Source organism: Spermophilus citellus (genome assembly GCF_964194105.1).
Source record: "Spermophilus citellus genome assembly, chromosome: 6".
Lineage (NCBI taxonomy): Eukaryota > Metazoa > Chordata > Mammalia > Rodentia > Sciuridae > Spermophilus > Spermophilus citellus.
The window spans coordinates 89687280-89759368 of record NC_138187.1 but is presented as its reverse complement, the minus strand read 5'-3'; the positions used below and the strand labels follow the sequence as shown (position 1 = coordinate 89759368).

General features: G+C 40.9%; 1 protein-coding gene across 1 annotated transcript; it reads right to left on the bottom strand.

The window, feature by feature from the left end:
* Positions 1 to 20146: 20146 nt before the first annotated feature.
* On the bottom strand, positions 20147 to 63307 carry IL2RA (interleukin 2 receptor subunit alpha; the record flags this gene model as incomplete). The annotated part of the gene is made up of 8 exons (XM_081300000.1): positions 20147 to 22718; positions 25632 to 25698; positions 26485 to 26556; positions 26867 to 26938; positions 28097 to 28312; positions 30483 to 30593; positions 31810 to 31992; positions 63124 to 63307. 8 exons carry the CDS (start codon positions 63305 to 63307, stop codon positions 22694 to 22696), a joined length of 930 nt encoding a protein of 309 aa, XP_081156126.1. The 3' UTR covers positions 20147 to 22693.
* Positions 63308 to 72089: the final 8782 nt, after the last annotated feature.

Here is a 72089-nt window from a genome sequence, read left to right as displayed (position 1 = left end):
GGTCACAGTGTAAACCTGCCTTGTTTCCTGGTCTCAGCAAATCCACCTGAAGCCTTCCCAGGCAGGGGGCTTCAGACACTTTCGCATATTCCCCAGCCTCAGATAATCCAGGTGGATTTGCTTGTTTCCCTGGGTATTCTTCTAGAAAGGCCGATTTGGGTCAGCCTCCCTGTATCATTCCTGACAATTAATCCGTGTACTGCAACCCCAGAACATGACAGCCTCAGATTCTAGAACTCAAAAGCTTGCCTGCCTTTGAAAACAATTACTTCTTCATTTTTTCTCAGGATGCATCTTTGGTAGCCCAAATTCCCAAGTGACCAATCCATTTCTTTTTTTTTTAAAGGACTTTATTGGGGTGTGTGTGTGTGTGTGTGTGTGTGTGTGTGTGTGTTTTTAAGAGAGAGTGAGAGACAGAGAGAGAGAGAGAGAATTTTTTTTTAATATTTATTTTTTAGTTTTTGGCGGACACAACATCTTTGTTGGTATGTGGTGCTGAGGATCGAACCAGGGCCGCACGCATGCGAGCGCACTACCGCTTGAGCCACATCCCCAGCCCCAGCAATCCATTTCTTAATAATTCACTCAGTTGTGTGAATTTGCAGCCTTTTACCCATAATTTAATCACTGTAGTGGGTGGAAAAATTATTCTGGATTTTAAATCTATAAATATAAATAAAATGAGTTCTACAAAGACTTAAGGGTTTCCTTGTTTTTGAACTCAGAGTTGTTTTGGAATATTACTTTTTAATTGATTTGGAAAGTAAGTTCTTTCCAGTTATGTGTTTTATTGGCCAGAAGTCTCTGTTCCTTGTGGTTGTGCACACTGAGGGGACAACAGTGAACAGACATCATATGGATAAAGAGCAGCTGGGTTGTGCAATTCTCTAACCTCTCCTGAGTCCTCAAGAGCAACTGAATTATACCCACTTCTCACTGGTCGGAAGCCTTTGTCTCTTACTTCCTGCCGTTTCTGTAAGTATCTGCAGAATTTCTGTGAGTATCTTCTTTTAAGCAAGGAATATTGTGGGTGAGAATTACGGGGTAGAAAGTTTACCATATTTATACATACTGAACATGTATAGTCAGCCGTTGAATCTGTATCATAGAATTGCTGTCATAGATTCAACCAACCTCAAATCCAAAACATTGAAACAAAAAATTGTGTCTACCCTTAACATGTGCAGGCTTTTTTCTTGACCTCATTCTCTAAATAACCTACTCTAATGACTATTTACATAGAATTTTCATTGTTTTAGGTATTATAAGTAATCTAGAGATGATTTAAAGTATGTGGGAGAATTGTATTGGTTTTATGCAAATATTGTGCCATATTGTATAACAGACCTTGTTTAGATGAAGCGTTCACAGATTGGGGGTCTTAAAGTCCTAGAATCAATCCCCTGTAGACACCAAGGGAAAACCGTGTGCATATATTTGTACACCTGACTAAGTGGGTTCCCTTGGGAAAGTCCTTAACCTCTCTGTTCCTTGATTTTCTCACTTGTAAAATGGGGATAACAGGACCTACACCATGAGAAGTTTCGAGGATTAAATGAGCTAATAAATGTATTTTGAACTGTGCCTTACATGTAATAAACTCTCAATGAATACTACAAAATACATAATAGTTGATAGACAATATATTGTCCCTTGTAAATTCTCAATAAATATTAGCTGTGCAATACACAATATTTAATAGATAGTATGCTGTCCTTTGGAAGCTACATAAGATGATTGTAGAGGATGTTGTCAACCATGCAAGTTAGGGATTGAGAAAGTGTTTGGAGAAATATTATCAAGCCACTAAGTCAGAACCATCTGTTGAGGCAGGAGGCCAGAGCATAGAGAAGATAAAAACACCCCTCCTGGCAGTTCCAACAGCTGGGACCAATGTTCCAGATCTCTCGATGTCAATTCCCACAGCAAGGCTACACCCAACTCAGATGGTAACATCAAAAAGCAAACTGCCCAAGATGAAGTGTGTCCTGTACCTCCACCTCACCCTTCCACCATGACCATCACCCACGTCCCTCATCTATGAAGAGCACACCAAGACCCACTGCCAAGATCACCAGCCCTTGCTCCTTCACCCCAGCCTCTTCTCTTATCCCCTGGTAAGGAGAACTCAGGAGAGGAGGGAAATCTAAAAACCGGTGGCTTTCATTTTGCTTTTTGTTCATCCCTAAATAATCTGCAGATAAAAGTGACAAAACCTTAAGGTTTTAAACTCATCTGTACTTAAGGTTTTAGACTCATCTGGAAATCTCAAATCCAAATGCCTCTAAGGCCAGACTACAGGGTTGGAGAGCAAGAGAAGGGGACTGTGTGCTTCTTAGGCTGTCAGGGAGCAACGGGAGTCCAGTACCACCAGATTTTTAATTTTTGTAGAGACTTGGGAAATATCAGACCTTGTGTAAAATCTCCTAGTTTATAAAAAGCGATTGCAATTTTAGAACAAAATCAAGGCACCATGTGAGCCTAACAAAGGCCACAAATTGTAGGCTTTAATCCCAACAACTACTAGAAGTGCTTCTGTTGTCCTGCCACAGGAGAAATTAGAAAAACCAAATTTACTGGAATAAGTGTGGTTCATGATGCCGCAGTCTTCGCTGGGCACAGAATCACGAGCCACCACACAGCTTTGTAGATTCAAACAGCAATTCTTTATTCCCGAACTCACACCGGCCTCCACACACGTTCTGGGGCAATCCCAGTTCTGCTGCCACCCAATTCACCTACTCCACGAGGCTTTTTTTCCCAAAATGCTCTCTGAATCTCATGAGAACTCAATGGGAGCTAAGGCAGCAGGAACGCCCTATTTCCAGCAGCAATAATCCTCAACATCGAACTTCCCTAAAATCCAAGGTCTTAAACTGGGAACGCCCTTAACCCAAGGACCGGGATACTTCCTCAAACCTGATCAGCTCTAAACCCGGATCCGCCTTGGTCTTTGAGCAAGGTCACCTTACATGCAATGTCAACAGCGAAATCATTAACATGGGGTACGCTAGCAAGGAAATTTTGATGCGTCATTTCTACTTGGTAATGGCCCTCAGCATCATGAATGTGAAAATCTTAGCTCTACGACCAACACAGTAGGTGGCCATGATCGGTTGAAACATTTTATGAGAAGGTTTTGCACATGTACACTTTTCTGCAGAGGGACTCCTAGCATCCATCAGCTTTCCAAAGGTGTCCTTGACCTAAAATGTTAGAATAAAATGTCTACAAGAGGTAAAACTTTATAGTCATTATATATTTTTAAAAATTGTAATCATTTATGGATTTCTAAGTTAAACCAACTGTCAACTTAAAACCATTTATTTTCTGAGTTTAGAATTTTTTCTTCCAAATTATATTTCTCCAACCGTATCATAAATAAAATGCTAGAATGAATCTTAATAATTCCCAAGATTAGAAATGACCCAAACACTTGTCAATAGGGAAATGTTTGGATAAAGTATGTAACATGTACAAAAGAAGTATAATGCAGTATTAAAAAATAGTAACATTCCTTTTTGGAAATGTCTCCAAATATATTGTTTGAAAAGCAATAATGAATGACATACAAAATTTTATGTAGTAGGTTGCCTTTTATGTTAAAAGGGAGAAAGTAAGAATATATTGATACTTGCTTATATTTACATACACATTCAACAACACTGAAAAAACATATAGGAAGCTGGGTGTGGTGGTGCATGTCTGTAATCCCAGTGGCTGGGGAGACTAAGGCAGGAAGATGGCAAGTTCAAAGTCAGCCTCAGCAATTCAGTGAGGCATTAAGCAACTCAGTGAGACCCTGCCTCAAAATAAAATATAAAAAGGGCTGAGCATGTGGCTCAGTGGTTAAGTGCCCCTGGGTTCAATCCCTGGTACCAAAAAACAAATGAATAAAAAAACAAACACACAGGCAAACAATTAAAGGGCTTCTCTGTGGGGGTAAGAACTGAATAGAAGGGAATGGGGTGAGTTCATCAGCTTTCTGTTGCTATGAAACAATACCTGAGAGAAACTAACCTCAAGAAGTAAAGATTTATTTTAGCTCCTGGTTTCAGAAATTTCAGCTCATGGTCATTTGACTCCTTTGTTTCTGAGCTTGTGGTGGGGCAGAACACCATGGCAGAGGGGACATAGCAGAACGATGCTATTCACCTCATGGTAGCTGGGAACTGGAGAGAGGGAGGGTCCAGGGACAAATCATACCCATCAGAGGCTCACCCCCAGTGCCCCACCTCTTCCAACGAGGCCCCACCTCCTAAAGTTTCGATCACCTCCCAATAGCAGGCCCCAAGCCTTCAGCACATGAGCCCCTGGAGCACATTCCATGTCCCAGCTTTAACAGTGAAAGAGGGATATTTTTCTGTAATTTTTCTTTTTTATATATTTTAATGGAAGAAAAAAATAGTATATTATTTATTTTTATTTTAATGTATTATTAAGCTGTATCTATGCATTTTCATTAAATTTTAGTGATTTAAAATGAATTTCATTATATTTTATATATATGGAACACACAAGTGTGTTTGTGTGTGTGAGGGGTGGGTATTGGAGATTGAAACCAATTAACCACTTAACCATTGAGCCACATGCTCAGCCCTTTTTGTATTTTGTTTTGAGACAGGGTTTCACCAAATTGCTCAGGGTCTTTCTAATTTAATGAACTGGCCTCAAACTTGGAGCCCTTCTGCCTTAGCTTCCTGAGTTGCTGGGATTACAGGTGTGTGCCACCATGTCCAGCCACTTATATTGTATTTTAAAAGAGAAGCTGGTTATTGTACATAGACATAATTGACCATTGACTTTATAATACAGTAGAAAGAATATTTATAAGGTTATAAGGCATATAAGATTATTCTTATTTCCTACCTTTAAAAAACATATTCATACAGGGCTGGGATTGTGGCTCAGCGGTAGAGTGCTCGCCTAGCACATGCGAGGCCCTGGGTTCGATCCTCAGCACCACATAAAAATAAAATAAAGATATTGTGTCCAACTACAACTAAAAAGTAAACATTAAAAAATAAATAAATAAAATAAAAACATATTCATACTGATCATTTCTTCATTTAACTTGGTAAATCTGATTTAAGGGGGACATTCTGGCTAGTCATGTGATCTACCTAGCTTAACTGATAATCTAAAATTTTTGAATCAATTTTTAATTGATCTTGATTCAGGTCTTTGAAGCCATATCTGGTTCTATATGTGAACTATAACACTTAATTACTGGATCAGAATGTAGTGGCTATTTAAAGCACCATCTTATTGGCTGGGTATATTGGCTCACCCAATCTTTATACTCAATAACGTAAGCAAACTTGTGTATCGAGAGCTGTGGCATTTAATTTCTGTGGAACTCTCCTTATCTTAAAATATGCTGAAGCAGGTGCTAAATCACATTTATAAGTAAGACCAGCTCTTTAATTTGCAAAGCCCAGTACAGAAAGAAAATATGAAATTCCCTGTTCAAATTATGAAGAATATCAACATCAGAGCATTAAACCAAGTTCAAGCCACTTCTTAAGTAATCAGGCCCCATGGGACAGCCTGGGCCACATGTCCATAAATCCAGTGGTGGATAGGGCCTAAAGTGAATCAGTTCTCACACTAATCAACTGAGAGAAGATGTATGTCCATTTCTGGGTGGCAGTGTTGCCACTATCTCTACTACTATTCTTTTAAACATGAAGTAATCCAAATTATAAGAGAACATCTCCCCAAAAGATAAAATAAGCTAAAACAGTCAAAAAAGTCAGACACAGATGGTCCAGATGCTGAAATTATCAGAGGCTTTGTAATTAATAAGTAAAAGGATCTAAGGCTGTAACTCAATGGTAGAGCACTTGTCTAGCATGCACAAGGTTCTGGTTTTGATCTTCAGCACCACAAGGCTGGGGGAGAAGGTTAAAGAATCTAGTGAAGAAGATGAACAACATGTCGGATGGAAAAATTTAGAGAACTCTAAAGAAGAAGAGTTAAATGAAATACTCGAAATGAAAATGAGCATTTTTATGGACGGAATTGTGTGCCCCTGGATTTGTTTGTTGAAGCCCTAGTTTCCAACGTTACTGTATTTGGGAATAGGATCTGTGTTAATAGGGAAATGTTTGGATAAAGTAGGTAACGTAATCATATTCTTAGATATGAGGGATTCTGTAAATAGGCTTATTAGCAGAATGGATGTAGCACAGGAAAGAACTGGTGAGCTTGAAGATGGATCAATGGAAACATTTCTACCCGGAAACATGGAGTGAAAAATAAAAGACAAAACTATAAAAAAAATGAACAAATAAAACCCAACAACCCCCCTACAACATTCTAAAAGTGGTGGGACATTATAAACTTATCATGTAAGAGCAAGAGGAAGACACATGAAAAGATTTCCCTCAAATAAATGAAGACAACAAACCACAGATCCAAGAAGCTCACGGAGCCCTGAGGAAAACAATACAAATAACCGCAAGCCTGGGCACACCATCGATGGTCAAATGGCTGAAAATCAGCAATAAAGGAGGAAATTTTGAAAAATATTAAATATTTCCTTAGGGAGACACCATGTGAGCCAGAGGCAATAGAGAGGCATCTTTAAAATACTGAAAGAGAAAGAAAATCAGCTTAGAGTCCTCATTGAAATAATATATAATATATAATCAGTGAAAATATCTTTCACAAACAGATGATAGAATCTATCAACCACACACTGTCAGTAGAGAAAATGTTAGATTCTTCCAGTGGAAGGAGTATAAGAGAGAAATTTTGATCTACACATAGAAATGGAAATAAATTGGCAAATATGGAAAACATTTTTTTCTCCTTTTTAATCTCTTTGAAAGATAGTTGGCTCTCTAAAGTAAAAGAGTTAAATGTCATAAAGATGGAGTTCAGTTCACTGTGAATAGAACAGTCCAGACTGAGGACCTCCTTATCCTCTTTATTAACCAAATAAGCAGTTCAGCCATGAGTTAAGGACTTTGAATTGAGTCAAGTTAATGAAGAACTTTGGGTCCATATGACTGTTTTACAACAATTGTATTTAGAAAATAATTAATTTGCTTTTCTCTTTTGCCCTTCTGAAACCACAGTCTTTACCTTTGTTGGTCCAGAGCAGCTACTTGTTTTGTGGGGAGCAAGGCACATTATAGGAAAAATGTGAAGAAAAGACTAAAGCTGCTGAAGATCATTCTAGAACATGCATTAACCCCACATTTTTAACATTTCTAAGCCAGAAGCATCTTGTAGCCTACGGTGTGTCATAGTTTTAGAGGAAGAGCTCTTTTTTTTCTTTCTTTCTTAGGTTTACGTAAAGTAATGGTGAATTGCTGTGACCTGCATGGCCACTAATTTAGAAACCGGTGAGGGGCTATGGGAGATTAAGAAGGTAAAAAAAAAAAATATGTACAGAGAGAAAGCTGGGACCAGTGGGACACCATCCTCTGATGGAGGAACAGTGATCCAGAGCTGGCTCAGTACATTTATTATATAGGTTTTATCATTAAAAGGGTTTCTGTGAGAAAATTTCTTCAAAGCAGGTAGGCTTGGAGGTCTAAGCACCTGCAAGCAATTATAATTACTACCTGTGCTCATAATTCTCTATCCCCAGCAGCTGGTGTCTGAACTCAAGGTCATGACTGATAGTCCCGTGCTTTGCATAGAACCTCCTTAAGCAGGGAATCACCTTAGCAATGGGGGAATCTTGACCTACACCTTTGCACAGGAAGTTCCCAGCACAAGTGCAGCCTCCTGCCTGTGGGGCAGAGACCATGATCCAAGTCACTGCTCTCCACAGTGAATCTTATAATCACTAATGTATTTCATGAAATATAGTAATTGCTTCTGATATTTGAAGTAATATTGAAGTTGTTCTTGGTTTTGTTTTGTTTTGTGGTGCTGGGGATAGGACCCAGGGCCTTATACAAGCTAAGCAAATGCTTTACCACTGTGCCACACCCTGAGTCCTAAAATCTTTAACTGAGAGATACTCTACTGAGCTAAATTCTGACAAATGCATACACCTATATTTCTATCAAGTCAGAGAAAATTTTCCAGGAAAGATCCTTGATATTCCTTTTTTAACCAATTTCCATACTATGCCCTGTCCCAGCCAAGCATTGTTCTGATTTCTTTTGTCATGAATTCATTTTGTCAGTTCTAAAATCATATATGTAGACTCATACAGTATGTGATCTTTTATCCCTGGTTTCTTTGACTCAGCATTGCTTCTGAGGTTCATCTACACCAGTAGTTTGTTCCTCTTGGTTGCTGAGTTCTATTCCATTATACAAATACATAATTCGTTCATTTTCTCCTGTTGATGGACATTTGGGTTATTTCCAATTTTGGTAATTATGAAAAAATCAACATATATGCGTGTGTATTTAAATTTCTCTTAAAATTTTTATAAGAGAATTTCTGGGTCATATGGTAAAGTTATATTCAAAATAGTGTTTCTTGGGCTGGGGATGTGGCTCAAGTGGTAGCGCGCTCGCCTGGCATGCGTGTGGCCCGGGTTCGATCCTCAGCACCACATACCAACAAAGATGTTGTGTCTGCCGAGAACTAAAAAATAAATATTAAAAACATTCTCTCTCTCCTCTCTCACTCTCTCTTTAAAAAAAAATAGTGTTTCTTTTTCCAGTGCTTTGGTAGAACCTAGGGCCTCATTTATGCTAGGCAGAGGCTCCACCACTGAGCTACATCCCCAGCTCAAAATAGGATTTTGAAGCAAAATGCTCCATAGACTTTTGGCCATACTTTCAAAGCATTGTTATTAGTGCTCCTCTAGCATATCAGATGTCAGGTTTGGTGACTAACCCTTAGAATTTTACACATGAGGTAGAGACAGCAGTAAGAAGGGGGAAGGTCTGTCTGTTTCTTCCCCCAGAAGACCGGGGAGAAGATTGATAAGAGGCAGGTAAGTGATCAGGCCAGTTATAGCCACATGGTCCCAGGGCTGCAGTGTGTGCTAGAGGGAGAGAAAGGGCTGAGCTGAGCCACACTCTTTGTTCTTCTATATAGTAGGAACCAGAAAATAACTGCAAGTCTGACTGTGTTGCTTTCTAGAGGGGTTGACTGTAGTGGGGTGAGGTGTCCCTCTGGAAGCAGCAAGATAACTCAGCAGGGTTGCCAATAGCCCAGAACTATAGGGACTGAGATCAGGATGGGTTACTGAGGCAGTGCTCAGCCCCAGATAGTCAGGCCACAGTTTACAACAGAGGCAGGCTCTAGTTGAGACTCCCAGCCAGCAATCAGTATCTGGGTCTGAGGAAAGCCAAGGTGTCAGCTTTCCCACCACCCCAAGGTCTCACCAGCCATTCTCCTCCCCACTTGCCACTTGCCCCCACATCAACTAGAAACCATCATAGGGCAAGAAATAGAGGGAGGGGGGAGGGTATTTGAGTAACTGAACATTTTTATTAAAAAGAGACTGAAGGATGCCTACAGGGGTTGTTTAAATTGGGTAGGGCATTTTGTTTTCCTGCCAACTATTGGGTGAAGGTTGATTTGTTGTTGATTAAATAAAGAAGGTACAATTTCTGTGTGCATCTGAAAGGTTGTGTGTCTGTCACCATCAGGCAGGCTGGGCGTCAATAACAAGCAGCCCCCAAATACTTGTGGCTTACAATGGCACAAGTTTGTTTTGTATTTGAGTGACATTGTATCAAAATTTAGTTAAGTCTGTGCTCCATACGTCTTCCCACTATGACAGGCTGATGGAGAAACTTAGGTACAAATTTGCTGGCCATCAAGGCACGGGAAAAGAACAAGAGAGGTTCATGTGCTGTCTCTGAAGCTTCAGCCGGTGGTGGTGCACACACTTGTCACATTTATTTGCCAAAGCAAATCAATGACCATTGCTGAACTCAAGAGAGTGGTGAATAGTATTTTCCTCCCCAAAAGGGCATTGAATTATTTGTGAAAAATTGTACCCATTTAGAGATAGAGTGTCTCTTTCTAGCTAATTTATTCCCTAATATTGTTGTCTTACAGGATTCATGGGAGCTATAGCAAATGGTTTGTCAGTTAAAAAATAAGTCATCCTGAGATATTTGGGGAGGGGAACTATTGAAGAGGAAAAGAAAAGACTGTGAATGCCAAAGAGGTTGTTTATGGAGCACAGATACCAGATGATTCTCCCAAGGAGAGTGAGCAGGCGGTGGCCTGGCAGGAAGCATATTTTAAAGTCAAAACTCTCCATCTCTGATTCGGAAGCCCTGGTTGATCAGGTGCTCTCAACGGAAGCTTTCCACCCCATGCCTTTTCCTCTGTTCACTTCATTAGTTTCCAGGTCGATTATTAACTCAGAATTTGAGTTAAAGTCCTACCTCAAGGTTTTATTGCCCTCTTCTTTGGGTACCTACTGTGAGGGTCCCTTCAGCCAGGGGCAGCCAGGGACTGTAGGGAGGGATAATGGAAGTATCCTGACTGGTCAGACCCTGCAGGTGGGGTTTCACTTCCCTCTGGCTCCAGTGTGCCTAGATGACCCATCAAGTAGGAGCCTGCAGATCTGAGGGTACTCATTTAATTCCTGGCACGGGTGTACATCCCAAGTTCTGTTCCAACGTCCTGTGGGTCTGCATAAGGGAGCCCAGGATTCTTTCTTGGTGACCCCTGGAGGGAAGGCATGCCTGTCCATGGTCTCAGTTAGCCGTCTCTCGCCAGTGGGCACCTGAGGATGCGTGGATCCCATTCTTTCACATCTACCCGAGGGAAACTCTGGGGACCGTCTGAAGCTCTGTCTTGCCTTTCCAACTTCTGGTCTGCAGGACTTGTATTCATTCAGGAACTCCCTTGAATTCTGTGGCTCCTCAGTTTGATGGGGTACTGTGTATCCAAACCTACCTTTCCTCTACCAATCACAGAACAGCCAGAAGATGGAGACTCCTTTTCTCTTCCTTGACAACAAGCACATTGAGGATGTGGGTGGGAAGGAAACCTGTTTTCCTGGTTGTCTCCTATTTCCTGCCTCTTGGATCTCACATCTGGTGCGGTGTTCTTGGAATCCAGCAGATCAATATCTACTGATTTTATTCTGTGTATCTGAGTGTAGGCTGTTGCGGGGCGACAGTGTGTACTGTGTGGTGCCTTAAATTCTTACTCTGCCAAAATGGAACAGTTTACAAAGCATCTGATCACACCAGCTACAGAGCTTTTTGCAGGTTTTCCCAAGGGAGTGGTGTTAAATATTTGCAAAATAAATATGTGAAGAACCTAGAATTTAAAGGTCCTAACAATGTTTTGACACATGATGTACATGGACTGGAAGTCGCTCTCACCTAGGTTTATCTGGGCATGTCTGATAACCTAAGGGGGACTAACTGCATTTTTTAAAGAAGTGAGACTGGAAGAGAAGAAAAAGGAGGGTATCTGTCTCCGAGATCATTCCATTGGTCTGACTCTCTGGCCCTATGTCATATACATAGAAAAACTAGAGGCAAAAGCTGAGGCTGTAGGCTTTGGAGGATAAGCTGGTCTTTGGATCAAGGTAACATGACTAGAGACAGAAGAGAGGGGAAAAAATATCAATTAGGTTCTTCATAAGATTGATGAGCCAGGAAGGAAACTACCATGTGAGGGATGCACAGTTCCATGGAACTACTGGGATCTTCTCTGATTTCCTACTTTGAATCTTAAGTGACACTAGGCGAATATAGCGCTTGATAATTTTGTTACCTTGTGGTCAAAGATTTCTTCTTATCTCCACTGTCACATTGGTAGGATAGATCCAAGGTACGATCCTCACTACCATAGGAGAGGACTTGTGTTTGGCATCTTGCTTCCTGAAGGGGAAGTGGAAATTATAGTGAGCGTGAAAGACTCAGCAGACTTCTCATTCCCGACTTAGCCAGAAAACACCATCTCGTAGGAATAGTTCCAAGTGAACCAACATTTCTGGAAAGTCTTCAGAGATGTTGCAAATTGACTGCCATCATTCCTTGAAGATGAGTAAGGGAACCGACGTGATTCTGCAATCTGCATTTGGGGTAAAATTGGGGGTTCATAACCCACTTCAATCTAATGTATGAAATCTGATATGTCAAGAGCTTTGTAATGTTGTGAACAACTAATAAAAAAAAAAAAAAGATGAGTAAGGGAGCCAGCAAATTTAAAGAGGCCTGATGCCATTCTATCTTACAGACTTACCTCCTGGAGGGGGAACTATTCAGGAGTCGACCTGGAGCAGAAAACCTGCCATTACATGAATCTGCTATGATGTTGAATGTTGATTATTGATCCTATTTTTAATTGAAAATATTTTTATGCTAGTATGACTGGAAAAGCAGATATTTTTAGGGGGAAGTATAGGTTTATATCTAATATCAGTAGGGATGTGATTGCTAATTTTTCCCTAACAAGGGCAAAAATCACAGTGGGAATGGGTGTAAATTTCTGGCACGAGTACAGTCCAGGGATACGCAGTCACAGCATAGCACCTCCGTGAAAACAGGTGTCCAGGTCCCTTTGATTTTGTGTCCCTGTTAAACTTGGCAGGTGGCTTCTTGCCACCGGTGGTTCTAGAAAGACCAAGGGCCTGTCAGTGAGAAGAGATGATGAGGGGGAAGGGCACATCCATCCTCTTCAAGGACACACCTTGGAGGCCCTTTTTTGCTCACCTCTCCTTGTCCAGAACTTAGTCACAGGGTCACACTTATCTGCAAAGGAGCTAGCAGATGTTACTGTCAGCTGAGGGAAGGAGGAGTTCTCTAAACCATAGGACTATTATTGCCAGTGGAAGAAGGAAAGAATGGGTTCAGGGGACGGTGGCAATCTCTGTCACAATGATTTCTGTGCCACAGTTGTAATTTCTTAGTCTGATTGTCCAACACCTCAGCTGTGCCCGGGTCTTGTAATGACACTTGCATTGTCTTTGAACTGCGTTTCATCTTCTGGCATGTCTTGTAATTATTTGTTGGAAGCTGTTCAACGAGGTTCTGGGTGAGAGGAACTGAGTGAAGCAGGTTATTGGGGTGAGGCTTTATGTGTGTCTGTCTGACAGTGTTTGCTGTTTCTATAGCCACAGGTGTCGGAGGCTAAAGCTTCCTCTCGTGTCCTCGTTTTTGTCTCCCCTGTTATTTCCCCTGAGACAATCTCTTAAATAGGAACTGAGACATGAGTTCCTAGTGGCAAGAGGTGTGGCAAGGGGAAGTCTTCTCTGGTCTCTATTAGGTGGCAGCCTCTTAGTGAGCCTGCACCCCTGGTCTGTCTCCCGGAGTTTCTCAGCACCTCCTCCCTTAGGTGACATGAGGGGGAGCGGAAGGAGTTGTGCATTTCTTTTTCATGCACGGGAGACAGAGCAGTCTGGTGCTGGGTGTTTCCCTTCCCTAGGTTGGTGAGGCCCTGATAAAATCCATGGTGGGCAGAAAAATATTTTTCCTCAAGGGCAGGTCTTGTTAAGAGAATGGAGGGCCTCATCGCATACAAAGGCACATTAAAATGGTAGTGCATCATGACCAAGCAGGGCTCATCCCAGCAACGCAGGGTTGGTTCAACATACAGAAATCAATAACCATAATTCATCAGTAGGCTTAAAGACGAGAATCACATGATCATCTCAATAGATGCAGAAAAAACATTTGACAAAACACAGCATCCATTCGTGTTCAAAACATTAGAAAAACTAGGGATAGTAGGAACATACCTCAACATTGTAAAAGCTATATATGATAAACCCAAGGTCATCGTCATTCCAAATGGAGAAAAATTGGAAGAATTCCCCCTAAAAACTGGAACAGGGATGCCCTCTTTCACCACTTCTATTCAATATAGTCCTTGACACTCTAGTCAGAGCAATTACACAGAAGAAATTAAAAGGGCTACAAGTAGGGAAAGAAGAACTCAATCCCTATTTGCTGATGACAGGATTCTATATTCAGAAGATCCAACAACCTTCACCAGAAAACTTCTAGAACTCATAAATGAATTCAACAAAGTAGCAGGATATAAGATTAATACCTATAAATCAATTGCATTCCTATGCATCAGTGATGAATCAACTGAAAGAGAAATTAGGACAACTATCCCATTCACAATAGCTTTAAAGAAAATACAATATTTTTAAATCAATCTAAAGAGGTGAAAGATTTCTACAATGAAAACTACAGAACACTAAAGAAAGAAATTGAAGAAGACCTTAGAAGATGAAAAGACCTCTCAGGTTCTTGGATAGGCAAAATTAATGATTTAATGGAATTCCTATTAAGGTTTTTTTTTTCATAGAAATTAAGCAATTGAAATTCATTTGGAAAAATAAGAGACCCAGAATAGCCAAAGAAATCCTTAACAAGAAAAGTAAAGCATGAAGCATCACAATACTAGATCTTAGATTATACTACAGAACTATAATAACAAAAATGACATGGTATTGGCACCAAAATAGACATGAAGACCAATGGTACAGAATAGAAGACAAAGAGACAAACCCACATAAATATAGTTATCTCATAGTAGACAAAGGTGCCATAAACATATATTGGAGAAAAGACTGCCTCTTCAACAAATAGTGCTGGGGAAAATGGAAATCGATATGAAATACAATGAAATTGGATCCCTATCTCTCACCCTGCACAAAACTCAACTCAAGGTGGATCAGGGACGAAGGCATTAGACCAGTGACCTTGTGCCTAATAGAAAAAAAAAAGTTGGTCCAAATCTCCATCATGTTGGCTTAGGAACCATATTGTTCAACAAGACTCCTAAATGTGCAAGAAGTAAAATCCCCAGCACCACGTAAAAATAAATAAACAAAGATATTGTATCCATGTATAACTAAAAAAAAATTAAAAAAGAAAAAGAATCAGGCCGGATGTGGTGGTGCACAGTGGCGCACTCCTGGAATCCCAGCGGCTCAGGAGGATTGTGAGTTCAAAGCCAGCCTCAGCAAAAGTGAGGCAGTAAGGGCTGGGGTTGTGGCTCAGTGGTAAAGCACTTTCCAAGCATGTGTGAGGCACTGGGTTCAATTCTCAGCACTGCATATAAATAAATGAATAAAATAAAGGTTCATCAACATCTAAAAAAAATATTTTTTAAAAAAAGTGAGGCACTAAGCAACTCAGTGAGACCCTGTCTCTAAATAAAATACAAAATAGGGCTGAGGAGGTGGCTCAGTGGTTGAGTGCCCCTGAGTTCAATTCCTTGGGTACCCACCAAATCTACCAAAAAAACCCCCCCAAGAATCAATAAATGGGATTGTATCAAACTATAAATCTTCTTTACAGCAAGGGAAACAATCAAGAACATGAATAGAGAGAGCCTACAGAATGGGAGAAAATCTTTGCCACCTGCACCTCAGATACAGTGTTAATCTCCAGGATATATAAAGAACTCAAAAAACACCAAAAACCCCAAATAACCCAATCTATAAATGGGCAAAGGAACTGAACAGACAGTTCACAGAAGAAGAAATACGAATAGTTAACAAATATATGAAAAAATGTTCAGTATCACTAGCAATTAGAAAAATGTAAATTAAAATTACACTGAGATTTTATCTCACTCCAGTCAGAATGGCAATGTAGCTCAGTGGTAGAACACATGCATAGCACATGTCAGGCACTGGGTTTGATCCTCAGCTCCACATAAAAATTATTTTAAAAAGCTATCATGTCCATCTACAACTAAAAAAAAATTGCTTAAAGAATATAAGTAACAATAAATGTTAGTGAAAATGTGGAGAAAGAAGTACACTCATACATTGTTGATGGGACTACAAATTGGTGCAACCACTATGGAAAGCAGTATGGACATTTCTCAAAAAACTTGGAATGGAACCACCATTTGACCCAGTTATACCACTCCTTGGCATATACCCAAAGGACTTAAAATCAAGCACACTATAGCAATGCAGTCACATCAATATACATAGTAGCTCAATTAACAATAGCTAAGCTATAGAACCAACTTAGACACCCTTCAATAAATGAATGGATAAAGAAAATGTGGTACATATACACAATGGGATATTACTCAGCCACAAAGAAAAATTAAATTATGGTATTTGCCAGTAAGTGGATGGAACTGGAGGCTATCATGCTAAGTGAAATAAGCCAATTCCAAAAACCAAAGGCCAAATGTTTGTTCTGATATGTGGAATGCTGACTTACAAATAGTGGGTGGTGGGGGTGGGAGGGAGGAGTGGAGGCTTACTGGACTGGACAAAAGGGTGGGGAGGTGGGGGGGATGGGAAAGGGAAAGACAGTAGAATGTATTGGACATTGTCACGAGTTGTTGGTGGGCTGCGTGTGGATTATGTTGCGCATAGTAGACTAATGAGGAGACAAGTCTGGCATTGGGAACCTCCCTGGCACCCCCACAGGCATAGGTAGCCTGATGCAGGTGAACTTCCCCCTTAATCTCTGCCAGAGATCCCACATAGCACCTGAAATGGGTGTGACCTGCCAAGATGTCCATCAACTTGCTAACAGCAAGACACCACTAAGCAAGACTCCACCCTTGAAACCTTATCCCTGCCTTTGATGTCCCCAATATAAATAAGGCTTCATTTTGCCAGAGTATGGAAGCTTGACCTGTCTGATTGCCTTGCCCATCCTGTCCTCGCTTTTAAAGGTATTTTCTGTGTCCTGTGGTTCTTTTGCTGTTCTATTTTTCTTTTCTTTCTCAGCCAGCCCATTCCCCCAGGGGAACCCATTTCTATCACCTACGCGGGTCATGTGTGAGAGTGCCGCAGTCTGGCTGGGCACAATTCAGGAGCCACTTGTCAAAAGAAACTAACTTTATTTTTAGAACTACACACGCCAAACAAAACAGCTCCTCAGGGAAAACCCCTCAGAGCCCAACTGCCACCACCGGCTTCCCCCAAGCCTCTCACCCCCACACAAACCTCACCACCTCCCACAATCCTCCTGTTTTTGAGGCCGATTGGCTGGGTTGCGTGGGTGGAGCCAAAGAAGTCCCCCAATGAGCAGCTCCGTGGAGGAGCCAATCAGCTAGATGTTGCTGGGGCTGCTGTGAGCCAATCATCAGCTGGCAGTCTGAAGGGCAGGGAAACAGCCCAATGAACATCACCGCAGAGGAGCCAATCAGCTAGATGTTGCTGGGGCTGCTGTGAGCCAATCATCAGCCAGCAGCTGGAAGTTTGCTGGCAGCTGGAAGTTTGCTGGGGCCCCTTTGGCTGTGGCTCTCAACATGAGAGGACATCACTTTCCTGTGTTCATATATGAATACATGACCAGTGTTAACGCCACATCATGTACAACCACAGGATGGGAAGTTATACTCCATGTATGTATGACGTGTCAAAATACATTGTACTGTGATGTAAAACTAAAAAGAACAAATAAAAAAACTTAAAAAAGGAATGCAAAAACCATAAAAAATTGTCCATTGAATGGTAAAAATAAATGAATGAATGAATGAATAGTAAACATTTAAAAAAGAGAATGGATTGCCCATTTCAAAATGGTTCTTTCCTTTCTCTTACTGAAAAGTGTGTGTGTGTGGAGGGGTGCAGATTCCTCTGATCTTCACCATGAGGAGCTCAAGCATCTGTGAGAGGCTGGGGCCCCGTGACCACGCTCCCCTGGGGCTCTCAGTGTGGAGGAGGCCATGCCAAGCCTCTAACAGCCATCCCTTAAGTTCCCATTTCCTAACACACAAGGCGTTTGAAAAATGATGACAGCAGCCTGTCTTTCGCCAATCAGGGGCAGTGATTTGCCCTGTGAGCTCACTTCATGTACAGATCTAAGATCATGTGTTGATTTTCAGTTTATGCAGGTTTTCAACTCACAACAAATTAAGTTGACTGTGGGGAATACATGTTGAGGCGCCCCTCTGAAAGTACTGACAGCACTTTATCATTTAGCTGAGAGAACACGAGCAACAGAGGTCCTGTAATAATCAATACAGCATGCTTCTGGGGAGCTATGCAAATATGATGTTCTCAATAAATATGGAATGAAGTCTTCAACCTTAGTGATAGATTTTTAAACTTTAATAACAATTTTAATTTTTGAAAACAAAAATTCAGGGTCTCTTAGTAAATCATCTAATAGAATAAGTAGGACTCCATAAAAACTTCAGGAGGACCTTCCTGGCCCTGCACAGTGGACTGAGGACATATCTTTGAGAATCATGAGTGAGACCATCAGGATTCAAATATTTTGGTCTCAGGTTCTTTTTTTAATTTTTCATTTTTTTAAATGAGGTTGCATTCACAAACATGAATATCTACTATAAAGTATGCAATCCAGTGACTTTCAGTGTATTCACAATGTTACGCAATAACTTCTCTTTAGTTTCTTTTTCTTTTTTTGTACTGGGGATTGAACTCAGCACAAAATGAAGCAGCCATTTACTGAACTCAGGGGCACTCGACCACTGAGTCACATCCTCAGCCCTATTTTGTATTTTATTTTGAAACAGGGTCTCACTGAGTTGCTTACTGCCTCACTTTTGCTGAGGCTGGCTCTGAACTTGCGATCCTCTTGTCTCAGCCTCCCTGGCCGCTGGGATTACAGGCCTGCACATGCCTGGCTTCTCTTTAGTGTCAAAAAAATTTTTTTTAATCATCCAATACTTTTTAAATCATTCTATACCCATCAAGTAACCCCCATCCTGTCCACTGTCTTTATAGAATTGTCTCATTATGGACATTTCACATAAAAGGAATTATATGCAACTTTTTTTGTGTCTGGTGTCTTTCTTTCATTGAGCATTCAAACCCAAAGAATGGATTAAGAGACACACAGTATAGCAGAAAATTGAGGCTTTAATGACAGTCTTGTAAGATTGGGTGTCCCCCGAGGGGCAGGCACACCCAGGTCTGGTACAGTCAGCACTGTACCCTCCAGAGCTTGTGATCCCCTTAGCCCCGCATTCCCCTTTGGCTGAGTACCCAAGGGTGTGTAGTCTTCGAAGGTCACCTAGGTTTTACTGTCTCCTGTTGGGTTATTTAATACCTTTAGTTGTCCCCACCTCTCCTGTTCTCTAGTGCCTGAAAATTTCCCTTGGATTAAATATCTTTTCGTATGCACACAACAGAAATAGTTGTGTACATGTTTCTGTTTGGACCCTTCTCTTTTGGGAACATGAATAAGAGCAGAATTGTGGAGTCAGAGGATAATTCTACATCTAGTGATTTGAGGAATCCCCCAATCTCTCTTCCACAGCGGCTGCACCATTTACTCTGCCCCCAGCACTTTATGAGGGTTCTTCCCCTCCTTCTTTTGTTTAAAGTCTCCTTGATGGACATAAAGTGATAGGTTTTTTTTGGGGGGGGGGTACTGGGGAATGAACTCAGGGGCACTTGACTCCTGAGCCACATCCCCAGCCCTATTTTGTATTTTATTTAGAGACAGGGTCTCACTGAATTACTTAGCACCTGGCTGTTGCTGAGGCTGGCTTTGAACTTAGGATCCTCCTGCTTCAGCCTCCTGAGCTGCTTGGATTATAGGTGTAGGCCACCACCCTGGCTTTCCTTGAGTTTTAAAATTTGCCTTTTCAAAATAACTGTGCAATTGATGTGCTCACTAGTCCTTCATCAGGCCCGCTTGCCATATCAACGTTTATAGCAGCACAATTCACAATAGCTAAACTGTGGAACCAACCTAGATGCCCATCAGTTGATGAATAGATAAAGAAAACTTGGTATGTATACACAATGGAAACCTATTCAGCATTAAAAGAGAATAAAATTATGGCAGGGAAATGGATGGAGTTGGAGAAGATAATGCTAAGTGAAGTTAGCCAATCCCCCAAAACCAAATGCCGAATGTTTTCTCTGATATAAGGAGGCTGATTCGTAATAGGGTTGGGCGGGGAGCATGGGAGGAATAGACAAACTCTAGGTAGAGTTTTTCTAATGGGAGGGAGGGGAAGGGAAGGGCATGGGGGTAGGAAAGACGGTGGAATGAGATGGACATCACTACCCTAAGTACATGTATGCAGACACGAATGGTGTGACGACTTACTTTGTGTACAACCAGAGATATGAAAAGTTGTGCTCTACAAATGTAATATGAATTTTTAATGCATTCTGCTGTCTTATATAACAAGTTAGAATAAAAAAATAATTAAAAACATTAAAGCTATTACAAACTCGGGAGGATCCCAAAGAGCTTTTGTTTGTGTAGATTTATATCTGTCGATATTTACCATACTTAAAAACTAAAAACAAGAAAAATTTACAATACCATTTATTAATTATTTCATCAACAATGGAAATGAACTCATGATATGAACTCATCACATAGCATGTGATTTCTTGAAAATTCCACTACTTCTGAGTGTGAACTAAAGAGTCCTCAAAGAGGCCATGTCTGTATTTAAGAGCTCCCAGATGGTTTAAATCTCACTGATTGGAGTGTTGTGACCTTGTGGAGAGATGAAATGTCATAAGAAGCTTAAATTGTATTGGATGATTTAATTAGGCTCTTTTTACAGCTATGTATCACGGGCCTCTGTGCCCAATCTAGCATTTTTGTGACAACTGGGTAAATGTCTGCTAAGCTTCATGGACCACTATTTAATTTTCAGACTGATAATGAGATGGTACTTGACTCCTGGAGGAGATTCCCCTGCTTTACTGAAAACCGTGGAAGATTTCGCCTGGGGAACCCCACCTAATTTATTGGCACTATAAAATACTTGTGTAATCTCTTTCCGGGAGGATCATGTCCTTAGGGAACCCTGTGCTTTGGGAACTCATGTCATTAATTTGAGTTGGTGTTCCCAGGGCTTGTGTTGGCTCAGAATAAACGGTTTTCTTATTTCAAATTTTTTATTTCTATTGTCATAAGTGAGGGAGAATAAAATAGTTAAGTAAATCTGAAATTAATAAGAAAAAATGTTGATGTAATAGCCCCCTCTTTTCCAAAATGAGTAATGATTATACAATTCAGTTTTACTCAAGGAAGAATTTTTTTTAAAAATATTGTATTTTAAAATTCTTGTCTGAGATGCCTCTCAAATTTAGTTTACCTAGAAAGCCTATATTTGGGAAAGGGAGCATGAAAAAGAAAGTCTGCTTTTTACTTGGCTGGTCACAGAAAAAAATAGGAAACTGTTCTTTAAATCTGAATGTAGGTCCTGGTGAATGTAGGTTCTTATTTATTATTGATTTATTTTTTGGTACCAGTTGAACACAGGGATGCTTTACTACCAAGCTACTTCCCAGTTCTTTTAATTTTTTCTTTTTAATTTTGAGAGAAGGTCTCACTAAGTTTCTGAGACTGGCCTCGAACTTGCGATCCTCCTGCCTCAGCCTTCCTACTTACAGGGATTACCGGCATGCTCCACCATGTCCTGCCCAAACACACATTCTTCTGCCTTTCCAGAAATGAAAACTGGTTGATAGTTCAAACTTCTCTCTAATCTCATGAAATCACATGATGTTAAATTTGAACATGTGAGCCAACCGGTTTGAAGAAATGTCTCATGTGAGACTGAAGAAGAATGCTCAGAGGTTCTCAGCACCTGAAGCTGATGTTTTCAGTAGCAGTTGAGGGTGGGTGGGCACATGTAATGCATACTGGTTCTCAGCTGGTTCCTTGGACCAGCACCATTAGAATCATCTGGAAACTTGTTAGAAATATAAATCCCAGATCTACTGACTCAGCAACTCCAGAGGTGGGCCCAGCGATCTGTTTTAAGAAGGCCTCCAAGCCTTCTGACTTGCTGAGCTTTTGGGTAACAGTTGAAGACCACGGGGGCACCTTTTCCACAGCAAAATTTTATCAGTATCATTTCCCCCATTCACTTCCTTCTTTCTTTCCCTCTTCCCATGAACGTTGAATGAACTGATCCTTTTCAGTGTTTTTATGATGTGTATTGGGAAATAAACACATTTGTACATTGTGTGTCTACTAGTAAACATCAAATTAGTGTAGGCCCAGCTCTGAGTATAATTTATAGCAATCCCAAAGAAGCCAGCTCTTAAAGAGCCTAATAGTAAGATACAAGTAAAGCATTTTGATAAGTATAATTCATTCTCTGGAACATAGTTTACCCTCCTGTTCCTGACACTAGCATTCAATATTTGAAATCCTCTCAAATCCTCTCCAATATTGAAGCTTCACAATTCCAAGGGATTATCTGCCTTATTTTGATATTATCCACAAATGATTCTGCCACAGCTTTTTTTCTTTAGAGATTCAAATCCGAAGCCTCAAAAGAAGAGGTTTGCGTTATAGTATTGAGCTAGGCTCAGTGTGCTAGTCGCCAGCCCAGAGTTCTTAAAAGCTGTTTAATAAACAAAGTGATCAGAATGGGCTAGCCAACCAGAACTGGGAAGGGTCCCTACGGATGAGATCCAGGCACACGTGGTGGCACAGGAAGGAGACTACTTACGTTAGTGCTAAGGCTTTACCTGGGATTTCCAAACTGGGAAATTGGGATAAAGTCAACACAGTTACTTTATATTGTATAGGATATGGAGAACATTCCATGCAGTTCTATCTTTAATCAACCCATGTCCACAAAGATAAGCCAGAGAGTTCCATTTTTCTTTAAAGACCTTGGAAATTCTGGATAGAAGTGGGCAGGTCTCCCTCTTTGATGGTGCAGATTGTCTTAGTGATATGGCAGCAGCTGCCTGATGTCCTGTGATGTGAATCCAGAGGTTCCCAAAAGCCAAGGGATGTGAGAGGCGAGATTTGAGATGAGAGTTTGACCTCTCTGACTTTGCTTCTGCCTCATGACTTCTGTTGGCTGTTCTTGGCTTCTCACCACTCTGGGTTTTCTAGATGGTTCTTCTACTCTTCTTCCTGTGGTGAAGTCATAGCCATATGGGTAATAATTATGATAAGGAAAATGTGGTCCCCACCTTATACCAATATGGGCAGAATATTCTACTTGAGTCCCAACCAGAAGTGTGACCTGCTAATTTTGATTCTACCCCAGGATACCATTACCTTCCTACTTGGTGAAACCTGACCTTGCGATCTTGCCACCCCTCTGGAGGCCCAAACTGGATGCCCAGTCTTAGCCTCTGTTTTATATTTCACTCTTCAATTTAGTGTCCAATAAGCGGGGTATGAGGAAGAGTCCTGGAAGCCCTCCTGTGTCCCCCTTACTCCAGAGGCAGAGACTGAGTGGGTCTGAGGGAGCAAAGAACAGATGGGCTGTTTTGTGGCTAAATCCCAAGGGGCATATTACCTGAGATCTTCACTTTACATTTTGTTCTAGGACACGGTGGCTACAGGAGGAGTCCGTGCATCTTTCCATCCTCTCTCCCTCCCTCCCTTCCTTTCTTCTTTTCTTCCTTCCTTATTTTAGTACAAGGGATAGAACCCAGGGCCTTACTCTCACAAGGCAAGTGAACTATCACTGAGCTATATCCCTAAACAGGTGAGTGCCACCATGCCTGGCCCACGGAATCGAATTTTGAATGGTATTTAAATTATCCAAGATTGAACTTAAATATCCGTAAGTGGCTAGAGGCTGCCATGTTGGACAGTATGGTTTTTAGTTTTCTCAGTCCTTAATGAGCTCATAAGAATATCAGGTTATTCCCTACCTTGCTTAAAGCTTCTCAGGGCAAACACAGAGCAGAGGTGTGCTAGGAATGTCTAACAATCAACCCTCTGAAAAACTTTGCCTGTTTCCATTGTGTAGGTACTCCCACCATGCTAAGCATCCAGCTGCCCACGTGACATTCCTGGACACAGAACTGGGAGGAGAGTCACAGTAGCACACCGTCCTGTGGTATTTCCATGATACAGGTACATTAGATGTGAATTACCCTGAGAGCAAAGATCTCAGTGAAATGCCGTAAAATAATTTGGAAGTGATCAGTTTTGAGTATGTATTGCCTTTGTTTTTAATATAGTTTATTTGTTATCTTATACTCTAATTTTTAAAAACAGCTGTGCTTAAAAACCAGTTGATAGGGCTGGGGGCGTAGCTCAGTTTAGTAAGCTTGCTAGCATGTTCAAGGCCCTGGGGTTTGGTCCTTACCATTGCTAAACAACAACAAAACCAAACTATCCCCCCAAATCCCTGAAAATTTAACCAATGTGAGCTTGCTATAACACTTCTCTGGTTCCTGGTGATTACTCCAAAACAAACCATTTAAAAATGACCTTCAGCAGTTTAGTAAGAGTCTATCTCAAAAAGAAAAATAATAAAAGACTGGGTGGGGATATGGCTTATAGCAAAGAGCCCCTGGTCTCAATCGCCAGTACCACAAAAACAGACAAACAAATAAATAAAACAAATCTCTGGATGGGGTCCCATGATGGTCCAGTAAATTAAATGTAGAATATCTGTTAAGCCACAAGAGGGCGCCATCAGATGAAATTAGATTCTAGAAAGTAGGATTTTTTTTTTTTTTTTTTTTTTTTTTTTTAAGATTTATGTTTGAATCTTTCCAGAGACCATAATCCTGGGAGGTCTTGTGGGAACTCAGATAGTTTGTGTTAGACCAGGACGCAAGAAAAGACCACTGACTCCAATTAAAATCAAATTAAAGCAAGCTTATTATTTCAACCGGCCGGGCTGCCTTTCCCTCCTGGAACAAGACAGCAACCCCACCTTTACTATAGCCCAGCTTTATAGCCCTGAAAGTTACACAAAGGGGGGTTACAGATAACAGAACTCTGACAAGCATCACACTAACAGTAGTTTACATTTTTTTTTGCTGGCCCCAACATCAGAATTTATGAGGACCATTAGAGCCTCAGAGAGGGTCGTTGTCTGGCCAGGGAAGGCCAATATTTATGAGGTGTCACTAAAGTTTCAGAGAGGGCTGCTATCTTGTCAGAGAGCCAGGCATGGGTGAGTTCAAGGCACAGGCAGGCATACCAAGCAGGTTCCGAATTTGCAGTAATTTATAGTAAAGCCGAAATTAGCTTTTCATGGCTTTGTGGCAAGATGGCTCCCAATTTTAATAAAAGATCAGGTTGGGTCTATCAGTTTGAATCTCTCCAGAGACTGTAATCCTGGGAGGTCTTGTGGGAATTCAGACAGTTTCAGGCAGTCCTTTACTTCACTACATAAACTGAACCATGACTGCTCCCCAGTGGTCTGTCCTCTGTGTCTGAGGAGTCTTGGTCTTCAAGCTACCAAACAAAAAGGTCCTTGCCAAGTACTCAGCTTGGGGAGGGAGAAGACCTGACAATATGTCAGACACTTTACACGCTTCATCTCCTGTAATCCTGAAATAAAGCCTTAGAAAGAAACAGGGGGATTGCCAGATCTGTGAATAATTCCTAATGCAATAACCCTGAAGGGCTTCTCATTTGCATTGAAATAATTTGTACTTCTCAGTTCACATGAGGAAAGTTAAGAGTGTATTCCTTCCTTAGGGAAGGAAGGAATGGAAAGAATCTGCTTTTTTTTTTTTTTCCCCCTCTCTGGCTGGGCTAAATGAAGACTCTAAGAGCTTTGGGTTTTGAGGGGAGGATCTGTATCTTACCAGATCTTACTTGGGAGTTTATGTCAGGGTTGGCCAGAGTGGATTCTGGCAGGCAGGGATGTCCTGGATACTCAGAGAGTGACATAGTGGGTCTTATGGTCTACTCTCTAAAGCTTTTCTCAAGATGGTTTCTTAATTCTTAATACTCTTGGCCTAGCGCATAGCCCTGGTCAGTGCTTATGCTGCTGTTGTTACAGGGACCAAACTTTGGGACGCTTTCCCTACTCTAAATGACAGCCTTCCTTGACAATGTGGGACTCACCATCTCCGCTGCCAGGTGAGTCCACTCAGAAGCAAGATGCTGATCAACAGGAAGACACAGCCGGCCACTGTCAACAGAGAGGATGTTCAGCAGGGGTGCCTGGGGCTGGGCATGGGGCCAGCAGAAGCTGGGTCCCCAGAGCTGGGGAGAAGGTGCCCCAGATGAGCAAGAGCCTCCTGAAGGGTGGGCACTGCATTTTCCGCTCTCCCTTCTCAGAATGCAGGTCCCACCCCCACGAATTTCTTAGGAGGCTCAAGGAGGATAAGGGCCAGGTGGGCCTGGAATGAGCATCTCTAGGGAAAGGAGCTGGTACCTCTGGGGTAAACTGACAGACAAGCAATTCGGATGCACTCTGAGGCCAGGCCTCACCTAAGGAGGCTGCGAGGGAGGCCTGTGTCTGGTGAAAGAATCATTGAAACAGAAGATACATGATAAGTACATGAGTCACTCTTGAACCTGCTCGCATTTTCCAACTGCTGGTTTTTGGAGGTCCTGGAGCTAGACATTCATTCAGTCGTCCAGGCAGATGGAACTCCAAGGCTCACTTCCCCCTCGTATGTGGAAACAACTTCAGTGTTTATGGAGCGTGTTTTCTTTCTCTCCCTGGCCTCTTGCCTGGCTCATGGTTATGGGGGCTCCTTTTAGACCCACTCAAGAGGAAGACGTTGAGTCTGGTTTGAAAATTAACTTATAACCTATTATAACCGATTCTTGGGTAATGTTAGGATCTGGATTCACCTTCTACCCTTATTAACATGTCGTGTGAGGAGAGGACCTTTTAAACCAGCCAACCAACCTGTCCATGTCAGGGTCTGGTGTACATTTTGTCCACAGAGAAAATGACGTCACCCACCTACTATCTGGTACTCCATCGTGAACAAGAACGTCTCCATGGTTGTTGCTACTTCTGAGTGTTGTTGGAAATCTATGAAAAGAGGGTGGGGGAGACATTCGGTTTATGGCAAGTAGAGTGCACAAGGTTGGGGAGAGTGACTTCTCCATGGTCAACAGAGAGCAGATGCCTCATCCCTGTGCCTGGAGACCTCGGTCCTGTGGTTCCTCTTTCTGACACCTGCTTTGTGGGTATGCAGGTTGCTGAGGCATGTCCCTGCTCTGGAGGAGGCAGCCGGGGTTGATTCTCCTGACCCTGCCCATCTGCCAGAGAGGCTTGCATCAGGCTGACTGCATTTGCCCTTTTCCTGATCTGGCTTCGATGGCCAAGTGTCTCCCCATACCTGTTGTGGTGATGGTGTGGTAAGTCTCACTCTCAGGAAGATCATCCGTGCTTGTTTGAATGTCAACTTCACCTGGGAGAGAAAGTGTTGCTTGTGAGGCCCAAAGTAGGAAGGCAGGAGTCCCCCCTCTTGCACCTGCCCACTGCAGCTGGCCCTGGATACTCCTGCTGAGGCATGTCTCCTGGTGTGTTCGCATCTCTAGGGATGGCACACCACAAGGTTCCACATCAGGGTTACTGGGAAATAGGTAAAGGGCTGCAGCAGAGCCGGCGATGGGGAATTCTGGCTCTGATCCTGGCTGTGCATGGAACTGTGAGCCGTGATTTCTCCCCAGTATCTCTGTTCAGCCCTAGCTTCCACCTTTGACTTGGAAATGGGTGCTAATAACCCAAGCACCACGAACCATCACATGGAGTGGAAATGCACAAAGGGATAGCTTTCCTCTTTGACAGGTCCTCTGATCCTACCCAATGTCATTGTCCTGGGCTGGGATCAGTTACTCAGGCCCTCCCTCCCACTTGATGGGAGGAAATGATGGGCATGCCCCGGCCATCAGGGTGGCTTGCTGGAGTCAGGCTGTGGGAAAGAAATAGTATCCCTAGGGAACCCCAGAGGAAGTCATGGGGCATGAGAAACCGTGGTGAGCAAAGAAACCGGAATTCTCACGGTGAATGTGAAATGAGTGAGATTTCAGAGCACATAGCAGAAGACCTCAACGTAGGCAGGTGGCATGTGTGCGAGAGCGTGCACACACTCATGCTTGAGTGAGCCCCTTCTCTGCACTTTCGTCAAAGCTCAGGTGGGGACTTACCCAGGAAGGAGCATAGTAACAGTAGAGCACTTAACAAATGACAGGTTTACATCATAAATCTGGGAAAGGAAGACACGTGAGGGTGGCAGATTGAAGCTTGGGTAACTTGGGGAAGTAGTGGAAAATTTCAGGATCAGCTAGACCAAGGGCAGTATTTTTGCCCTGAGCAGCATCCCTCTGCTTCAGAACACTTGAGAGAACTTCCTCTTCCATCTCTACTTATCCCCATTCTGGGCACAGGGCCACTTAAGGTGAAGGGGCCTTAAAGATCTCATTCTTGTTTTAGAATGAGAAGAAACTGAGGCTCAGAGCATCAAGGGGTTTACCCAGGGTCACATGGCAGGTAAAGTCAGGAATCCCACCCTGGTCAGACAGAGGGAGAGAGCAAGGGCGTTGGACACAAGAGAGGAGCCACCTACCTGAAAACAGATGGAGCTCATTTTCATCCAGGCATGTGAGCTGGGGTCTGGTCCACCTTGATCCTCCATGGATCGTTTTGCAGACACTCAAGAAAGGGCCACTGTGTAGGGTCTTGTACCCCTGGATGCACTGGTAGTGAAGTGTCTGGCCCACCATGAAATGATAAGTTCTCTTTGTGTCTTCATGTTCCCACGCAGGGGGCTCTTGGCAGTGACCTGGAAGAGAGAAAGCTGGTTCTGAAGGCAAGCTGGGGAAAACATTGTGAATATGTCCGGGTGGCCTCTTGCTAGAGACTGGACCTTGGTGCTTTCTCTTTTGTTTGTTCTTTCATCCAACCAACACAGACTGAGAACATCCCTATGTCGGGAACCTTGTTAGGCACCGTGGGGTGGCACAGCGACCCGCCAGGGTTGGACAGTCCATGGGGTAAGAACTATGAAGGCAGAAGGTGGTGAGGATCATAGAAGAGCAGAGAGTCTTTCTGGGGACCCGGGGAAATGAGTCATTCATTCTGACTGATGCTAACCCAGATGAGGAAGTGTCTGAGCCGGTTCCTGGAAGACACTGAGGGCTTTGAGAAGTGACAGGGATGGAAAGGACAAACTTAGCTCAAGGGCAAGGGCAGGTTCAACCCAAGGCAAAGAATCCTTGGATTTCTGCTGAAGAAGAAAGGAAATACATCCCTGAATGGCAACAGGTGACCAGGGACAAAGCCAAAGCCCAGAGGGAAGAACTGAGAAAATCTCAAGAGAAATTAAACATGAGCTCTGGTTAAGCTATGCCTGCAGCTTGATCCACATGAGTCCTGTTGAGAACTCTAAGCTCCCCTATGCCTGTAACTTTACATACACTGCCTACAACCCAGACTTGGCTGACCTTCGGCCTCAGAGATTGTGTTCTGTTCTGATTTAATCTCAGGATGCCACGCCCACTGTCCCCAGTCTGATCATAAGGAACTGTGTGTACCTTCTAACCCAAGACCATGAAACTGCACACATTTCATGAACTTCCAGATGCTCCATAAACCTCAGTACCCAAAGTAACCTCTGCAAATACACTAGATAAGCCCTCTGATGCTGCAGGAAGCCAAATGACCCTGTCCTGAGCTGGCTTCCGTCACAGAGAGCCTTGAAAATCTTGACTGAACTTGAGTTTTAATCTCAGAATAAAATGTTCTTTAAAGGACAATAAAATCCATTACTGCCTGAATCTGTTTGAATTGGGTTTGCTTCTTTCAAATGGAAGCATCCAAACTATGACAATTCATAAAGCATCCATCTGCCGGATCCAGCTGGTTATCTCTTGAGTAAGGACAACACACATTGACTTCTGAAATCATTCAGTCATTGTGAGGGTAACATGGGGAAAACAGAACAAAACACACATTACACGTGTTTGGAAATTCTAGTGTAGCTCAAAGTCAGAGAGCAAAGGGAAAAACCACCACAGTGCATAGTGTCCCTGGGATTGGCCTCCTTCCCCTCATAATAGAAACTATAAATAAATTCAAAGTCATTTAAAATAAGTACTCAGTAGAAAGATCCCTCATCTAATCCTGGAGACCTGGGATCTTACTCCAGTTCTATTATGGGAGTACTTTTCATTTCTTGGTGCCTCAGTTTCTTTAGTAAGTTGAAGAAATGCTTTCTGCTCCCTGACTCACCAGGTTGTGAGGCTCAAATGGGATTATACATGATATGGTAAGATTCTTTGTAAGGCTATAAAATTAGCAGAGGACTAATGGGTCTTCATATGGCCAACAGCTCCCGGCAAAGCTCAGGTGTTCCCAGTGGGCTCCATTTCCTGATGTCATGCCTTAATGGAAGCATATTCACTTGAGGAAGCTGAGCTCACTCATCTCCAGCTCATTAGCCAGGAGATGTTTGTCTGGAGCCTTTAAGTATCACCAGGATAGCCCAGCACATTTTATAATTCCATCCTGTAAGAAACACCTGGACAAAAACCATCTTGTTTGTAAATCATCATCTTGTACTTAAGAGAAAACCAGAGGGTTTCCATGAGGGCAGGAACTGTTGTCCCACCCATGTTCGCACCTTCTGTTGGCAGAGCCTGGCACAGTGAGTCCCAATATATGCTTCTGAATTGGATTGAATTGAACCACGTTGAATTCTATTTGGCCAGTTCCCAAATCACAGCCCAGGTTGGGTGCTGTTAAGGGTAGTTGGAGATGCTGAGCAAACAGCCTGCCAACGTTCAGTGATGGTTCTTGTCCTCAGGCTATCCTGAGAAGAGGAGAATGACATGCACACACGTATGGAGAGTGTGTGGGACTCAAGTCTCTCCATGAGGAAACATGTCATTCCCATGCAGGAGAACGACAGCTCCCAGGAGTTAGCCAGTCAGTTGCTCAGATGCATCACTTACCTGCAAGGTTCACTTGGTCCACAGGCTGCAATTGGCTTTGCATTTTTGTGGTTTTCCCTTCTTTCTGTTCTTCAGGTTGAGGTGTAACTTGTTTCCCTGTGTTCCTAGGGTCTGGAAGATATGAGAGGGGTACAGCAAACAGCTTCACAAATATTTAAAATGGGACACATGGTTCACCTATTAATTGCATCGGCATTAATTCTCTATCTTGGTGTTAGTGTTGATGAGCCAGGGGCAAGCCCTCCCTTGGGTAGTCAGGGTTATCACCTGTCCCTGCAGGGGCTTCTACATATTCATGTACATAACGACAATGGCTACAAAATGTTTCTGGAAGAATTCAAAGATTTTCTGGTGGATAACCCTTTTTGTTCATATGTGTCTCACTAAAAGGGATCCTTGCTTGCTATCAGGCCTGTCAGTGGTGTGCATGGGTATGTGTGATGGCACACAGGAGGAGTCTGACTCCACCACCCCATGAACCCTTCACTCCCCTAATGCTATTCAGACCCTTATGATTAGAGAGGTGCTATCCTAAGGCTATGGCAGGAAAACTCCTCCTGTAATACCCCTGCCTGTAGTGAAGAGTTTGGCAAAGGAGTTGCACGGGAGCACTCCAGTCGGGTGGGGGTCAGAATAAAGCAGAGAGCTGCTGAGAAACGACTCAAGCAGGTGCTTCCACAGAGCAGCAATCTCCAGGCTTTATAGTAGTCTGACTTACTGACCCACACAATCTCCAAACAAGCCCATCACTTTCAGCACATTCTAATATCACAGGGTAGGTGTGAGGCCAATGCAGAAATGGGGCTTTGTGAGAGAGATTTGGGGATTCAAGGAGAAAGGTCAACAGCAAAATTGCAGTGTCAGATCAATTTAGTCTTAGAAACCCAGAAGAGTTCTTAGAGGTAGTAGACACCCTACTAAGCATTTGTTTAATGAGTGATTATTTCATAAACCTCTAATGTGAGTTATCCCATAGACTGGGCTGGCCGCTTTTTGTCTGCAAGGCTGAATGAACGAAAGCTGAATTCTGTCTCATTCTGTCCTCCAGTTCTTTGTTTTTTGTTTTTGTTTTTTTTTTGTTTTGTTTGTTTGTTTGTTTTGAGAGAGGTGTACCAGGGATTGAACTCAGGGGCACTCAACCACTGAGCCACATCCCAGCCCTATTTTGTATTTTATTTAGAGACAGGGTCTCACTGAGTTGCTGAGGCTGCCTTTGAACTCATGATCCTCCTGCCTCAGCCTCCAGAGCTGCTAGGATTATAGGCATGCACCATCGTGCCTAGCACATTTTTTTCTTTCCATTGGTTTACAAAAAGGAATCACTTACGAGTGCTTACACACTGGCACTTGTTTTCCCAGGAAGAGTTTCCCGTACAAAGCATATAGGGAGACCCATTTTGTATTCTGCGGAACCCTTTCTTGCACTCGCAGGTTAACATGGTGCCTTTAACGTAGGACAAGGCTTTGAAGGTGGCATTACTGATCTCCAGTGGTTCATTATCACAAAACTCTGCAAAGAGAGAGAGAAGCAGGCTGTGAGTTCAGGAGGCCCTGGCCAGACCCTCACATATTTGATCAGGCAATGACTTAATCACATCTTTCTTCACTCCATTTCAAGGATTTATAGACATCCCACTTTTTCCTAGAAAGGAACCAAGAATCTTTGTAGGAGACATGGTTTAGGAGTTTGCACCTGTGTTACTCTCCAAAGTAAAATGAGTAAATTCTAAATGAGTGAAAAATTAATGAGGTTTTATTTTGAATATGCCTCGTGTTTAGCAAATACGCACACAGAAAGGACTGTCAGGAAAGGAGAGGAAGAAAGACATAGTGTTCAGGAAATAAGAATCATCAGGCTTTGTATAGTTAATGATTATGCATTTTTTTAAAAGAAATAGACATAAGTGTTCCACTTAATGTGTGGCATGTAGGAGATATAGTTCTTATTTACCTGCCCACCACTGACTTACCAACTACCTTCTCATACCATGAAGACCTTATCCCTCAGTTCAAAAAATGGACACGGGTGACCCAGTAAGAACATGAGAAGCAGTGGCCATGTCCATACTGAGGGGGAATATGGCTCTGGCCCACTCAGAAAAAAATGACTCCATTGCATACTTTGCAATAAGTTCTTCTGATGCAAGAGACCGGATGATTATAAACATGCCACAGGCTGGATAAAGGAAGCTGAAAGAGGTATGATGGGGACACGGAAGCAGAAGTGTCTAGCACAGCAGAGTCCATCCATGCAGGGAACGTACAGACAGGTGATCAGACTTGGCAGCTATACTCCTGGCTGTTGGTTGGCCCATTGCTTAGCGTGAGGATTATTTTTGGATGTCAACTGGAATGGATTGATGGAAGCCCAGAGAACAGGTAAAACACACATCTGGGTGTGTCTGTGAGGCTGTTTCCAGAGAAGATTGGCAGGTGGGTATTATGGTTAGATATGTGGGTGGGGTCCCCCAAAAGCTGATGAGTGAGACAATACAAGAAGGTTTAGAGGTGAAATGATTAGATTGTGAGAGCCTTAACCCAGTCCCTAAATTAATGCCCTGAAAGGGGTTAACTTGATGATTACTATAGGCAGGTACGGTGTGGCTGGAGGAAGTGTGTCATTGGAGGCATGCTTTTGGGGTATATGGTGAATGAAGTCTCTGTCTGCGTCCTGGTGTTATGTCTTGAGCCTTTTCCCTCCACCATATACTTCTGCCATGATGTTCAGCCTCACCTCCTGCTCAGAAGAATGGAGTTGCCTGTCTATGGACTGAGACACTTGGAACCCTGAGCTACAGATAAACTTATTCCTTCTTCAATTGTTCTTGTCAGGTCTTTTGGTTGCAGCAATGAAAAAGCTGACTAGAACAGAGAGGGTCAGCAGATTGAGAGGGGAAGACACTATGCAATCAGCTGGACTCCAGATGGAACAGGAAACAAAAGAAGGGGGAAAGAGCGTTCTCTCTCTCCCTCCCTCCCTCCCTCTCTCTCTCTCTCTCTCTCTCTCTCTCTCTCTCTCTCTTTCTTCCCCCCTCCCCCTTCTTCCTCATCCTGGCAAAATGGATACATTTTCGTTTTCTGTTGTTGCTGCTCTTGGACATCAGACTCTAAGTACCTTGGCTTTTGAACTTCAGGATTGGCACCAGAGGTCCTCCAAAGGTTTGAGGACCTTCAGCCTGAGACTGGAGGCTGTGCTGTTGGTCTCCCTGATTTGGAAGCTCCTACTTCTCAGACTGAGTCATCACCACTGGCTCTGCAGCATGCAGATGACCATAGTGGAACTTTTTAACCTCTGTGATGATATGAACTAATTTTAATTCTCTCTCACACACACACACACACACACACACACACACACACACACATTGTTCTGTTTTTCTGTTTCTTTGGCGAGCCCTCTGCCCCCCCCCCTTTTTTTGGTACTGGGAATTGAACTCAGGGTCACTTGACCACTGAGCCACATCCCCAGCCCTATTTTGTATTTTATTTAGAGACAGGGTCTCACTGAGTTGCTTAGCACCTTGCCATTGTTGAGGCTGGCTTTGAACTTGCGATCCTCCTGCCTCAGCTTCCCAAGCAGCTGGGATTATAGGTGCGCCACAGCACCGGTTCCACTAATACCCCTTTTAATCACTCAGGATGAAGTGAAATTTTTCTGTCCTTACTATGTCCAGCACGTTTTCACTCTAAAGACCACACCATACAGTGGCTCAGGCCTTCTCTGATTCCCCCAAGAACTAAAGCTGGGGAGAACTTGGACAGGTTGGCCTATCTCTACCCAAGAATGTACTAAACAAAAGCAATTTAAATGGGCTTGCAGGGCCAGCAGTTATAGTGGAATCAATAGCACAGACACTCAATAAATTCTGATAATTTCATAGTAAAGCAAGAAAAGCAGCATAGTTAGAAAGGGGAGGAAAGTTGGGTTTGTAAATGCAAGCATACCTAGAACATTTACAAAAACTGACCTCTTACTAGGAAATGAAGGAAGTCTCAACAAATGTCAAAAAAATAAGTATCACAGAGATTCATTTTCTAACCACAATGCAATGAAGTCAGAAGTCAAGAACAAAACCCACACGTTTTTAAAAGAAAATTGAAAGTTTCTAAATTCTAGTTCTGCCAGCTTACTAGCTTCATAGATTCATTGCTTTTACTTCTGTATGGCTCAGCTTCCTGTTCTTCAATGGGTGTAATGATAATTATTTTATTGACTTGAAAATTACATGGAATAAGGTACTATTTACCCTAAACAGTCAATAAAAACAGACGCTAAAAGTTAAACTGTGAAGTTTAACTCCTGCCAAAGGGTACCTCTCTCTACTGTCCGTATGGTTGCTATTACTTGCTGGCATTTATCAAAACGCCAATCCAATGTTTAAGTGCCAGAAGGCAATCTGTTGTCAAGACAAGGCATGGATAATATCAGAAAAACTAATGAGGACTTCTGCTCCCAGCCCTGGCAGCGTAACTGGGACCAACTTACTTTTCTGTTGAAAACAATTTTACACCTTATGTGTGCAGCAGGAGTTTCAGGTATCAAGTGACAGGCAGTTCAGGGCTACATTATTTGAGAGAAGGCTAACACGTGAAATGAGCTCACAACTGTACGAATTTCTTCCTGGGGCATTTTCCTCTCAGGCAGTAGCAAAGTGGAGCCCAGGCACTGTGGTGGCTTCCCTGACTTGGTATGACTGGGATCTGTTGGGCGGAGCCTTGGAGAGGAGGACACTGAACAAAGGGAGACCCAGAAGTATGGGGGGCACCTCAGGCTCTTAGCCAAGATCTGGGTTCCACATGAAAGATGCAGTGAGACCAAGCACTGACTACCTATTGGGGAATCTGAGAGAAAAATAGTTACACCAAATTTTATTAATAAAAAACAGACACCTGACCCATCTTCTCTAGAAGAAGAGACTTTCCTAGAATGAATTTCAAAACCACAATAGACCCACCTTTACAAAAACAAAATCAAGCCTGCTAGACAGGAGCACACACTATCCCTTCAACTGCCTGTTGTCCACCTGTTAGAGGACAACAACATTATCATCCAGACTGTCTGTGGTGTCTAATTCATAATACCTAGCAAGTAAAAAGAGTTATAGATATGCAAAGAAACAGGAAAATGTGACCCACTAAAAGGAAAGTCAATAGAAACAGATCCTAAAATGATCTAGATTTTGGAATTAGCAGATGAAGAATTTAGAACAACTATTTAAAATATTTTATATCATTGAGAACATTTATTATAACTAAAGCAGAAGTCAGCAAACTTCATAGCTTCATAGCTATGACCTGCGAATTGGCTACCATTTATGTTCATAGATAGAGTTTCAAAGGAATAAAGTTATGCCCACCTATTTATATCTTATCTATGGCTGCTTTGCCGCTGCAATGGAAGAATGTATAACCAGGTGGCCTAAAATATTTATTTTCTTACCCTTTAAGAAAAAAAAATCACTAACTGCTAATATAAAGGGAAAAATAGTTGTGATGAGTGAAATAACACAATAATCTCAGTAGATAAATGAAAACTGTATAAATAAAAAGGCAAATGAAAAGTGTAGAACTGAAAGGCACAATATCAGAAATGAACTTTACCATAACTTGGGGTCAAATTAATAGAAAATTTTTGAACAGACAAAAATAGAGAAAGGAATTGAATAGACCTTCAGTGGCCTGTAGAACAGTATCAAACTATCTTACATCCATTTAATTGAAGTTCCAAAGGAAGATAAGAGAAAAAATGGAGCACAAAAAATATTTGAGAGAATAATGGCCACATATTTCTGAAATTTGGTGACAAACATTGATTTAAAAACCCAAGATGTTCATTACACTAAGCAGGACATACATACAGAAAATCACACCGATGTACATCATAGCCAAACTGCTGAAACCAAAGGTAATGAGAAAATCTTAAAAGTGGCCCAAGAAAAAGGACACATGCCTAGATGGGAAAATGATGAACAATGACTGACTTCTCAACAGAAACAATGGAAACCAGAAAAGAACAGAACAACATATTCACAGTTTTAAAAGAAAAAAAAAGGGGGGGCTGTCAACCTACAGTTCTACTTAGAGAAAAATCCTTCAAAAATGAGAGCGAAACTACTATATTTTCAGATAAAAGAAAGATTCAAGAATTTGTTACCAGCACCTCACATTATTAAAAAAAAGAGCTAAGGCAATCTTTCAAGCTACTGGGAAATTATCTAGAAATGTAAATTTACTGTAAATAATAATGAGATCTGGTAAATATTTCGGTACACGAAAAGACTACCTTTTTATTGAAAGACAACTTTTAAAATAAAAATAATAGAGTGGGCACAGAGGCTCACACCTGTAATTCTAGCAACTCAAAAGGTGGAAGCCAGCCTCAGCAACTTAATGAGACTCTCAACAACTTAGCAAATCCCTGTATAAAGAAAAAAAAATTAAAGATGTATTTCAATGGTAAAGTGTTCCTATATTCAATCTTAGTACAAAAGTAAATAAACAAATATTAAAATAATATTATAAGGTGAGTTGCATTGAATATATAAATGCAAATATATAATAATATAGTATAAAGGTTGGGTTGAATGGGAATTGATTCTTGTTCTTATATTATGTATGAAACGGTGTAAGTAGATTATGATAAATTAAGAATAAGAAGAAATTCTGAATAGCCTGGAGAAACCACCAAATAATAAAATAATACAAAGAGTGTATCTCAAAAGGTAATAGAAGAAACGAAATAGAGTAATTCGGACATACACAGTTTATACATATGTGTGTATATATATATATATGTTCACATTTGTATATATACATATATATGTACATTCACACACTTCTTTTTTAGTTAGGCAAAATGAGGAGAGAAAGGGAAGACTAGAGAAATAAGACTACAAAAGGAGAGCTAAGAAACAGACAGTGATAAGACAGACTTAAAATCAACCACGTCATTAATTACATTATACGTGAATGAATAAAACGTTAAAAGGTAGAAACTAGATTAAACAGCAGGGCCCAACTATATGCTGTTCCCAGGAGAGCACACTTTGAATACAAAGACAATGATAGATTAAAAGAATAAAAAAAAAAAGGCGTCATGTAAATATAAGAAAACTGGTATGGCTATATTAATATCAGCAAATAGATTCCCAGATAAGGAAATTATTCACAGATGAAACACTGTTTACATAAAATTACTAAGAAATCTACAAGTGGAATTTAGAATTTAGCAAGTTCAACAATCTCAACATACAAAAATCACTTACAGTATGTTCTTTTTACTGAAAGCAATCAATTAAGAATTACAATATTTACAAGCAAGTGCATTTACAATGACTTAAAAACATGAATACTCATGAATAAATTTGTCAAAAACGTGTAAGACCTCTAAACTGAAAACAGAAATATTGCTGAGATACATTTAAAAAGAACTAAATAAATTGAGAAATATACAATGTTTATAGATCGGAAGATTTTTTTTAATAAGAAAAAGATGTCAGTTCACCTTAAATTCATCCACTAATTCAATACAATTACAGTTTAAAAATCCAACATATTTTAGAGTTGGCAAGTTAATTTTAAAACCTTCTTAGTTTTAAAAAATTAAAATTGGCAAGTTGATTTAAAAACCTTCTTAGTTTTAAAAAATTAAAATTGGCAAGTTGTTTTAAAACCTTAGAAACACAAAGAATCTAAAACATCTAAAGGTAATTTTAAAAGACATGTAAATTTGGAAAGTCATGCCATCTGATACACAGATATCCTATAAAACTATAGTAGTTAAGACAACATAGTGTTATTGGCTTAAGGACAAATAAAGTAATGGCACACAATACAAAGTCTGGAATTAGACTCACTCACATGTATATTTCATTAATTATTTTATAAAATTGTCAAATCAATTCCACGAGGAAAGGAAAATCTTTTTCAACAAATGCTTCTAGAACAAATGAATAAATGTATGGAGAAAAAAAAATACTCTTATTCCCTGTACAAAATTTAATTTAATTTTTAAAAAATTTTTAAAATAGTCCTCAATTTTTATTTTATTTATTTGTTTGTTTGTTTGTTTGTTTAAACATTTATTTTTTAGGTGTAGATGGACCAACACAATGCCTTTATTTGTATGTGGTGCTGAGAATCAAACCCGGGTCCTCCCCATGCTAGGCGAGCTCTCTACCACTGAGCCACAATCCCAGCCCTAATTTTATTTTAATGTAAATACAAAAAATTCATATACTTGACCTATAGGTGATAGATAAAAACATTAAAGTTTAAACTATAAAGCTTCTAAAAGAAAATAAAGGTGAATAGCTTTCCAAGTTGGGGGTAGGCAAAGATTTCTTAAGACTCAGTGTGCATTAATCATAAGAGAAAAATAATTAAAAGTTTCTACTAATCTAAAGACAGTAAGAAATTAAGCTGGTAGAAAATATTTGTAACATATATATTGGAGAAAAACACTTGTGTCCAGAATATATGAAGAATCACAAATCAAAAAACAAACAAGCCAATAAATAGGCAAAGACGTGAACAGTCACTTCTCCAAAGAAGATATATGATTATCAGCAACCAATCAAAAGGCTGCTTGAGTACACAACAGATATCAAGAAAATGAAAATTGGAAACCATCATGAAATGCACCCATTAGAATGGATAAATGGATAAAAAGAATTGGCAGCACCAAATGTTAAAGTGGAAGCAGAGCTACTGGAATATAAAATACAAAATTACTTTGGAAAACTGAAATTTAAAAAAAATAAAGTTAAGTACATGATCCAGCAATTCCACTCCTCACTATCTAAGAAGAGTGAAAAAATATGTCTACAAAAAAAAATACTTTTACAAAATATTTATGGTAGCATGATTAATAACCAACCCAGCAACTTAAATATCCATCATTGGGAGAACAGACAAGTGAGGTATGATATATTCATACAATCACTCAAACATCAAAAGAATGAACTACCTATACACACAACATAGATAAATCTCAAAAACATTACGTTAAATGAGACAAGCTAAAGACAAAAAAGTACATTTGGTTTGATTCCATTTGTATGAAGTTCAAGGAAAGACAGAACTTAATTAGAAAGAGAGAAATCAGAGCAGTCATTTCTTGGTAGGTGGATCAACCAGAAGGAGGTAGCAGCAGAGCGACAGCAGTGTTGATTTTCAAGTGCACACACATCAAACTGTGTGCTGCAGATCTGTGCATTTCTCTACAAATAATTTCACCTCCACAAAAATCAATGAAAAGTACACTTAGCGACTCTTATAAATTATTCATTAGCACAAATAGTCAAGGATTGACCTCAGATATATTTAGAATCTGGTATCTCAACCACAAGCCAAGAAAGTTTCTAAACACAGAAATTTGAAAAGGGTCAGACCAATTGTCTTTGAGGCCCTTAGAAACTCTTTCATATGTAGAGGTCTCTTCTTCTAGATAAGGCCATGGAAACTTCCAGAGTCATCATAAATTAGCCTAAGTATCCGAGGAGATCTTGTGGGGACAAGGGGAAGTTCCAGAACTTCCTACTCTCCCCACTCTTCTTTTCATAAAAGATGTATTCAGGAATCGAACGCAAACTTCTAGATCTGTAGCAACCAATAAAGAGTTTGTCTGCAATACTTAACCCTGAAAGGCTGAGTTAGTCAGCTTTTGGAGACTGTGACCAAAATACCCCACCAGGACAACTTACAGGAGGAAGTTTGCTTGGTTCATAGTTCAGGGGTTCAGTCCATGGTGGGTCAGCTCCATTGATTGCTCTGGGGGAGGCAGAAATGGTGTGCTGGAGGGAAGCTGCTTACCTCATGGGGCCAAGAAACAGGTGCGTAAGGGACTACAGGGAAGGAACACCCTTCCAGGGAATGCACCAGGTGCCCCCTCTCCTCCTGCCATACCCCACCTGCCCACAGTTACCACCAGTCCATTTAAACTAGAGACAAACTAGAGTGAGAAGGTTACGGTTTTCATGATCCAAACAGTTTCACCTCTGAATATCCCTGCACTAACACAGGAGCTTTTGGGGGACACCTCAGATCCACACCATAACAAAGGCCTTTCCCAGGGTCTTCCAAACATCATATGAAGTAAGTGAGAGCTAGATAAATGTTGGGGGAGGTAGCCATGGAGGTTTGGTTTTTAAAAATTTAATAGGAATAAAATGTTAATTTTTTTAACCTCTTCTCAGTTTGGTGTCATTAAAGAAATAGCACTAAAACATCCAAAAACAAATGAAAAATAATAGGTATAGGCATCTTTCAGAAAGATAATGAAGGAGAATTCCACTAACTATGACTCAACAGAGGGTCTTTGAAGACTCTTTATAATAATCATTTTTTTCATAACACAGCATGGCAGCTGCCCTCATTCTCCCGTTTAACTTGCTAAAAACTCTGATAATTCTTTCTCAAAAATTGACCAATAGGGCTTTTGTCCACCCTTGCTCTTATCTTTCCAGTCCTGCCCCTTGCTTCTACCAGAGGCTCTGAATTGTTAACATAAATCGTTCCACCCTCCCTGTTCTCAGCTCTCCCCGCCCCCAGCTCCCACTACCATGGTCCTGGAAGCTCAGGAGAAAAACAGAATTTTCTTTAGAAGGTGGGAAGGAGAATATTTTCCTCTCGTAATTTTTTTGGAATTGGCACCATTTTGGATTTAGATGCTATTTTCTCTTCGGAGAGTAAAGTATTCAGTGCCTGAGGAGTGGAGGAAAACTTGAGATTACTAACGTGGGGGTAGAAGGTGGTGGTGCTTAGATTATGGGGCTCAGAGCTTAGATTATGGGGCTCCTGGGAGGAGAATCTTTCCTCAGGCTCCCAGGCACATCAATGTGGCCTTGCCTCTAAGCTTTCGGGCATTTCAAGTGAGCCGAGGGGAAAAAGACACAGCCAGCAATTATTAATGCTGATAATCCCAAGGTTTGTGCCCGGGATGTCCACTAAGAGAGAACTAAACTGAACTCTTCTGATGTTGAACACGACACATCCTGTGTCAGAGTCTTGCTGCAGAAGATGGTTTGAAAGCCACAGTCAGAATTTCTTGTTCCTACCCTCGCCACACCGCACCTCCATCACATCTCTGAAATACCATCATGGATGTAACTTTCCTTGGGATATTTGTGGATTTGTTGCCTCCGTGACTTCCCTGCACAACTGAAATGTAACACCCTATAGGAGCTTTTAGGTTCTTCAACTAATACTTTGGCAAAAACTAGTGAGAGTGACAGAGCCACCTTCCTCTGGACTGTAGCACAGAGCAGGTGCAGGAGAATGGTGGGTAAGGGAGGGTTGGGGACTCTTCTCTTTCTGTTACTGAGACTCAGCTTCACCTCTCCATACCTGTGCTAGTTAGGAAAAGAACAGTCATTGTCCTCTAGTCACAGATGACCAGAATAGCATAACCAAGAATAAACAGCAGCAGAGTTAGGAAATCAAACCAGCTTTTTTATCTCAGTCATCTTCTCTCTCCTTTCAAGTGTTAGACCAACACTATCAACCACTTGCCATTGTTCCCAGAAGGACAAATATGCAGTTTTTACTTTTGGGATTTCAAATAAGAGACAAAAAAATTTTAAAAAACCTAATCATACAGATAGTTCATATCAGAGCAAAAACACCAACTCCAATTTTCTACCTTTGACGCCCTCTTACTCTAAACCTGTGCTGCCTGAATTTTAGTCCAGCTGATTCCATTAATTTCTGCCTTTACACCTATCCTGAGAAATAGTCCTAGTTCTAAGTTTTGGCTAGTAGAGTTACTGATTGGTAAGGATCACTCGTTTGCTTGTCTTTCTTCAGTACTTGGTCTTGATAAATAAATAAATATTAGCAGAAAATACAAATGCAAAAAAAAACTAATAACCTGATAAGTGATCACCTTTGCCTTTTGTATTATTTGCTTCTCTTCCTGCACAGGGTCCCTGTCAGAAGATTAAGGACAGCAGAAGCAAATCTATGGTTCTTCCTGTGATTTCGAGTTGTCATGCCCTTTATTTGGTTTTGTCTTATGCCCTCAACTCCACTCCCCCAAACTAAAAGCTGTCCCTTAATTTTTAGAAAATAACCAGATCTAAAATTAATGTTGCCATGAGATATTTTGGTGCCCTTGAATTAACCAGAAATAACAACTCTTGAAGGCCACGTGGGAGACAGTCAGTCATTTGATCATCAGGATGATGCCACCGTTGCAGAGTGACTTGGGAGCTGGCTGCTCTACACCCAGCAGGACTGACACCAGGGTTGTTCACAACAGTGCATACACAAGTCACCTGCCAGTACTGTGTGTCGGGATCCAGGGGGCAGGTGAGGGGCTAAGAACATTTCTAAAAAAGCTGTCAAGTGTTTCTGGGGCTGCCCATCCATTTAGAGTAGCAGGGGTCTAGAGAGAGCCCCTGGCTGGTGCTTCTCATCATCTACCTGTCCCTTCCAAGGACCCACAGCCCTCCAGTGCATAGTGAGCAAGTCCTACAGCCCTGCTAAGTTCCTTCCAGAGCAGTCAGTACACAAGCCCTTGACTTAGAACCCAACATGGTGATTGGAGAAAAGGTGTGTGGGTGAGAAGCATTTGTGGGCTAGGTGATGTTTTTTGTTGTTTTTCTCTGATGTTCAAAACCAGGAGAACTCATCTGGCCCTTGTGGCCACGGGTGAGTGACATGAAAGAGAAAGAAAAGGAAGGGGCTTCCAAAGGATGTGGACTGAGTCTAAGATAAGATTTTTTTGCTTTGCAGGTGAATCAAGGTCAAGTTGTTTTGCCCATAGCCAAGTCAGCACTGAGAAAATGAGTTCATCTTTGTGCCTCTCTTCTTTTCCATCTCTCTAACACAGATTGAGGATGAAGATGAGAATACTTCACTGAGCCCAGACATGGCTAAGCCTTACAAGGGACACAGGAGTACATCAAGAGCTTGGGCCACCTGATAAAGAAATGGTCTGGTTGTTACCCCAAAGTCCTTCTCTTCTGCATCAGATCCAATGAGAACTCCAAAGATAAGGTCAAAATTGTTTCTCATATTCTTGAACAAAATCAGTGGTTGGGCCTTATAGAAAATAAGTGTTTTGGGTGCAAAGTAAAATACCCCAGAACATGTTGACTATATCTTTCAAATAGGACCAAAAGAATCTGAGAACTGGGAGACACTTAGATAAGGAAACTGAAGCTGTGGTCATTCCATGAGTTTGTGGTAAGCCTGAGATTATAGCCACATCCCTTGACTTCCAGTTCAGAGATTTCCCATTTCAGAGAGCCTTAATCTCTGGTGTGCTTTACACACACACACACACACACACACACACACACACACACACACACACACCAGTTGAAGGTTCTCTCTCACTGAGAGGTATCTCAACTATATCAACTATCCCAGTACTAAGAGGTGTTTGTGTAATCTTGTGGTTTAGTTCAGATCATTATCTTTGCAGAAGTCAGAGAGCTCAGACCCTCTGTTTGGGGTTATTTGTATAATATGAACCGTGATGCCTGATCCCTGCCTGGTCTTGCTGCAGCTCTGGAAGTTAGACAGTGCCATCGACATTTTCCCTGCCAGGAGATTGAGGTCCAGAGACCCTGAGTTGCCTAAACCACACAGCTCCAGGTGGTGGGGCAGGAGTCATGTGAAAGTCTACTACTGCTGCCCTCGTTTTTGCCTTTTAAAATCTCTCACTTTTACTTTTAGGAAACTCTTTCCAATACCCAACATAAGTGTATCGAGAAGCAGCAAGTACAAAGAGGACAGAAGTATAAATCTATAATTATTTCGTAACACGAGGTCAAACACTCCACTCTCTTACTATCTCTCTTTCTCTTAGTGACCCTTATCCTCTGAGTCAATGGAGCTTGACTCTGCTGCATCTGTTTTAATTCCATTCTCTGCCCCCCAACATCCAGTCAACTCCCCAGAGTCATCATTTCTATCTCAACACCACTCACCCTCATCCCCCATGGACTTTCAAGACCCGCCTCAGCCCTCCTGACAGCCCAGCAGCCATCTGCCATCTGCCCTGGCAACAGCATCCTACCACTTCTCTCTGCCTCTCTTCTCTCCACCCCTCCAGTACCTCTTTAAAAATACTATCAAATCAAGCTGGTAGCAGTGGCACATGCCTGTCAACCCAGCTATTCAAGAGGCTGAAGCAGGAGGATCTCAAACTCAAGACCAACCTCGGCTATGTAGCCAGGCCTGTCGCAGAATTAGCAAGCAATAAATAAATAAGTAAATAAGGGCTTGGCATCTAGCTTGGTAATAGAGCACCCCTGGGCTTAATGCCCAGTACTACCAAAAACCAAAACCAAAACAAATAAAAAACCCCTGCAAAAGCAAGGACCCTATGCACAGAACTGACTGTACCAGGGGCCTAATAAGTGGCCAAGTGATGAAGTCTAATGTGCCCTCCACCTTTGTGATTTATTTATACCATGAATAGCAAAACTCCCTTCACTCTCTTTTGATCTAGGAAATGTTTCGTCTAATACATGCTAAGTTTTTGCAAGAGGTAATGACTATATTTTGGGTATCGAGTTGTCAATCAAATAGTAGATGGCATATTCCTCTGAACCGTCAACCAGCCATGTGACTGGAACTCCTCAGACACCCCAAGTCATTGCCTTTTGCCCTGTTAATTTGTTCTTCTGCACCTCTGGACATGGGGCTCCTGTTGGAAATCCTGCCCCTGCCCAGGATCCAGGTAAAAGAATGAAGGCTGTCGGAGGGGGCAGGACAGGCTGTCCTGGCAGAGGGGATGTATGAAATAGAATGCTGTGTTCAGGAGACTACAATTAGGATCTTTAGCTGGAGTGTGAATTGTAAAGGTATGAATATAAAAAAAAAATGTGAGCATCAGTTGAAATAATGTAAGCAAAAATGAAATCTATAACATGCCCCACAAATCTTAACTGTCTCTACAATAACTTTTTGAGTAATGTTGTTTTGTACAACCAAGTGATAAAATGTGTAGTTATTTTGTGAGCTGGAAAGAAATATTGAAAAAATGTTATTACTTTAAAGCCTGACTGTCTCAGAACCAGGAAATAGAGTTTCTCTTGAATTCATATTCTAAGAACTATTTATGAGACTTCTGAATTAGTTTTTTTCCTCTGGCCTATATTCACATGAGTAGATTATAATGGATTTCAAATCTACTAAATTATGGTAAATTCATGGTTTAGTTTCCATACTTTGAGTTATTTGGGTTGTTGGCTGCCTAGATCACCAATTATTTATTTAGACTATTTTGCATACATTATGTTACGTATATGCAACTTTTTCGTTATTTTCTTAGCCACTGTTGTATCACTTCTTACTTTCTGATACATTGTATAGTAACTGTCCACTTTGCCCTTGCCTCTCTTTTCTTGAACCCATCTTTTTTTTTTAAATACTAAACGGCTAAGTAGTATCTTTGATTTTCCTCATTCCAATTAACTTTAAAAGGACCTAAATTATTGGAGATCTGATAAAACTGGTAACAGATAAGATGTATAGCTTTTGGAAAAAGAAAGACAAAATAATCATTGTGTGTGAGCAGTTTAAACAGGTACTTAGAAAACCTCAGACAGGTAAGGTATTAGAACTATCAAGAGTTTGGCAGGGTGGCCAAATACAAAATCAGTTTATAAAATTCAACATTTTCTTTATATCGAGAATAGCCAATCAGAAAATGTAATGGAAAATGACCACATTTTAAAATGATTTTTGATCCTTGGTTGCCAGCAATGTGATAAACTCTAATCAGTGGATCCGAGAACTGGGAGAGACATTAGTTACCTGTGAACTTGGAAAGTTAAGGCCATTTTGGAGATCTTTGAAGAAGGCTTAATTCTAGGGCTGGAGTCATAGCTCAGTGGTAGAGCGCTTGCCTAGCATGTGTGAGGCCCTGGGTTCCATTCTCAGCACCACATATAAATAAATAAAGCTGATTGACAACTAAAATTTTTTTTTTAAAAAAAGAAAGCTTAATTCTAAAAATAGAATTAAAATGTATAACTTGCAAACCAGTAGAAGGAAAAGAGAAATCAAAAGAAATGCAATTGATTCAATACAAAAGAAGATAAAGACAACAAAAAAAAGGTTAATGAAATTCCAAAAAAGATAACAGACTAGTTCAAATATGATGCAACAAATGTAAGTGGATGAAACTTATAAAATTCAGAGCTATTCAAATTGAGGGAAAAAGCCCCTCTATATCCTCTCCACCCTGCAATAAAACCCCACCAAAGTCCAGTTTTTATTATTGTAAGAGCTCTTTAAAATATGATAACATGGGGAGGTTGAACTAAAGGGTTGAAAGATACATTCCATGTAACTATTTACCCAAAGAAATTTCTGAAACTACATTAACATAAGAGAAACTAGACTGGGATCGGGGTATAGCTCAGTGGTAGCACATGTGTTTAGCATATGCTACATCCTAGGTTTGATCCCCAGCCAAGAGAGGGGCAGGGGGAGAAAGAGAGAGAGGCAGAGGGTGGGGGAGAGAGGGAGCACAAAACTAGACAAAAACCATTTTCACAGATAAAAATCATGAGAAGTTATAATAATATTAAACCTATATGTTATGTCTTGGTCCATTTTCTGTTACTATAATAAAATAATAATGATTAAGAATAAAGAGAGCAGACACAAAGAAACAATATTATAAAGAAAAGGAAAGAATGGAAATTTAAAAGAAAATAAAAGACCACTGTGAAAATATATATTGCCAATACATTTGAAAACAGATGAAATGGACAACTACAAAACCATAGATAGATAGGTAAATAGATTAGGAAGAAAAAATTGATTCAAAAAGAAGTAGAATAGAACTGTAACCAATAAAGTAAATTAAATCAATAATTAAAAATTATTAAAACATACAAAGTAAATTTTACCTAAAATATCATCTGTTTTATAAAAACTATTTCAGAAAAGTAAAATTAAAGTCTCCCCAGTTCTTTTTGCAGGGTTAGTTTAATCTTTCTATGAATTGGATTGGACTGTAGAAAAAAGGATACTATAGGACAGTCTCACTTATGAAAATAGATGCCAGGCTATTGAATAAAATATTTGCCCTGATTCTATCAATATATTAAGAAAAAATAATATTCTGATCAATTTGAATTTATTCCAGCAGTTATGAATGGCTTAAGGTGGAAAGTCTCTTGATGTAACTCATTACTTCTACTATCTGAAGGAGGAAAATCATGTATTGATAAAAAGGGGCATCTAATGATGACAAAAAGAATAGCCATTAATTATTCAATGAAAAAAAATCTTTTAAGGTATTAGAAATAAAAGGGAAGTTTCTTAAACAACTTTAGAGAAAGACTGGGGATATAGCTCAGTGATAGAGTACTTACCTAGCAAGCCTGAGGCTCTGAGTTCAATCCTCAGTATTGCAAAAAAGAAGAGTTCTAAAAGGAAGACACTCCAATTTATAGAAAACTATACTTACATGATACCTTAAAATCTATTTAATGTCAGAAATGTGGCAGAAATACACATAATCTCTACTTTTATTCAAGTGTGTTGCATGGATTAGATAATTCAATAAGACAAGTGAAAAGATATAATGAGTTGATAAAACTGTTGTTTGTAAATAATAATAATGGCATCAACTTAGAAGATCCAAAAATCTACAATTACCCAAAGAATTAGTATCCAGAATATACAAAGAACTCTTACAAATCAATAAGTAAAAAAGCAATAAAAGTTATTAAAAAAGCAGTCATGTAAATAATAACTTTGTGACAGCATGCTCTTTATCACCAGGAATCATGGAAACTTGAGATAACAATGAGACTTCATATTATTCTACCAGATTGGCAAAAAATGTTAAGATTTTGTAACGCTAATGATAGTGAGGATTATGTGAGGAAATCAGAAAATCTCATAAATTGCTGGTGGGACTGTAGAATAGCATAGGTGTTTCAAAGAGAAATTTAAAAATATGGTAGTAAGATTGAAGCTGTCCATGTTCTACAATGAGCAATATCTTTTCTAGGCAAAATTCCTAGGGAAATTTTTGCACATGTGCATATATTCAAGGCTATTCATTATTGCATTGCTTATAATAGAAAAAAAATCAAGAAGGCATTAGATTAATGAACTCTGGCATAATCAGACAATAGAATCATAATTAAATACATAAACAAGCATTGTTAAGAGCAGATTTCAAAAACAAGTTTAAGTAAAAATTTGTTAAGTGAAAAAACAAGTTTCAAAAGGAAGTTTACTATTTATGTATATTGAAAATCAAAAACAAAAACAAAATAAAATAAAATAAAAAACAGTAGTGCGCATTGCTTTAAGGGGTATCACTCAAGCTTGAGAACAAAACGGACATGAAGCAACCAAGGTCAACTATAAACATTCATTGAATCCTGAGGATGGATATTTGATAGCTATATTAATCTTAGGGCTTTTCTGTATTGTTTGAAGTTTTAATAATTTTAAATTATATATAGAATAAATAATTTTTTTACGTCAACCTAATTCTTTGCTGAAGCCTCTTCCTAAGGAAAACACAAACTCAGGGCCTTTGAGGAGGAGGGAAATGGCTTTCCCCCAGTCCAGGGCCCTCTACGCAGCAGGAGTGTCTGACTCCTAATTTTATTTCTCAAATCAATTGTCTCCATCATTGCTCTCAACTCTCAGTAGTTGAATTCAGCAAGAGGATTAAGGCTAAAACATCTTCCTGGAGGAGGTGGTAAAAGGACTTTGAGAATAGCATAATTACAGCAATGTGAAAATTTATATGTGCATATGGACCAGAACAACAACAAAAAAATAGGGTAGCACAAAATACAAGTGGTGGTCCTACCCACTGCCTTCCATTGTTTTTGGCTAGATGGGCACCCAAGAGCAGCCCGTAAGCTTTGTTTAGCTGCTTAGCTCCCTTGCCATGAATTGTGGTAGGCACTGAGCGAATATTTGGGTGTCTCAGCACTGGTACTGGGGATATTATCTATAAAGAATACCTGTGGAGAAAACACCTGTGAAGAGATGAACAAAAGGACAGACACAGGCCGGGTAGGGGCAGGCAGACAAGGTGGAGCGGAGTGGGGAGAAGAAGCAGCGAGGAGGAAGTGAAGAGGGAGAAGAAGTGTAGACGTGAAGTGTCCACTCCTCCCTCCTGCCGAGTTTATTAACTCAAAAAAAGTTACAAACCATGTTACCATGACCACATCCTCATTCGTATTTCTTTAAGCCCAAGTGCTAGCTAACTGAGATAAGGTCCCGGTTAGTACAAACCCAGAGCCCCTTCTCTCCAAGGACATTGCTAAGGAAACCAGATAGTGCACCTGCATAGTTATCTTAGTAGCTTCAAGGAGCGGCAAGTGCTGCGCATGCCAAGCCTGGGAAACAGGGTAAACTTGTGAAGAATGTTGCTATGGCAGCTGGGCATCCCGTGATTTTGTACAGGAGTTTCCCAGTAGCCAGATATATCCTAGCAGCCAGGCATTCTGTGTCTTTGCATAGAAACTTCCTAATTACCAAGCATGTCATAATCATGAAGTTTGTCATAGACCCCAATCCCAAATACAGAACTCCCACAATTACCCATCAATTTATTTATTCAAACAATTATCCACCTTTGACTTTTTTGCTTTATTTTATTATTATTATTATTTTTTTTTTTTGTGGTACTGGGGATAGAACCCAGGGCCCTAAGCAAGTGCCCTCCCACTGAGCTACATCCCCTGCCGGAGGATCCCTCTTTGCCCTTTCACTCCAGCAGTATAAACGCTGTGGAAACTGAGGCAGAAGTGAGGTGCCATGTTATAAGGATAATTATTTTCTTTTAAGGGAATTTAAGGAAAGTTACTGTCATCAAAGGGCGGGAGGGGGATATCATGTGTTCGGGGCAGGTGATCTCAAGGCCACCGGGCCTGGGTTTCTCTCGTAATTACCCCTGCTCATCTGTGAGTTATTTGTGTTATTTGACCCACAGTTTCTGCAGCCTGGCTTCCCCTGACCGTGTCAAATGGTCAGAGTTCCCACAAGCCAAGAATGAGTGACTCATGGCTCAGACCCTTTTGGAAAAAAAAAAAAAAATCAGCACTTGTTATAAAAACAAACAACAAAAACTCCCAAACTATGGGTTAGGGGATCTAGTTATTTTCTCTTTACTTTGAAAAGGAAAAAAAGAGGGTTGGGGATATAGCTTAGTTGGCAGAGTGCTTGCCTCGCAGTGTACAAGGTCCTGGGTTCAATCCCTAGCACCACCAAACAACAACAACAACAATAACAACAACCCCCAAAACAAACAACAGCGGTAAAAGGAAACAGGGAACCAGAAGTATCCCTCCACTCAGCTGTCTCTGAGCTGTTTCATCTTGGGGGTCTCAAATGCTTCAGGAAGGAATGGTGGGGATCTGGTTATTTCCTCACCCTCGAGTCGGTGACAGGCTTCCATGCCTGAGTTAACCACAGGCTTACCACTGAATGTCAGCCTGATTAAAATTAAAGTGTCATCAGATAAGAATAACAAGGTTGTGGGGGAAGGGGGAGAAATAACACTCTGCTCTTTCTCTGAAATCTGAAAGCAGTTTTCCCTCAAATCGTTGAAACCAATTTCTTGGGACAGAGTCATATTTTTAGTAGAAATATGCTAAATTGGTGAATCCCACCCACAGTCTTCTGCAAAGAGACACTCTTCTGAGAAACTAGACCATATATTGCTAAGGAGATTTTTGAACTGGATATCAATGGGATTTCCCCTGAAATTTTAAAGAAAGACCATGTAAGTCAGTATAATGTGGGGTAGAGACTGCAGACCAGAGAAAGGAAACAGAAAGAAGGAAAAAAAATTAAAGACATGGAAAATGACGGGGACCCAGGGCAATGATGCCAACACTGCTCCTCAAAATTGTGGCCCAGGGGGATCGATGTCAGACAGGGTGTGTCATGTTGGTGTGCCAGTAGGCCACAACCATATGACCACACCCAAGATGCCCATTCTCAGCCACACTTGCGCTCTGCCTGCTTCTGAGATGGTGCCTCCTGTGTTCCCTTTCTTCCCCGCCATCCAGAATTCACACTCCATTTTAAGCAAGATCCAGGTTGTTCACATTACCCATTTTGATAGGTTCAAACCCTTTTATGGAGAATGACAATCCAAAACTTGGAAACATAGCCACAAACTGTGGTACAGGGGAAGCATTGATTTGGGCTCCAAGTCCTGGGTGTTTCATACGCTGCCCTGATCTGCTCGTCTACTGTGGTTTTGCTTGCGATGGGTTCAATACAGACCAAGGGCACTTGTTCATACTCCACAAACCCCACACTTCACACATTTCAGGTGTGTGTGGATGGATGCGGTTGGCAGCACAGAGCTGGGAGAAGATTCTGCTAAGACCATAGGTTAAATGGAATCAAAAGCCCTTTCTTGTACTCCAAGGAGTGGCCTCAGAAAACCAAAATCATCCTGAAGGCATTTACTGAGGGGGTCTATGTATTTAGAGTGGGCTGGTGGAAATTCTACCCACTGCCTTGTCCTGCTCCCCATGTCTTGCTGAAAGGAAGCTCAGCCTCCCCTTTCCCCAGAGTTTCCTTTAAAATGTTGGCTCTAAAATATTCCTACCTTGCGTAAGTTCTTACTTAACACACAAAATCCAGGTTTCTGATGGTTTTAGTCAGTAGGTGCTATTTTTCTAACAGACACAGTTAGTGTGTGACTGCATACTGCTCCTGTATAATACTTTGGATCTGGAATGTTTCCCAAAGTCTTACCTGTTGAAGGTTTGGTCCTGAGATGGTGGTGCTATCGGGAGGTGGTGGTAACTTTAAGAAATGGGGCTTAGTTTCAGGAAATAGGTCACTGGAGATATGCCCTTGAAGGGTGTGTTGTCCTCGGTCCCTTCCTCTCTCCGCATCCCACCTCTCTCTGTCTGCTTTCTTGCTGCCATGAGATAGGCAGTTCTGCCCTTCCACATGCTCTCGGCCATGATGCTCTGCTTTGCTAGAGTTTCAAAGTGAAAGGGCCAAATGATCATAGACAGCAAATACTAACATTGTGAGCCAAAATAAATCATTTCTCCTCTAAGCTGATTTTCTCAGAGATTTTGTCATAGCAATGGGAAGCTGATTATAACATACTGCAATCAGCATTAACATTGGGCTTCTTTTGGAAGTGAAATCCAAGGTGGCCACATCTTCCAAGTATGTGGGAATTTAAGACACAGGGCAAGAGCTCTTTTCCCATGTTTTCCTCAGTGTGGTGTTGAGATATTGCTTTTTACTCAGCAAATATTTATTAAATCGTAGGAAGTTAGGACTGCCAGGGGACTTAAAGACACTCAATAGCCATCTTCTCACTTGCCTGAAGAAAGTGCACACTTTGTCTAAGGCCTCTCAAGTTTTTGGGTGCATTATGTGTTTCTCAGCACGGTGGTCACCCGATGAAGACACCTGGCCTAGATCACTTGTTGATCTGTAGAAGGGACAGTCGGGCACTGCATGAGTTCACTACCACACTGACAGCATTCTGTCCCATTCTCATACTCTGCATAGTACCCAGTGCAATCAGACCAGGAGCTGGATAAGCCAAAGGGAGACAAGAGGCTGGGAAGGGCAGGTGTGTCACCCAGGGGCGTCAGGTATCTCAGCACCTGGGGAAAGCCCAGGCGCCAACTCTGCTCTGAAGCTTTTGAGAAACTGATAATAACAATCATATGAGCCGAGACTCAGCACGTGCTGCATGCCAAGCACTGTGTGGGGCATCCCCTCTCCCATCTTCACAGCCACGGAGGGAGGAGGTGTTGTTAATGTTAGTGACAATTAACATAACTATTATTTAAGGTTATATTATGTATCACAATGAAAATATATCATCAATAAAATATATTATGATAAAATTAATGCAGTTTGCATTATATTACATATCCCAGAAATGTGTAGATACATAATGATTAATTAAGATATGTAAATTACTATGGTATAATAATTAAAATAATTGTCATTTTGTTATATCTTATACTGTAATGAAACATAATGAAATACATAAATATAAAATATATGGTATAAAATAGTATAATAATCAACACTCTTAAATATTATAAGAAAATATAAACATGCAATAAGTAATTAATATATATCATAAGCTACCATAGCATAACGTCTGTATAATTACATTCAACGATAATTAGGCAAGGCATTATTCTTTTGTTTTACAGACAAAGGAACCAAGGCACAGAAAGATTCAGTGACTTTCCCAGAGTCACACAGCCCAGCAATAGTGGAGCCAGGATTTGGCGGCTGTGTGCCCTCTAGTTCCCCCATTGTGAGCCGGCTGCACCCTGTTCCTGTGGCCACTGTGACCTCTGACCTTCTACTGCCATGCCTCTGTTCCACAGCATGTGAATCCTGGGGCTTGGGTGGTGATGGGTGAGGAGGAAGAGAGGTTGTTAATGTTAAGAAATTTTAATCCTCGAATCTCCAGGATTTGGGGCTTGGTTGGCTGCCACGAGGAGGAAAAGGGAAGAAACGGGATTTTGCCTAGGATTCCTGGTGGATAGCATCACTGAAAAAGGAAATAGAGAAGACAGGACAGCCTGGGGCCATGATTCTGTACAAGTTTGAGCAGCTGGTGAGCATCTACGTGGAAGGGCTGAAGGCCTTTGGCTATGTGAATTCTAAGTCCAGTGTGTCGTGTCTACTGGGCCACTTAGGCCCACATCCTGGTCACCTTAGGCAGGCTTTCTTGTGTAGCTTACAGCAACCCAGGAGAATCCGTGCTACTCCTATTTTATACAAACAGAAACGGAGCAGCACAAAGGCTAGGTACTGGCCAAACATCAGTCCCCACCTTGGTCACTCACGACCCTTTGAGCTTGCCCCTCGGGCCTCCATCACGTCTGCCTTCCATCACTCTCCACATGGAGCCCAGTGCTGTTTCTCTGAAGCATAAATCCTGCTGTCCCTTGCCTTGGCTCCTCTCCTGCTGCCATCTCACCCCTCTCTCAGGGCTGCAGACCAGAGAAGGCTCCATTGCACTGCACACGCCCAGCCTCAACAGCCTCCACCTCCCACCACACGCCTCAAATCTTTGGCTTTGTACAAGTGTGACAGCTCTTGGAACTCACTGTGTCTTTTGTCTTTCCTTGGCCTTCCTCATTGTTCCAGTAAAACAGAACCATAGATTCGTGAGAGGGAATCTGTAGTGGGAACTGGCTCATGTGCTTATGGAGGCTGAGCAGTCTAGCCAAGCTGAGAGAGTAGGTTCAATTACAAGTGGGCACCACTGCTCCTAGCTTCAACATGTTTTTAAAGAAACTTCACACAGTCATTCTGGCTCTGCTCTGACTTAAGATAAAGCTGGTGACAAACAACATATTATACCCAGGACTGAAAAGTTTTTGCTGGAAGCTGTCCCCAAATAAGGGAAGAGAGAATGCTCTGTCCTGAGACTAGAGAGCTCAGTGGCTTCAAGGTCTGTGAAATCAAGTTCCAGGTAAAATCAGCAGGCACAAGCCAGGATAACCAAAGTTGCCTTTAGGTCCTTGACCTATTATTTTTTCACCCCTGAGAAAGTCATGAATTAACAGATGCAAAAGGGATTTAGAAGTCTGATATAATCTGTCAATCATCAAGAGCTGGGAAGTGGTGCACAGATGGGACCCTCTAGAAAGTGCCCCTTAACCCCAATAAAAACTGAGTTCACAAAAAACTGAGTTGTTGCTCTCCAATTTGATAAGACCTGCTCTCCCATGGGGTTGCTTCCTCCACTCTTCCTCTTTCTCTTTCAATAAACTTTGCTATCCTGTTACTGCCCCTTAAAATGGTAGACAGAGGGCTTGCCTAAGAAGCCCGTGCAATGAATGATGGCTTCATGGCTTGCTTCCTTCATGTAGGGTGGGAGCACGCTGCAGTCAGATAGACCAGCTCCTTGCTTTCTCAACAAGCGATTACTGGCTCATGATGGTCCCTGCCATCTAGAATTTTTTCAAGGATTCCATGAGATAATGGAGGCAGAGCATGAGGCTCAGACCTGGCTGGACCATGGAAGCCCTCAGTGGCTATGATCACATCCCATGGGGAGAGGGACAAAGCCAGGGCCTCTGCTAGTCCCCTGGCACTAGCTTTTGAAAATTGGGCCAGAGAAATGGAAGCTGATAAATTGGGAAAAGGAAAGTAAAAGTGATGATCTGGTGGGTGAGAGGCAGTGAAAACCAGAGTGAAGAAAATGACCCAGGGGTGAATATCAGGGCTGGGTGAGCTGGCCCTGTGGGCTGCAGCTCCAGCTCAGGGCCAAGAGCATCAGCAGGCTGTCTGAGGAAACTGCCCTTTTGTTCAAAAAATCCTTAAAAATTTTTTTGTTTTGTTTTGGGTTTGTTTTGCTTTCCACTTAAAATAAGGAGCTTTCCCTTTACAAAGGTTCTTTTTGTTCTAAATCAGGCTATGAACAGAGGTGTTACTACCACAAGTACCGGAAGCAGATACCACACTGGTGCTCAGCTGGGTCGCAGCTCGGCCCGGTTTCCTCCTCCGGGGAAGCCACCGACAGCTTGCCCACAGCTGGCACAGTGTCACGCAGCCTGTGCCCCATCCCCAGCCCCAAAACTCCCAGGAAACTCTTAGGGTGCCTGGGCAGGAAGAGGATGACGTCAACCTATGCTTCGGGGACTTCAAACAAGACTTTGAGAAATGAGTGCTTTGCCTTTTGCTGGGTAACCTGAGAAACAGAGCTCTCTCTGGGGAGATGAATGGATTCACTTCAAGGGGCTCATTTGATCAATACTTATATATAGCTATAAAGTATATTTTTATATATAGCTAATAGTATATTTTTGTATCTATATGTGCAATATTATTTTTATATTTTATAAATATGTAAATGTATACTTTCATAAATATATGTATAAATATATTTTTAAAAAGGCATTTTTTTTCTTTAAAAAGCATCATACTTAGGGGTGGGGAGTGGGGTTATGGATCAGTGGTAGAGTGCTTGCCTAGCGCGTGTGAGGCCCTGGGTTTGATCCTCAGCACCATATAAAAATAGATAAATAAAACAAAAGGGTATTTAAAAAAAAAGCATCATAGGGTTTGGAGATGTACCTCAATGGTTGAGTACTTGCCTAGCACTTACGAAGACCTGGGTTCATTCCCTAGCATCATAAACAAAAACCAAACCAAACAAACAAAAAGGAACTCCACCATAATAAAGTAAACGGAATCAACAAGGTCCCTCCCTCCCTGGGAAAGGTCCTGCGTGGTTAGGATTTGGAAGGATTCATACAGACTCGGGCACATGGTGGTTGATTAGCACTGTCTATAAATACTGCCTCAAAGATTCTTGGGGCTGAAGAAGCCATCAGTTTATTAAGGAAATTTAAATAGTGCCGCTTGAAATGTTTCTGAAAGGAATTCCCTCAGCAAAAGAAAAGAGTCTGTATTATGTCCTTTATCTGTATTATTTTAAATTCAAAATTGCAGGTGTTGAAGTTTGGGTGGCTAATGAAGACCAAGCAGCTCCCGCCCTCTTCTGTGTCCCACAGGCTGGTGTGAATGAGAGGCAGACACTGATTTCAGATGGCTTGCAGAAGTGAACAAGGGTCTGGTCTGCAAGTTCCACTGGCTTTCTTGAAATTCGTATCTTAGCACTTAGTGTGTGTCATCATGGTGATGGTGTGTTTCTTTCCTGGTAGATGATGAGCTCTCAGAGGCCAGGGACTGGGTCTTACTCATCCCCATATCTCTAGCCCTATCTCTTATGTTTACAGAATGAATGAGTAAACTAAGGAGTGGACAAACAAATAAGCAGAAGTCCTGCCCCAAGTGATGGGCTGTCCCTAGTGGCCCTACTGCTTCCTCCTGCCACCTGTCTCATCACCCTGAATGTCATCCCCACTGGACAGCCACGCTCTCACTCAGCACCTGGGAGGCACATACCTATCCTTGCCTTTGTTTTTTATTGCTGAGAGTATAGAAAGCAGCAGGCTTCTGAAGGAGGCATCTATTTTGGTCCCAAACAGAAAAGAGTGGGTGATTCCGTGGGCAGTGATGGCAATTCCTGAGCATGGTGTAGTGACTCATGCGGAGGGGTGTTCAGAATTTCCTCTGTTTTGCGGCCTGCTGGGGCAGCCGTGACTGTGAGGGTTTCTTTGAAGCATACTCAGATGCAAGGAAGACACCCCAAGCTGTCCTTTGAGGGTCAAAGGAGGACTGAAGGGGAACAGAAGGATCCAGAAAACCCAGACTCCGCAGACCAGATGAAACCTGAGGAGTTCCTACAAGAGGCTGGGCACACCAGTAGATTGAAGAGCTGCCAATTATGACAATAGTGGCCGGGTTCTGGGGGCACAGACAACCATGATTTCCACAGAGCCACAAAGTAGCAGCAGGACAGAACTGATTGCAAACTTTTTGTTTTTTATGTCAACTTTTTAAAAGCAAAAACCAGAAGTCTTTCCTAATTATCCAGGTAGCACATTGCCCTTCCCATTCTCATCACTTATGACATTCATCAGTTTTGCTCTTTATACTGTGCATTATTTGATCAATATCTGATCTTTTCCAGATTGGTTTTCCCATTTTAATCTCAGATTCTGGGTCAGTAGAAGCAACACATGCGCACCAGCAACACGGGCTTCATATTGGAGCCTATGAATCAGAATCTCGGGCACCACACCCATACCTCTCAAATCAGAATCTGCTTTATAAAAACATACCCAGGTGACTTGTAAATGCATTAAAGTTTGAGAAGTGCTACTCTACTCTCAATGAATAGAAATAAAAACCATGGAATTAGACCAACTGAAGGAATTATCATTTTGTCTCTGTAAAGTGGGTAAGTTTCAATTTTAACTGCATCTTAAATCATTTAAGGAAGTTGAAACAAATGTTATTGTTACATCTTGTTCTCCCCAGAGAGATTGAGAGAGTCTGACTTTTCCACTCTTAATCAATTATGGACATCACTTTTTAGAACATCCCAGATGTGTAGCAGGTGCCTGGAACCATTGTCCCAAAGACATTTCCCAGTGGGACTTGTGTTCTCTAATTAATGGAGGCAAATTCCGGAGTAACCTTAAAAATCAGCCAAAAGAGACAAAAAAATTATCTGAGTAATGTTAGAGTAGAACATGTATAAAATTCCCAGAGAATTTGGGGGAAAACAGTGAGTGACTTACTTGAAAACAAGTAAGTTCAGGGATTTGGTGGTAAGATGTGGACTCACTGGCAAATACTACTAGCCTTCCCTTGGTAGTCTTCCAGATGGGGATTTCTCAGTAGATGAGACATCTCCATGGTTAAATGATAAGCAGTTTGAAGACAAGGATTTTAACCTTTTCATCCCTGTAATTCTGGTGTGCTAATGGATAGACAAAGGGATATCATTGGTAATTAATGTGCAGGGGATATTGGGCTAGAATTTAAGAGGCGGGATTCTAGAGCAAGCTTTAGTTGAACACACTTAGGGATGAAGGGCTTGTAGGTTTTTGAAGCCGTTCATTGAATTAAAGTCTCTCTTCTTTTCTACAGTGAGTGTCTACATATAAAGAGAGGAGGGACAGGTTTTCACCCATGCAAAACCTCTCCCAGGAGAAACAAGGGCATTGATTAAGGGCAAAAAATCCCTTAAAGAGCCAACAGCTGAAGACCTCATCAATAGTTAGTGGTTTTGCCTTAACACCTACACTGCAGGGATATGGAGGCAGTGGGTCATGCTGCCGGGCAGGGCAGTGCCTCTGAAGAGCTGGAAATAACCTACAAGGAGATACCAGGCTTTAGTCTGTTGACACTTGAAGATCTCTCAAGCCTGACCCTGCTGGGTATGTTTTTGCTTGGGAAAATTTTTTTTTTTCATTTCCAAAAGTACCCCCATTTGAAAATGCCTTTTAAACAGAGCTTCTTTTTCCTTTCCGAATTCTTGATAGAGTGATGGAACTGAAAGGAAGTTTCTCAAAAAGGTTTCATTGGTTAACCTTTTCCTTTTACGGGGAGAAATTTGTCAAAAGACATGTCTTTCACATGTCTTCTCTTGGGTCCTCCAACAATGTCTCTGGGAGGCGCCTTACTCCACTTTCTATTTCCTACAAAATTTGCTTTCCTCCTAATCCTATTCCCTGCTGATCTCAGGCGACCACTCCTATTTTGTAAAGGAATTCTCTGTTTATTTGTAAGGTTTCTACTCATGCTTGGGTATGAGGGAGCAGGAAATTAACTTGAATGGCCAGTGTACTGAGGGCTAGCCTGCTTTAATGGTGCCTGTTGCTATCATGGGAATGGCTTCCACAAGAGATTGCTCGGAAGTATCTAGAATACCCAATCTCTAGCCAGAGGGAAAAGAAAAAATTGAAAAATTTTCATGTGTGAGACCAGTGGAATGGATTGGTAGAACGTACTAGCTATTCTTCATAAGCAACTCTCTGGACACGCCAGGGGAGTCAATTGTTTTGCATCGAATTGTAAAGTGAATTCTTTTTGATTCTCAGAGCTAAAATAGAGCATATGCATAGGTGATATGTCAAACTGCCTGTTTAAGACACACTGTTTTAAAGAAAGTTACTGGCTATTTTTATGAGTTAGTTCCAAAATGCTTAGCAAAGGCCTACCTCTCTAAGATCTATCTTTTGAAGATGAACAAGGTAACAGTCACAATAATACTTTGGGATCCAGAGAAATGGAAGGATTAAATGTGAAGGCTTAAACATCTTGTGTTTTAATGACCAAGTCGAAGGTAGGAAATTCTAGCGTGGGCAGCAGTCTTTACAAGAAAGAGAATCAGACTAATATATCACCTTGATGGAGTCCCGCACTCTTTTTTTTTTTTTTTTTTTTTTTTGTCTAGGGGATGAAGATTTGATCACAGAATTCCTAGAATGAAAAAAAGATGATCAAGGGACATATAAGCCCTCAGAATTTCCACAATTCTGAGAAAGGTAGCTTCAATAACGTGCTGTGTTGACAACATCAGGAGAATTCTCTTTTTAACCACATCCCAGGACCCAGTAATATAGAGATTAAAAACACCTAAGTTGACTAATACATCCCCTGTACCTCATCACAATTTTAAATAGTGGCTTTGGAAATTTTCAGAATGAAAATCTGCCTTATGAATCAGCTAGAAATTGCATCTGTTGACAGACTGATTTCGTTAGAGAACTCTGACTCCTGGGGAATAAAAAGACTTCCTTCTCCTAAGACCGAGTTCCTCTGGGAGGAAACGTTTGAGATGAGATTCTTTCTTTCTCTGGAGTGGTTCCTGTGCTGTTTCTTGATTCCAAAAATCTCAATTCATTTAATTCTCTTATCACTGGGTTCTCATTGGCCTCTTGGTTGGACTATTTTGAAGAGACCTGTGGCCCTTCTCCCTGTACCTGATCTTCCTCCAATCTATGCCAGAGTCACTTCTGACCCTGTTTTCAGTGAACCAAAAGAGCACAAACCGGGAGGCTGGGTTTGAGCCCTGGCCCTCTCATGGCCTGTGTGATACTGAGTTTTGAGTTCTTCTTCATCTATGGGTTCATGACATCCACAATGCAAAGTAGTTATAAGGATTACAAATAAGATGCATATGTCTGGCATGAAGAAGTCACTCTCTAAGTGATAATTTCTTTTCTAAAAATTTTACTTACCAAGTGAAATTCAAAGGCTTTCACGTGCTCTCCAAGGCTTTGGATCACCTCTTTGGCCCTATCCTACTTTTTCAGTCTTCAATCCCAGCATCCCAGCATCCCCACCCAATTCAGGGAACATGGTGGACCCCTTGCTGTTCCCTAGTGCTCTGCTGTGTCTTTGCTCACTTGTCCTTTCTATATGGAATCTGTTACCGAAGTTCACCAGTTCCTCAGGGTCCTGTTGGCACTCCACTTTCATGAAGTCCTACTTCCGGCCCACACTCCCTTGAGGCTCACCACTGCCCTACGTGGACTGTTGCCACTCTTGGCCTTTCTCCTCCCAACAAGGTTTATCAGGGCCATGTCATGTTCACTACATGAGCAAAATTTCTGCCTGCAGTACTGGAAAGGTCAGAAGAGGCGTTAGGTAGACTAATGGAGAATCGAGTGAACAAAAAAGTCAGCATGATACTCTGCCACCAAGACCATTCTGATCCCCAGCTAAACACCAGGGACTGGTAATGACACAAGTTTACTTGAAATGTGTTTCCCAGAGGCAGGGCGCAATTGACTGTGAAGATTTTGTTTTTCAGGGTGTGATTGACCTGGCAAGGACCCTTTTGAGGGATGAACCACAAAAGGGTTCAAATCATAACCCTTTAATTCCAAAGTGGGGAAATTCCTACCCTGGTCAGTATGTTCCCAACACAACGTAATCACTTCCCCAAAGCAAGCAAACACACTCCTTGTATGTAGCATCATTTTTCTTTTCGTAACACATCTTCTGGCAATCATTTAGGATTCTATTTCTAGAAGTTTAGGACACGAAATTATATACTTTCAAAATATATGTATACTTTCTTATTTATCTTTCTGAGTAGCAAGGGAAAATGTTATCAGAAATTTCACATTCAATTAGAAAGGGTGGTTTGAGCAATAAGTTGGTGGATTTTTACTTCTCTAAAAAACTGAAAAAAAACTAGGATGATGAAGTTGAAAATTTTCACATATATATATATATATATATGCAGACATATATACATATATAGGAAATATATGTATATATAGGAAAAAGTAATGTATGTTTATATTTTCTAAAATTTCTACAAAATTTCACTTAAAAGAAGCTTCCTAGGTATTATTTCCTGAGGCAGTAAAAGCAAAGAAGCTAAAATATTTTGAGTTCTTAAATTATTCCAGTGTTTCATATATGAGTTACTGGTGTCTCAGGCAAATTAATCTGGATAAAGAGAGGTATAATAGCTTTTTTTCTTTGCTAGGATCAGGGGTATTAGGGATTGAACTCAGGGGCACTTGACCCCTGAGCCACAACCCCAGCCCTATTTTGTATTTTATTTAGAGACAGGGTCTCACTGAGTTACTTAGCACCCTGCTTTTGCTGAGGCTGACTTTGAATTCAACATCCTCCTGCCTCAGTCTCATGAGCTGCTATTATTACAGGATGTGCCACCAAGCCTGGCTCTAATAGTTTTTTTTTTTTTTTTTTTTTTTTTGGTTACCGGGGATTGAACTTAGGGCAGTCAACCACTGAGCCACATCCCTAGTCCTTTTCTGTCTAACAGGTTTTTTTTTTTAGTTGTAGATGGACACATATCTTTATTTTATCTATCTATTTTTTTTAATGTGGTGCTGAGGGTTGAACCCAGTGCCTCAGACATGTGAGGCACGTAACCTACCACTGAGCCCAAACCCAGCCCATTGCTTTTTAATATTATATTATAGTTGGGGTGGGAGTTACAGTGGGAAACTAAATTCATTGGAGAATAAAGAAAAATGTCCTGAGGAATCTGCTCGTCAGTATCCTGTTAACATCCAAATATCATATCACTATTCTTCCCAGAACTGTCAAGAACTGTGAATGATTAGAGTCTCTTAGCATCCAAGCTTGCTTTATAAACCAGGGACCACCGAGGTGTAAAATGAGGTCCCCGTGGGTTGTAGACAAGAGGTAGGAAGCAAGGTTCCCTCCCTTCTTATAACTTTCTACTTGGTGTCCCCTCTGGCTCAGTGGCTGGGTAGAGGTGACATCTACTAGCCTTTTCAAGATGCCAAGGGCAACCATGGCCTCTTACCTGTCATGCTGCCAGGTACCATGATGAGTGTGAATAATCCCCACATCAGCAAGCTTGGTTCCATCTTCCTGGCACTTGGGACCAACTCGGACAGTAAAGAGGAAGCGATTCTCTCCAGTGGGTTGGGTTGCCTGTCAGCAGCTTTCTCACATGGTGCTGGGAGGATGCCTGAGCAAAGACTCATTCCTCTCGACCTGTCATCTTTGCTGGTCCAGCCAGTCTCTATGACAGCCAGGAGTTGCTCTCTTTAAGTATCAGACTGGTGTGTTCAGCCAGGAAATTGTGCTACCACTCTGTTCTCTGATCTCAAATATAGAAAGTGGCTTCTTTTTTTCTTTTCTTTTTTTTTTTTTTTTGATGACACCAGAGTTTGTGGTAATTTTCAAACCAGGGTTTTTTTCAAGTTCAATTGCTGGGAGGTGTGGGCCGAGGTTGGTGAGAAGGATCAGGCTTCATTTATGAATCTTTCTTCAGCTTCATCTATAAAAGGAAAGGGAGATTCCCTTGCTGTTAAAGGAGGGGTGAGCAAGCACTTCTTGGCAGTGGTCTCATCTACTGTTTTGAAAACTAAGGGCCCCCCCCCAGCCCCAGCTTTGCAGGCAGGGGCCCTAGGAGATGGAGGGGCAATCACAGGAGAGCAGGGAAAGGCAGCCTTCACCATAGATGAGCATTTCCTAAAGTAGTCCAACCCTGAGTCTCTTTCAAAAGTCTAGCAGGCATTGGGGCTGGATCTCCAATATTCAGATCATGGAAAAGTAAGCAGTGGACTGACTAATACTCAGAATTCACGAATAACCTCCTATGACATATAATGGGTACCAGCCATAATCATTTCAACATGGTGTCCAGGGTTCTTCAAAGTACGTTGTGGTTTTATAAGATATTTTGTCTTCAGATTTGTCTTTCTCTTAAAGGATCCTACTAGAAGTGATTTTAGGTTCTAAACTTTGGATTTTTTTTTTTTTTGTAAAATTTGATCTTGCTTATTTATCAGAGCTCTGTTGTAGTTTTCATGATATGGTTGACTGTTTTGTGACCTGGGAATCTGTTCCCCTTGCCTGTCATCTATTTACAGTAAAATATAATTTCTAGAGTATTAGAGAGCCAGGAAAGAAGGCATTGATAAAAGGAAGACCACCTGGGAAACAAAGGAATTCATGGTTGCAAGAGGGATTATCTCTGCCCATAACACTCCCTCAGAGACAAGACTGGGCATGGGAAATATATTGGCCAAATTATATTATATTGTGTGCATGTACAAATATGTAACAGCAAATTCCATCATTATGTACAACTATAATGCACCAAAAAAAATATAAAAAGATAAAAATAAAAAGAGACTTGGCAGTCAGAAAATGAACTGAGTGGTTTCCAAGGTAAGTTTCATAGTTTACAAGTTTAAAAAAGTGAACTGTTTTCTTTCTGGGAATGGGGTGCCTATAAAAATGTGACAATATTCTCTTTTCAAAATATTCCATTGGCTGGGATTGTGGCTCAGTGGCAGAGTGCTTGCCTCGCATGTATGAAGTACCGGGTTCAATCCCAGCACCACATAGAAATGAATAAATAGATAGATAAAGGTATTGTGTCCATCTACAACTAAAAAATTAAAAAATAATAAGAAAAGATTCTAGACCAAGCATAATTTCATTACTAGGAGTATTTGCCACTGTGCAGGTGAATGTTTGGGCTATAATTCCTATTATCTCCAGGGTCTGTCCCAGTTATTAAGATAAGAATTTTTGCTAGCAATAACAACTATCATGTAATTTTGAAAAAAATTACTAAAAATTGAAAAAATAACACAATTAACTTTCCACCTAGACTGTTTGAAAGTAGTTGCCAATATGTTGTTCCATCACTCCTAAATACTTCAACATGGGTTCCTACAAACAAAGATATTCCCCAGAATCGAGATAACACAACCATCAAAATCAGGAAATAGCACTGATGTGCTACGATGTCACTCAGTTCTTATAGTTAGGTTTCTCTAGTGTTTCAGTCATGTCCTTTGTAGCAAAAAGATTCAGTTCTGAATCACCAATTGCATATAGCTGGCATGCGTCTTTAACTATTTCTTTGTGTTTTCTTGACTCTTATGACCCTGACATTTTTAAGAATCATAGGCAAATTATTTTGTAGGGTATCCCAAAATTTGTATTAGCTTCTTGTTTCTTCCTCACTGGATTCAGGTTTAGCGTCTTTGGCAGGGATAAACTAAATCCATGCTTGCTCTTCTTGCATCCTTTTATCTCATCACCCATGATGTTCACTTTGACCACTTGATTATTTGGTGTGTTCTGGGTTTAAAATTACTCTTTTCTCCTGTGTAATAAACAAGCATTTTGTGAAATGATGTAAATATCCCATTATATTCAGACTTTCACTTTGTTCATATTTATTTATATCCATATGGATTCATGCTCTTCTATTTCATCCGGTTATACTCAATTACTCTCACTTAGTTTAATGCTCAATTTATCTCTTATTTGTCCTTTGGGAGTCAATTCAAGCTGATTTCTCTTTCCTTTTGACATGTCCCTGTTATTCTTTGAGTGCTTCCTTGCTTTGGGTGCATGGAAAGATTTTTCAGGTCCATTTTGTATGTTCTCTGTCCCAGCCCTGGGAGTCAGACATTTTTTTTTTTCCAAAATGTCCTGGTACCTTTCAAAGAACTCTTTTTGGAAACCAAGCTCTGGGCATTGGATGTGTTCATTACTATAGGGGCAGCAACCACTCCTGGACTCTCCCAGTGGACCGAGCTGGGAATTTGTGTATGTCCAAACATGCACACAGACATTCACCTTTATGTCTATATTTACTTCTGTATTTATCTATAGATGCTGAAACCCATGAATTCACACTGATACTTCCCAACACCCCCATTCCAATCTGACACCACAGGGTTGGATTTTTCAGTTTCTCCTTTTCTCCATGTATAACTCTCTTCCTTGACAGTTGGCTTCAACTCTCCCTGGCATTTACTGCTATGCTCAATCCCTTTGTCTTCCCAATCTCATCTCTACACCAGCTCCTCTCCCACATGGGTTTCCTCTTATCCCTTCTCAGGTTTTGACTCCCTATGTTTGGTCAACTCCCAGACTCTGATGGAATGGCCTTCTCCCCTGGTCAGGGCCTGATGCCCCTGGCCAGGCTAGCCACCTGCCCCCACGTGGATGTCCTTCTGATCCTGTTTGGGTGCTGAATCCTTGTGTTGGGATGCCCCTGTTGAAAATTACCTCCTCAGCTGGTTTGAGCTCTGACACCCTTACCTGCCGGGTCTTATGTATTTATCCTCCTCACCCCATTGGCTGTGCTAGCCCCTGTCTCTGTGGACTTCCTCTCACCCTCCTCAGGTTCTGATGAGCCCAGGAGGCTACTTCTTGTGGGGTACTCTCTTCACTCTGCATGGAGCCTGGCTGCACACTCTAGACCGTCTCCCCATGCAGACCCCTCCCTCCTACCCCTCTTCAGGCTGTTGACACTCTACTCTGAGTTACGTCCACCAGAATATCACAGATGTCCCCTGGCTGCATTCTGCTTGAAGTTTTAGGACTGAATTGTTCAGAAAAGGGGAGAGAAGGAAAGGCTAGTGACGACCATTCAGGAAGAATGCAGTGAAATGAAAAATGAGGCCAAAATTAAAAATCCAGACAGGCTCAGAGAATCAGCACACATGTTCATTGTAATGAAGAAGTCAACCAACCTGTATGTATGGCCCAACAGCTTCTCATGTGTTTTAAATACTTTTTTTTTAACTCTAGTAGGTTTTAGGGATGAGTATTTCTTATTGGAAACTAATGATCCACTAATATTTTCACTAATACCTTTACTTTTTTTAAAAAAAAAATCAGTTTCTTTTTCTTCTATTAAGTAAAATTAAATTCAATGCTTTTTATTTTAAAATGTTTTTGAGGATCAAAGAAATATGAATCAGCACTTGCAAGTTATACTTTAATTAAATCACAAAAATTAACTTCACATATTAATTCATTGCTATATAAAATAATCAAGATGAAACACAGTCTTTTTGCTTTTCGTCAGAATCTTTGTAAATCCTTCCTCATAATAAATATTCAAGTTACTCTCTTAATAACCAAGTAATAAAATATTAGCTAACTAGATTAAATATCTTTAATTTTACATTTTTTATTTAAAAATGACATACAAACCATTAAAATGAAAATAGTGATTTTCAGGGTATTTTGAATCATATAATTAATTTTTGTGGGTAATTTTTGCTGAGTTAGAACCTCAAATCAGAAGCCACAGTAGACAATCTTGACTTTCTATCCTACAAGGGTACATAGAGGAAAAAAGAAAAACACAAAATTTGCATACTGCTCAAGAAATTATCAGCGGATTTACTTTGAAATACCCATTTCTCAATTTTTAAAAAATTACACATTGAATTTTTAAATTTTCATTTTGAAGTAACAGGACTTGTTGCTTGATAAAGAGAGTCTCAGTTGGAAAACCATGTGGAATTTCTTTAGCCACAGAGCCAAGTCAACTATGATTGGATGATATAAAGGTCGGGTGTTCATTAAACAGTAATTTCACAAGCAGATGATGAAATTGAAAGTCAAGTTACACAATATGGACCAGAGTCCAAAAAACAGACAACCACAATACATTATTTAGCGTGATGTAGGCTGCCAGCAGTCCAGCAAAATTGTTCTTTCTCTCTTGTTGAACACATGAACAGGATTCACTTCCCGGCGTCCCACAGCTAAGTGGGTTCTTGCAATGGAATTCTTGCCAAGAAACATTAGTGGAAGTGGTGTTTAGCACATCTATGTGACTGACTGCAACAACTATGATCAGAGTGATGTGGAAAGTGGAAGCATGTGCTCTGCTTGATTCCTGCATGCCTTGGAGCACAGCAACCTTTGCCTAGGAACATACTTCCTGTTATGTGAAAAAACTCTGAACTTGTTTTGCACATTAAGCCAATTGTTGTTGTGTCTTCTGTAATAATATGTGGACCCACCCTGACTAATACAGTTGGTCTGAAAGGACATACCAAACTTCATGTGTCCTTGCATCAGTGATGTCCTGGTAGAATAATAGCAGGCATGCTTTGGGATAGCTTGATGCATCTCATGTCACTTAAAAACAACCTAAGTAATATAAAATCTTTGACCCACTCTTTATAAATTCATTTTGCGAGTTTCTAAACAAAAACTTTTACTTTTCAAAACATGGAGGTCCTATTGCTTGGCTTTAAAGAACACATCTAGTGAAGTAGTTCAATTCTTTTTGGCTTATTGTAAACATATCTTGATATCTGAACCAAGATGTTGCTGAAGTTCAAGTAAGCAAGAAAGACCCAGCTCCACTAGTAAAATACCAGAAAAAATATCCTTAAGTATTATACTGCCTGTAATCATAGACTACTAAATTAATCTTAATGAAAATATTTGTTTAAATCACAAGGCTCCCACAATTTTTCAAAATAAAACAAGAGGACCAGCTCCTGGAGCTGAGATGGACCACTGCAAAACAAATAATCTAGTTGACTTTTACAGTTTGCACTGTAGCTGAACTCAGTTCTAGTTTATTGACCTTAGGCTTTCTAACTGATGTTTCACTGTACTACGCCAAGACCTAAGAGGGAGAGAGAGGAGGAAAAGAAAACAGATTCATTTTGCCATGTACTGTACATCATCTCATACTGAAGCTACATATCCAGTTGTCACTCAGTATCCATGAGGGTTTGGTTCCTGGACTCCATGTGGGCACCAAAATCTGCAGGTGCTTAAGTCCCTTACGTAAAATGACATGACATCTGCATGTTACTTATACATATGCTTCCCCACATGTTAAGTCATCTACAAATGACTTATGTTACCTAATAATTGGCAAATGTTATGTAAATAGGTGTTGTGCTGCATTGTTTAGGGAATGGAGATAAGCACAAACAAAAAACTATCTACGTTCAGGCCAGACACATTTTTTTTCCCCAAGTATCTTTGATCCACGATTGATTGAATTCATGGATACAGAGTCCACAAATATAGAGGATTGACTTTGTATCAGAACTGCTGCCCTCAGCAAGTTTGCGACTGAAATGGGAAGATACTTGGGTGGTATTGCTCCTTCCAACAGGCCTCTTGTCATCCTTTACACTCTGTCATAGCACTTGCCACACTGTCCTGAAATTCACTATTCAAATGCTTCTTTTTTTCCTTGCTTATAATCTTTTGAGGGGGTATTTAGAACCTCTTTGAGAATATGATGAAATCTTTGGTTTCTTCTCTTTGAAGAAATAGGCACATATCCAGTAAGTCTATAGAAAGTTTCAGAAGTGTCACAGGCACTCTGAACTTTCAGAGTCCCAGGATCTCAGGCTAAAGGTGCCAAATTGTTGGCTTCTGGAGGACAAGCCTATACTGAATCTATCACCTAACATAGTGAATAACACATGGGGAAGTCTAACACCATGCGTTAAGAAGCATGCACATAAAAATATAACTTTTTTATTATTAGTTGTTCAAAACATTACATAGTTCTTGACATATCATATTTCATACATTTGATTCAAGTGGGTTATGAAGTCCCATTTTTACCCCGTATACATGTTGCAGATTCACATCAGTTCCACATCCACTTTTTTACATACTGCCATACCAGTGTCTATTGTATTCTGCTGTCCTTCCTATCCTCTACTATCCCCCCTCCCCTCCCCTCCCCTCTCCTCCCATCTTCTCTCCCTACCCCATCTACTGTAATTCATTTCTCTCTCTTGTTTTTTTCCCCTTTTCCCCTCACTTCCTCTTGTATGTAATTTTGTATAACAGTGAGGGTCTCCTTCCTTTACCATGCAATTTCCCTTCTCTCTCTCTTTCCCTCCCCCCTCTCGACCCTGTTTAATGGTGATCTTCTTCTCATGCTCTTCCTCCCTATTCTGTTCTTAGTTGCTCTCCTTATATCAAAGATGACATTTGGCATTTGTTTTTTAGGGATTGGCTAGCTTCACTTAGCATAATCTGCTCTAGTGCCATCCATTTCCCTGCAAATTCCATGATTTTGTCATTTTTTAGTGCAGAGTAATACTCCATTGTGTATAAATGCCACATTTTTTTAATCCATTCATCTATTGAAGGGCATCTAGGTTGGTTCCACAGTCTAGCTATTGTGAATTGTGCTGCTATGAACATCGATGTAGCAGTATCCCTATAGTACAATCTTTTAAGGTCTTCAGGGAATAGTCCCAGAAGGGCAATAGCTGGGTCAAATGGTGGTTCCATTCCCAGCTTTCCCAGGAATCTCCATACTGCTTTCCAAATTGGCTGCACCAATTTGCAGTCCCACCAGCAATGAACAAGTGTACCCTTTTCCCCACATCCTCGCCAGCACTTGTTGTTGTTTGACTTCATAATGGCTGCCAATCTTACTTGGTTGAGATGGTATCTTAGGGTGGTTTTGATTTGCATTTCTCTGACTGAAATGGAGAGCATTTTTTCATGTACTTGTTGATTTATTGTATGTCCTCCTCTGAGAAGTGTCTGTTCATGTCCTTGGCCCATTTGTTGATTGGGTTATTTGTTATCTTATTGTTTAATTTTTTGAGTTCTTTGTATACCCTGGATATTAGGGCTCTATCTGAAGTGTGAGGAGTAAAAATTTGTTCCCATGATGTAGGCTCCCTATTTACCTCTCTTATTGTTTCTCTTGCTGAGAAAAAACTTTTTAGTTTAAGTAAGTCCCATTTGTTGATTCTTGTTATTAACTCTTGTGCTATGGGTGTCCTATTAAGGAATTTGGAGCCCGATCCCACAATATGTAGATCGGAGCCAACTTTTTCTTCTATCAGATGCAGAGTCTCTGATTTGATATCAAGCTCCTTAATCCATTTTGAGTTAACTTTTGTGCATGGTGAGAGAAGGGGATTAAGTTTCATTTTGTTGCATATGGATTTCCAGTTTTCCCAGCACCATTTGTTGAAGATGCTATCCTTCCTCCATTGCATGCTTTTAGCCCCTTTATCAAATATAAGATAGTTGTAACTAGAATGTATTTCAGCAATTTCAGTTTTTTTGTGAGCAGATATAAAAGTTTTGTTTCAAACCTACTTGAAGGAAGCAATTTCCAATAAATTCACTTCAAAGATTTTTTTCCTAGTAGAGATTTTTTAGGAAGAAATGGAATCTAGATAACATTGATAGACTAATTTAAAAAACAAACATTTGGTTAAAGCTAACTAAGTCCCTCACAGGACAGATGGTCAACAGCGCAAGGTGAGTCTCAGTTTATCAGGAAATTGCTCAATTCAGTTAACAGAAATGCTTGGTACTTCCCAGAAGAAACAGCTCATCACATCAGATACCAAATTTCTGACCTAGACTGACTTGTGTTGGGTTAGAGGTGAGTTTCTTTCTAACTGTACAAGGTGGCCCTAAGGATCATGATAAGAAGAGAAGTAGAATTTTAAGAAGGGAAAAATTACTGAACTGATATCATTAGGAAAGACCTAAGTGCTGTTCTTGAAGGATGGATGTAGCCTTGGTAAGTGGATCTTGAGATAGCAAACGTGGTCTACAGTCAACCGGACGTAGAATTAGGTAGACAGCAGAAGCTAAGGCTAGAAATGTCTGTTTGATTCAGAGGTGAGTGGATCTGGAAGGATAGAGTAAGTTTGGGTTTTATCCACTGAAGATGTCTGAACAGGGTCAGACATAATCCAGGTGATGCCATAATTAGCCTGAGCTGGTGTGGTGTGCAGTGAGGCAGAGGAAATATGTAGGGAAGATAGAGACACAAAGATGATAAGATATTCTTCAGGCAAAAAATAAAAGTAGCCGAATGAGGTGATGCAAATCAGAATGAATTGGAGGCTTGCTATTGGAATATCTTGCAAAGGCAAATGTCGTTTTTAATACCTGAATGCGGGGACAAGAGGTAGAGAATGGAAGTTGTGAGCTTTGGAGGAGGTAAGGTTCACTGATTTGAGTTAATCAAAT